Raw genomic sequence first — 72,089 nt, forward strand, 5'->3', positions numbered from 1 at the left:
GATGCAGTGAGATGTGATCAAGGAGTGATGACACTTCAAAGATACTGAACAGGACAACAGAGAGATGAAGTATAGCTACTAAATCTAAGATAATGAGGAGTTTACTTTCCCAAACTCAAGAAAGTTTAGTCTCTTCTTCTGGAAGAAGAATATTTAATAGATAACCACTCAAAGGGGGAATTAGCTATGATCTATGGAGCATGTTCCTTGAAGAGAATGAGAATAAAAGGTCAATGACCACAAGGAGAAAGACAGACATGAAATAAGTGCACCAAGACTTCATTTTGAGAGACATCAAGCAATGAGGGATGATAAACAGCAGCTATAACAGAAGCCCAATGGCTCCAGAGTTCCATTTCAATAGAAATGGGAGAATCATTCACCAGGAATGCAAAGCATTCAAAGTTCTCTTATTTTGAGGGCTGTTTGAATGAATTTTTTAAATAGTTTGAATCAGTAGGATTTTACCATAGCTTTGAAAAATTCCCCATATAATGGAAATGAGTAGATTTTGCAGCTGTCTTGATATATTAGCATCTACAACTCCAGTTCAGATTCTTCCCATATGCACCCCATTTCTAATCAATAGGAGATGGGACCATTTGCCTATTTATTTAGTGTTTCCTGTCACTAACAAAACCATAAAAAGGTATAGTACTGGAAGCATAGGTAAAGACAATTGATTGGTTGAAACAAAGGTACGGTATGTTCTGAATGCTCATATTGTTCAACAAGTTCAAGCAGTTTTTGATCTATATGTAGGAACCTTATTTCCAGAAAACCAGCTTCAGACTGGTTCAAATGAATCACTGGTTTTTTATACAATCAGTCTGCTACTAGATTTATTGCTTGATAAGAAAAAAATCAATTAATTTGAATTTACTGCTGACCTCTGGGATTATTGGAATATTGACATTTTTAACACTGATTGAGCTAAACTCTTGGTCACATTTTGTTGGTGGGATTCTTTATCATTTCACTAGACAAATCATTTACTATAAAATATTTCATGTAAGTAAAATTAGAAAATATACTATTAGTTATTGTTATAAAAGTAAAAAAGCATAGAAGCTATGTGTTTTTTAAAACAGTTACCATGCACAGTGTTCACAAAGTATGAGCTTTTTGCCTCTGTAAGGTCATTTTATGAAGTTTTCAGTAGATTTAGCATCTTAGTACATTCCAGTGTTGGTCTCTGTTCAGCAAGGTACATCCTGAGTTTTCTTTACTCTTAGGGTACTGGTGCTAATAGTTTATGTATTTTGATATTATCCATGCCAATAGCCTATTCTTTTATATGACCTAGAAAACAGCTATGTTTAGTACTTCCTATTTTTATTTTATCTTTAATTGTATCCCTTTTCAGCACATTTGAAATAACTTTGAAAGTTATAAATATAAAATTTATACTTTATTTTTGTTTTTTTTTTCATGCTAAAGAAAGAAACAGAGAAAGATTGCCCTTTTGTCTTATTCAAAAGAATCTGAAAAAATAACAGATAGTCTAAGAAGTTTCCCCATGATAAATATTAGTATTATAAAATTTCAGGCTCAATAAAGGTTTTCACATCTAATATAGAGATTATGACAAAAAATACAATGCCTGTATTAAGGCATATGATGAGGGAAAAGGTGATTGACTAATAAAAGTATGCTATTTGGGTAGGCTAGTGTCTCCTGACACAGGGCTACCAAATTTAGAAACAGGAATATAGGATGCTTTTGTCTGGTTAGACAGCTCAGTAGGTAAAAGCTCTTGCCACACAGGCCTAGAAACCTAAGTTTGATCCTCAGAACCCATTGTGGAATGACATAATGGACAACTGAATGTCATTTTCTGAAATCCACAAGCTTTCAATGGCATGTATGAATCTGTACATATACATCATATATACAGATACATAAACACAATTGCAGATACATCCTAATAATAAGTAAAATTAAAAAGACATATAGAATGCCTGAGAATAGTCGAATGACTGAAAATCATGCCCCAATATTAGGTGGGTCTCCTGTGTTGGATTGCCATTCCTACCAAGAATAGAATGTAGGGAGATTTTATCCATACTGAATGGTTGCAAGTCTGGAGACTGAGGGCTGATGTGAGCATGGAAGGCAACACTGGATTCTGTTAAAGCAATGGCTCAGGTGCAGAAGAGAGACCTCATCAATGGTATCCACTGTGTGATCATAGGTCTCAGTCTAGGCTTAAGGCAGTCTAGGCAGAAGATATTTTATGGTTATTCATTTGCATAACCAGGAAACAATGTTCATCACGGATTGCTGTAGCTAGGTTGAGATATTTGATGTGTACTCACAAATGTGCCATTCTATTTTATTTGGCACCTGGTTAATTGTGCTTTCGAGCTAAGGAAAAAGTCCCTTGCTTGGCTTGGCCCCTGTCTATTTCATGGAACTGAGATTTCTCTTCCATACAAGGTAGCAATCACCATTCATAAAAGTAAATTTTGCTGGCCAGTTAGACAACACACCAGGAAAAGGTATGCCCATGAGCATAATAACCTGAATTTGATCCCTCAAACCCATATGCTCAAAGGAGAAAACCAACTCCCACAAGTGGTCCAGTCATCTCCACACATGAATCAATACACACACACACACACACACACACACACACACACACACACACATACACACACACACACGTATAGCCATGTATACACATATACACACAAAAATAATAAATCAACAAACATTAGTAATTATTAGAATGTAAATCTTCTAAATAGATATTTCCATAAGCGATAATTATTTATATATCCGGCATGGTGAATTATTATATTATCATTAAAGGATTATTGAATTAGCTATGGAAGAGATGATTAGGTTCCAAATGCAACGGCCATTTGTTGAAATGTTTGATCTTATAAAGCTTCTTAAATGTTCTATGCTAGATTTTACTCATTTCATGAAATAGATCAGATCATAGAAGATTTTGTGGACTAAGTCTGTGTGCATATTTGAGTGCATTTAGTTTTGTGTGTGCAGTTGCACCCCATCATCTTCAGACAGTTAATTTTAGGTCTCAAATAGCTTCGAGACTAAAATCCAGGATATCTAAGTCCCTTATGTAAAATGGTATACTACTTCTACAGAATATATATATCCATCTTTTTATATATTGAAATCATCTCTTATAATTACCTATAATATTTATAATTATATTACTTTATAATACCCACAACAATGTAAATGCTATCTAAATAGTTACTGGAATAAAGTTTTGATTCAGGAACAGAACCTGTACATACTCAAAAGCAAAACTTATACATAATCAGTGCAGAAAGTTATATTCTCCCAAAATATTTTCAAATTTATGAGTTCGAAAAATTTCTGGACCCAGAGCCTGTGGGCTTAGAAGGTAACCATTATGTGTATGTCCATCTAATTAATTTATACATAACTGAAGATGGTGCCTGTATATAGTCTTAGGACTATAAAGCCAGAAATGATGAATGCATACCCAGTGTATGTTATTTTATTTTGATCTCACATTATTAACCACCCCCAAGATCTAATCTCCTCTGTAGAACTCTAAAACACATTTTCAACCCTTTTATAGTCTTATAAATCTTCAACGTTTTGGTGTTTTGAGTGTTAATATTAAGATGATGTATGAAGTTACCATTTTCATCATTTAGAGAAGAAGATAAATGCAAAACTCGTCAGCAGTACTTGTAAGCCCAACAGAGAAGAAATTGAAAAATCAAATTAAGGATTTTTTGTTGTTGTTGTTGTTGGAAAGAATGAGGGAAGTGTAACATTTAGCATTGAAAAGCAAAGGGGGACTTGGTGTTGGGAGGCAACACAGGAAATGAGTTCTGTGAAGTTTGAGTCTGAAGATATATGTGGTTCTACCGGAGGTCATGAAGGGTCTTGGAAACAGGAACAAGGACCGGAGCCTTTCCATTCTCATCAACTGCTGACAAACTGGGTAAGATCACTGAAACCCTATCGGGTTTATGCAATTGACTAATAGCCAATGGTTGTTTGCAGACTCTGCACATCTCTACGCATCGTTTTGACCATGGGTAGCTTATCTTTAGAACTGTAGACATTCAGATGTAGAAGCATTTTAAAAACTGTTTTAGGAATTAGCTCATTCCAAACTCCTGAAAACACTGGATTCCTAGCGTAGCCCTGGAAAACATCTATTCACAAGCACGGATGAGAGTAGACCATTTCTGGTCAAAATTATTCACAAGAAAAAGGAAGGACGTGCATAAAAACGTGCAAGCAGCAATGCAAGGCAATGAGGAAAACATGCATGGCACTGCACAACAGGCAATTCCCAAGTCCCCAAAATCTCTTCATTTTCAAACAGGTGGATGGGGACAAATGTGAGCAATGACGTTGGCAGGTCTCTTCAAAACAATTCAGGAGAAGCTCGTGAGATTGTGTTTTGATATAGGATATCACTTTTGACTGCCAAGAAGGCACCAGCTATGTCTCAATTTCCAGACATCATCTGTTAGTGCCTCAAGCAGTTTTACAAATTGATTCAAACAGGCTTTCAAGGGAACCCACTTCCCGTAATGGAGACTATCAGTGAAGTCTTGACAAGCAGAATTGTACAGAGTTCCAGTGTTTCCTGCAGGAGGTGTAAGTGGGTATTTTTTCCTATTTGCTTTATTACTAAATCCTTACAGAGAGGTAACATGTGATATAGAGAAAAAATTTGCTGAACACTCAAGAAAACTTTAGACTATAAGCCAAGTATTAAGAAAAGAAATCAAACTGCTTTGGAAATGTGAAATCCTGGTCTGAGAGATGAAGCTCACCAAGAAAAGTGGGCACACATCTCTATGTGGAAGAAGAGAAACCCACAGCAAAGGGGGCAGTAGGGTGGTGGTGAGAACAATAAAGGAAGAATGATGAATATCCTCAAAACCTTATTGCCAATGTTATATTGCCCGTTGATAAAGGATCTACCAAATCTGGCCAGGTGTCATATAAATGCCTTTAAATATACAGTGCTGGAGAAAGAGGCACATGGATCTCTGTGAGTTTGAAGATAGCCTATACATAACATAGGATGAACTTCTTAATAAATCATTGTTTTCCACCCCACTGAATATAAAGAAACAGTATACTACAGGATGGATTCTTAAATGATACCATTCACAAGAATGATTGTCCCTAAATAATAATCGTGAATTGGTCTGTTCTTCAGACTTCATATGTGCCTGCTTCATCTGTGGGATGATCCTATAAGGTCAATTATTTTATTATTTACACATTAAGGAAACATTGGCATGGAAGAGTTATGTATCTTGTCTGAGTTCAAGTCAGGTGTGCAAGCTAGAATTTGAGCTTTTGACGCAGTATTCTCAGTCCTCACACTTGCATGTTTGGACGGGATGTACCTTAGACACTACCACAGCACCAAATAGTCTGTGAATAGATTGTGGGTATTGTATATTTGATTTGTACAATAGGCCTTATCAAGTGACAAGCCTACATTATGCTTTGAGGTCTCCCCTTGATGAAGGGACAGTACAAATATCGCTCTCTTCATTTACATGTATGTTTAGATTGTTTGATTTTTATTCCTGCACATGACTAGAGACTTACAAGATAAATTAGAAACCATAAGCTCCTTTTTTCCCAAGAGCAGACTCCAAGTGTGGTTCTGCTGTCTAGTGCCCTGTGTTTTGGTTCACAAGTGAAAGCTAATATTAAACTGTTGATGACAGGTGTTGCTGCACACGCTGATGACTGGAATGGTTGCACATGCTGGTATTCTGGCCTTCAGTGAGCCAAAGTGGGGTGATAGCTACCAGTCTGGGGCCAGCCTGGGAAAAAGAAGAAAACCCAGTCTAAAAACAAGATAAAAACAAAGGTTTTGATGATTGTGCAGCACATATTTAGGGAATGAATTAATTTAGAAAACTCATTTGTATATGTTGGTATTTGGAACCATATATACTGACAGTACAATGCATGTGAATTATATAGACTTTAAAAATGGTATAATAATATGAACAGTAAAAGATTATTTCCTTGTATATCAGCATAATTTACACTTAAGGCTATAAAAATGAAATAAGCCTTTTTGCTTGTAAAACAGAGAAAAATCCCTAACCTTATGTAGACAGAAGTTTACTTTCCGATATATAGTAATCTAATAAAAAATAAACAAAGACCTGTATCCTAAGACCCATAAAATCTATTTCTAAACTTCATTTTAATTTGTGTGTATGAGCATTTTGCTCAAATGTAAGTATGTGCATGCCTGGTAACCATGGAGATCAGAAGGTGTGAGATTCCTTAGTACTCTGAAAAAGTAACAAGTTTTCCAACTGCCCAGCCATCTCTCCATGCTTATAATTGTACTTTGTCAGCACTGCTCTGTATAACCTCATGATATATGCCCATTGGGGTGACTATATTTTCTCATTCATTTGCCTTCAGTCTTTTTTTTTTCCATTAATTAGAAAAAAATCATAAATAGTAGATGAGCAAAATACTACACATAGTCTCTATAATCTGGACTGAAATAATCCTTAACCAAATAGTAAAGGAAACATCAATATGTAAATCAAACAAACAAACAAACAAAACAAAAAAACCACAGCAGGTATCATGGTTAACTTTAGCAATCAAGTTGACACAAACTAGAGGTTTTCAGGAAGAGGGAACGTCAGCTGAAGCCTTGATCAGAAGGCCCTGGGGCCATGACTTTGATGCATTTTCTTAAGTACTTATTGAAAGGGTTAACGCTGTGCTCCGGGCTGGCCGCTGGTGTTGGAAGAATCACGAGCCATGGTTACCTTTTTAGAGCTTTATTATTAGGAGGGAGAAGAAGAAGAAGAAGAAGAAGAAGAAGAAGAAGAAGAAGAAGAAGAAGAAAGAGAGAGAGAGAGAGAAAGAGAGAGAGAGAGAGAGAGAGAGAGAGAGAGAAAGAGGACAGAGAAAATACGGAAAGAGGGCCCGCATTTTTAGGCTGAGACGCTGTAGCAGGGTAATGATGTAATAAGGACAGAATCCTTACACGAATTGATGGTAGTGTGGGTCTAAAGCACTGTGTGTGGGGGGTGTCAACCCTTGACAAGTGTGCCTGGGCTACATAAGAAAGCCAGCTCTGCAAGCCAGAGAAAGAGCAACCCAGACAGCAGCATTCATCCAGTCTCTGCTGCAAGCTCTTCTCTTGCCTATCCTCAAAGGTCAACTGTAACTGGTAAGCTGAAATAAAGCCCTTGGTTCCCTAGTGCTTTTGCTCATGGCATTTGTCTGAGCAACAGAACCTAAACTAGAACGAGGAGGAAGAAAAAGTAGAAGAGGGATGGCAGCGTGGAAGAGCATGCAGCAGGAGTCCTACTTCTTCCGTTCTTGTCGCTGTGACAAAATCCCCATGATTTAAAAAAAAGCAGTTTTGAGCAGAAAGGTTTGTTTGACCCACAGCTCCAGGTGACCAAGGAACCAACAGGAACTTGAAGCAAGTAGTTACATTGCAACTCATGCAAGAGCACAGAGAAATGAGCTCAGTGACACTTCCTCCTCAGCTGCCTTTCTTCCCTCTTATCCAGTCCAGGCCCTAAACCTGAGGAATGATGCCGCCCACAGTGGGTTAGAGCTTCTCACATCAGTTAATGAAGGTAATCCTCTACAGACATATTCACCTTCTCTACATAACCCTTCATTGAGATTCTTCTCACAGGTGATTCCAGATTGTTTCAAGCTGACAATTAAAACTGTCACATGTTCCGTTATAATAAATGAAAAAAAAAAAGGCAATAAAAACATATCCTCAGTGTGGTATTATAGATAAAGTTTTCCTTAGCTGGGAGCAAGCTTCATTTGAACAGGAATAATGGGCACAAGGAACTAGGACCTGGATGGGGAGAACATTTTCAACAGATGAAATGGTATGGACATGCAAAAAGCCGTGGCAGAGGACGGCTCTTCCATTTAAAGAAACAGGAAGAGTGAGGGAAATTGAGATATAAGACGATTCCAGAGAGGGAGAACTGGGGATATAGGGAAGGTTGGCTTTTGTGTTGTTTATTTCTTGTTAGTTTTAGAAGGTCATTTGGGAAGGGAGTAATGAATGATAGAAGCAGATTTAGGTGTTATCTGCACATGAACAGAAGCTCAAATTTGGTCCTCAGCTGCTGCATTGGTTTCGGCTCAGTCTCTCAGCAGCTCATCCCTTCTCCAGCACCTGAGGTCCATTTACAGAATCATCTCCCTGCTCCTGTGATGGGCCTGCTCAGACTCAGTGGGTGGGTGAGAGTTGCTATAAAATTGTTTCTGTAGAGGGTTAGAGAGTTCTGCTGTTCATTCTTCAAAATAGTTGCTGCTGGGCTTCTCAGCATAGATCAGTAAAAATTATTCCTCTCTTTTCTTCCAAGAAAATCATTCAAGTGATATGTGTGTTAGGCTTCTAGAGATCTAAAGATAGCATCACCATTGACCACCTGAGTTGGAAAACAGCTAATATCAAGAATACCATTGATTGTTCATATATGATTATGTGAATGAACAGGTTTATTTACCAGTATTATAGACCTCCCACCTCCCCACACCCATTTCCAACAGCAGTATATCAGGTCTGCATCGTTGGTACTTAGCTTGTCCTTCAGAAGAGCAGGTCTACTGTGCATTATACAAAGGAAAACTGGCAGAAGATAAAAGGTGAGACAACATACCATCTAGAACCTTTTACCAGCCAGATGTCATTCTCCCTTCCTTGGAGAGAGTGACAAAGAATATGTACTGACAAGTTTTATATTAACTTGGCACAAGCCATAGTCATCTGAGAGAAAGGAGCCTCAGCTGAGAAAATGCTAAGATAGGCTGTAGGTAGGCCAGTCTGGCATTTACTTAATTAGTGGTTGATAGAGGAGGGCCCTGTCCATTGTGGGTGGGGCCACTCCTAGGCTGGTGGTCCTGGTTCTGTAAGAAAGTAGGCTACACAAGTCATGAGGAGCAAACTGGTAAGCAGCACCTTCCCATGACTTTTGCCTCCAGGTTCCTGCCCTGCTCGAGTTCCTATTCTGACTTCCTTCAGTGATGGCCTATGATGTGGAAGTATAAGTCAGACAAACCCTTTCCTCCTCTACTTGCTTTTGGTGATGGTTTTTCATCATAGCAATTGAAATGCTAATTAAGATAATATGACAAAAGAGAGGTGTGAATGGTCAATCCTCTACCCCGGGCAGGCTCTTAAAAGGTACAAGAGAAATTCTTTCCATAGTCTAGAAACAAGGGTGTGAAGTGGAAGATGACCCCATTGATTTTGTATTCATTTTCATTTTTCTTTATGTTGCTTTGTTTCCTCAATATCTTCTGGAAGGTTTAGGCTCACTGTTTTCATAGACACTTAACCTAATAACATGTATCAAGGTGTATATTTCAAACAACACAAACTTAGAATGCCAAGTGGAGCAATTAAGGCTTCTTTCCTTTCTATTTAAGTAGTTCCAGAATCACATGTCAGCATAGCAAGAATTCCTGAAAGATATAAACTGTAGAGCAGGTAATACATATTACAAAACTGGAATGTTCATTAGAATAAGTTTGCCCAGCCATTTTTGGTAGTGCAGGCTTGTAGCTGCAGCACTTGGAGATAGGAGGCAGGAGGGTGTAGAGATTGAGACTGGGACACCTACTGATGCCTTCTCACAAGCAAAACCAAACAAATATACTTATCCCTCATCTGCCTCAGATTGCTTTGTTGAGTGTGTCATAGCCTTGATCCACTGGTTAGCTAGCAGCCTTGAAACCATCTAAAACTATCCAAATCTCCAACCTCTGAACCCCAGGAGATAAGCTTTGGCCAGGTTTTAGGCAGTAGATATGTGAGTACTAGAGAGTGGGGGGGGGGGTTCACAATATGCAATCCCCATCCCCCCTCTCCTGGATGCAGGTAAGCCTGGGACTGAGTTTATGACTTCAGTGTGGCCACTTTCTCTAGATCAGAGTAATTGCTGCCTCCCTGTGTCCTGCATCTTCTATATCCTTCCTCGTGGCTCTTGAATCCCTTTTATCCTTACCCATTATCCTTTCCTTAACTACCACCCGTCACCATCTGTCAGGTGAAAGCTGTATCCAGAGTAAAAACCTGGAAGGCTTAGTATATGTTTTGAGAAGGATTGATTCCATTGCTCTCTGTATACAAGTGGGCATGTGGAGTGTATGCGATTTAAAGTAACTTCTGCACCAATAAGATATTTCACTAAGTGATACTGTTACAGCAAACATGGAAAAAGCCAAACCATGCTGTAGCCAGAAAATGAACACTAAAAACACACAAGTGGTGTGTTGTTACAGACAAAATTCTCTTAACATGTACAATGTTTGTATATGAGAAAACAATCTTTCTCAGAATGAGAGGCAGAGGGATGGAGTGAAGGAGGGATGGATGGATGGAGGGAGGGGGAGAGGGAAGGAGAGAAAGAGGGAGAGAGAGAGAAAAGGTTTATTGGCATCCAAAACACATAACAAATAAAGGTCTAAGTCTCAGTTTCTCAGTTTTCTCTAAGACTCTGGACTGGTTACTTTCCTCAAGTGTCTGTGTAGGAGCTTTTGAATGTTGAGTGACATGTAGTCTCTCTTTTATTAATTGAAAATAGATTCTTCTCTCACGTGATACTTCTGGACCACAATTTCCCCTCCCCCAACTCCCCCAGCACTCCTCATCTCCCCTCTCTCCCAGTTCCACTGGTCCTCTTCCAAAAAGAGCAGCCCTCCAAGAGAGCACAACCAACTCATCTTTCAATACCTTATCACACTTCTTTTCACCTTTTTAATGCTTATTTTTTTTTTATTATCTGCAATACAGCTTTCCACAGTTTTAATTTCAGGCAGACAATCCCAATCCCAAATATTCAATGGGGATTTCCAGGTTTTATACTACACTCATCTGGAAGAACATAATGGTATCATTTGCCTCATAGGCCCTGTGTCTAGTGTGTCTGTGCTGTGTTAGCTGTGGGCCACTGGTCACTCAATAGCTGCTTCAGCTGTGAGATCCCTGTGTGAGTACTGCAGTGCCTAAGTTCACCTAACAATAATTTTATAAATTAGAGTTTATTATAGATATGTGGGCTTATGAGAAACATGATCTAAGTGCTCAGCAGCGTTGTATATGGTTTCAGGCATTGACTGGGAGTGTGGGGATGTGTCCCTCATGGATGAGGCAAGGCCTCACAATGCTGAATCACTGTTTTCCCTGAATAACCTTGACTTGCTATTAAGTTGGATGATGAAGTCCACCTGGTGCCAGGCCATTTCCCATACAGTCTATTTCCTAGAGTATGACTTCAAAGTAAGTGCACTTACCAATGCTACCATTAAAGGAACGTAAGATAAGATGGAACCTAAGTCTAAATGTTTGAGAATGTCTCTTTAATAACAAACAGAACATCGCCCATAGCCAAGTGGTAATTTCACTGAGGTCACTTAGATATTTCCAGGCCCAGAGAGCAGGAATGTTCTCTGTCACATTCATTGACGTTTCCCAGCAGGGCCTGCCACAGAGCACAGGCTTACATTCTTAGGACTGAAAGGAGCAGGGAGGGGTGTGGCACAGAATCACCTTCTGCTTTGGTCCCTGTGGCGTCAAAGTAGAGACACAATGTCACCTCGCTGTGCATGCTGTCTGCCCTTGGACAAGGCTGGACTTCTTTCCAATTATTTTCCTCTGTCCAGTGACACGCACTAATATGAACAGACAAAAAGCAGCGTCCATTCTCCCTAACTCATTCTAAAAGGTCTTTTCTTCAGCTCTCTTTTGATATCTTCCTGCAAAAGATCACTGGCAGAGATTATCCTTGCTGTCATCTTGAGCTGTCAACTTCAGAACACACAGCACTCAGTTATCCCTGATTCAATTGCCCTGAGGTTTACTCCTTCACCTTATAGAACAGACTACATTCTGCCCTTCCTCGGTGTCTATATATGAACGCTGGGTACTCTAGATTCTAATAGCTTGCCTTCTGTATTTGGCATGTAGAAATTTTGTCTGTCATAGACAACAATATCTCCATGGGCCAGCCAGCATCAGTGTCCTCATATACAAGATCCAGATGTTGTTAAGGCAAAGCTCTGCCATGAACTGCTTTAAGGATTAAACAAGTATTATGTCCAAGAGGCTTAAGTGGTGCCTGACACATGGTGAGCGATGCGCATAATGTTAGCTCTTATTAGAAACATTTCATTACAACAGCGATGCTGTTATACGTCTCACCCTACTGAAGGCAAATTAAAGAATAGGGAGGCTAAACAGATTTCTTAAAATCATGTAGCTAATTAGAAAAACTCAACAAATGGATTCCCAGGAGAGCATTTGAAACCACAATATATGGAGACCAATACTGTATTCAATGTTCTAAATTGTCCTTAAGTCAGTAACACTTGATTTTAAGAAAACTATATTTCTGAGAAAAAAATAAAAATTATTAGGGACAATACAATGCATGCCTTTCCATTTTCAGTGCATAACATGTTTGTGGTAAGACACAGTCTTAATAGAAATGATGGTAGCTTTTGATACCTCCCCACAGATACAGAATTTATATATATGTATATATAAAACACCTAGGACACAGAACAATTCTTTATCACAACAACCTGTTTTCTGTTTTTTAGTTCATTATCGATGTCTAGGGCCAACTGTATCTATTACATTAGAACAATCTAATGTTAATGAAATCAGAGATTGATGGCTACCAACACTCTAAAGGTTGCCACAGTGGGAAACATAGGTGGAGGAACTGGACCACCAAGTAGCCCCGAGGTAAACTGGAAGCTACTTGAAACAGAACAGACTATATTTGTGAGTACTAGGTTCGCAAAGCACTTTGACTGAAATGAGAGGTTAAAAAATGATGAGAGGAAAACCAATTCGAGCTCTGGGAGAGAAAATGCAAAAGATACTCAGACACATCACAGACTTCCTAAACGAAAAGCACAGTTCAGAACGGGGTGATCTTAAGCACGCTCATGAGATGTCAGGTAAGCCTTTCTTCAGCCTCTCTGGAAAGACAAAGCAGCTTTCTTCATATGGTAAACACGTGAAAACAACTGCTAACAAATATAAGGCATTTAATAAAGTTTACATTAATTGAATAGTGAAGCGTGGAGCTCAAAATTTTCCCTCAGATGGTAATTTTGTAACAAAAATGTTTTATGCATCTTCTACTTTTCCATTCTCAGTGTAAGCTCATGAGAGACAATGATTTTCTACTTATTTGCTTGTTACTTAACTATATTATTTTTGCATTTCTAGATAATAAGCATCTAAGATCATTTTATTTAAATATTTAATAAAAAAATAGATACAAAACCCCCAGCACTAACAGGTAGTAGCAGCACACACCTTTAATCAGCACTTGGGAAGCAGAGGCAGGTGAATCTCTAAATTTGAAGGCAGCCTTGTTTACAGAATGAGTTCCAGGATAGCCAGAGCTACAAAGAGAAACCTTGTCTCAAAAAAAAAAAAAAAAAACATAAAAATCACACCTCTGGGGATACTGAGGTAGGAGAATTTCAAGTGACAAAGTAGACTGGGTTACATAGCTTGGAATACCTAGTGAGACCTCCTCTTACCCTAGTCCAACACCCCAAACAAAAAATGTGCATAGAACAGTATGAGGGCTGTATTGTGGTGGTATTGTGTTCCCCCAAAATTTGTGCACTAATAAACTTATCTGGGGTCAGAGACAGAACAGCCACAATAGTAAACAGAGGATAGGCAGTAGTAGCACACGCCTTTAATCCTAGCATTCCAGAGGCAGAAATCCATCTGTTCAAGGATACAGCCAAGCATGCTGACTCACGCCTTTAATCCCAGGGAGTGATGGTAGAAAACAGAAAGGTATATAAGGCATGAGGACCAGAAACTAGAAGCATTTGGCTGGTTAAGCTTTCAGGCATTTGAGCAGCAGTTCAGCTGAGATTCATTCTGAATGAGGACTCAGACGCTTCCAGTCTGAGGAAACAGAATCAGCTGAGGAACTGGCAAGGTTAGGTAGCTGTGGCTTGTTCTGCTTCTCTGATCTTCCAGCATTCACCCCAATACCTGCTCTGGGTTTGATTTCATTAATAAGACTCTTTAAGATTCGTGCTACACTGTTTCTCAACTTGAGAAATAGAACATACCAGCTGAGAGTGGACCTCAGAGAAAGACTGATTATGTGGCTTGTGTAGTGGCCTCATGTTTGAACTCAAGCACTGAAAATAAGTAAAATAAAGAAATAAAGCTAAATAATATAGCTACAATAATTTTAGCTAGAATAATTGAGCTAAAGCTGTGTTGGCCCTTGCCAAATAAAAGCCACTATCCTTGGGTTATGTCCTATTAATTTTTATTGATCTAGAACTGCAATAGGAGAATCTGTCACCATATTTCAGAAGGCAAAGTTAAAGACAAGTTGATTCGTCAATGAGAAGACTAATAGCTCAATTCCTTTTCCTTTGTGAGTTGAGCTTCATTTAGAAGGTAGTGGTCACTTCTTTCCCTAGCTATACAACTGCCTATAACACTGAGGGATGAGGGATGCTAATGATGCCTACAGCCTCATTGATTATCAGATTTCCTACTTATTCAGGCAGGCCTACTGAGGTTTGTAAACAGGGAGGGGCTAGCACAAGACAGGTAGCAGAAAGAGTAGATGAGAGTTTTTTTAATATACTTTTCAGGGTTTCCTAGCTCCGTAAATGATTTTAATTATTAATAAACAATTCATATGTTCTCATATAGGAATATAGACAAAATACTAAAAATTATTGAAAGAGAAGTGGTATTATTTGAGCAACACAAAAAAGGCCTTTTAGTCTAAGCATTGCCATTTCTGAGACTGTTGTTCTGGATTACTGAAGCCTTACCGGAGAGTTAAAGAAGATAGGCATCGTGTCATCTCGTGACAGCTTACAAGTTTACATAGCAACAAACATCTGTCCACAGATGAGTATCTGGTGAACTGTAAGGTTTGAGAACTAGTGAGAGCAGCAGAAATAGCTTACCTCAAGGTGTCGTTCTACTATGAAAACAGAGGCACGAAAGACCCTTCCTTCTGGACTCTTGGTTTGAACAGCAATCATTCTCACTTCATTTCTGCAAGCATTGCCTAGAACCAGCCTAAAGTGGCAGCGACTTCTAGTCCTCAGAGACCAGGAGAAAGAAGAGCAGGGGAAGGGCAAGGGACTCTAGAAAAAATATCTCTGGAAGCTACTGAACTGGAAACAATAACGCAATTAATTTCTTTTGTGGTATTCCTGCCTGATAGATGAGAAATATTAATATTGTCTCACAAAGAAAATGTGAAATTGGATTTCTTACAACATAATGTTAAAAATGTTTAAACTACATGCCAGTGATATTTTTCTATTTTGGCAAGATGGAGTTTTAGAATATTATTTAACCATCATTATTTGTAGAAATAAGATGAAACCTTGGTACTATGTCACATAAACAAATTAACATCACTATTGAGTATCGACCAAGTCAGTATTGGTAAGTGTCTTAGGTAATTTCACACAAGTTTCATTATGGGTAAATTCCTGCCTGGAGTGACTGCTTTGCATTAATGTTTTGAGGCTTACAGTGCTTGCTAATTACAGTGTTCTGAATTGATTTTCCATAAATATCCACTTAGTGTATAATAGCATTGATTGGAACAATTATAGAAGGGCCTGAAAATCAGAGATAGGCCAATATAGGGAGGAATGAGGGTGAGATATATGATCATTCTTTAGCCTACATGTGAAATGGCCATATTGCAGCTGCAACATTCTCTTGGCACAGGTGTCTGGAATCCAAAACAATCACTTAAGTATGCATATCTGAATTTGTCATTACAATTTAGCATCCTTCCTGCCCAATGCAGAAACACTAAATAAAACAGAGAATTTAGGACCCAATATATAAATTTGCAATGAAAAATCAATATTTTCATGGTGTTTTCTTGGAGCTGTCTAGCACAAATGACCAGATGGTCTCAGAAACCACATTGCTTTCTACCCATTAGTTTTGAGAGTGCAGATATTTCCAACCATTAGCTAGTGAAATGGTGTGTTTTAAGATTTCTAAATCCTGCAGAAAAGCATAGAATATTAAGAAATTTAATGGTAAAGTTGAAGTTAGAGTTTAGTTCAAGAATTCTTCCATGAGAAAGACCACTTAGTACAAAGAATATTTTAAAAAAGAAAAACATATGTATTTTTATTTTATGTTCATGAGTGTTTTGCCTGAATGTATGTCTGCACATCAAATGCATGAAGTGACCATGTATGCCAGAAGAGGGAATCAGATCTCTGGATTGCAGTTATGAGCCACCCTGTGGATGCTCTGAAAGGAATCTGAGTCCTCTGAATGAGCAGCCAGTGCTCTTTACTGCTGAGTCTTCTTAATCGTCCCCAAATATTAAACTTTCAGGTGCCAGTTGAAAGGCTGAGCCATCTCTTATTCTATAGATTTCTGCTATAATTTTGTTTCTTTACTGTGTGAAGAGAAATTTTAAAGATATATTTCAGGATGAGTTAATTTGTTATCAACAGAAATTCTTTGCTAATCATAGATCTTGCAACACAGAATAAAGGAGATGGAAAAATCAATACTAAATATAATCCACAAAGGAGAATGCCTATATGATGCAAAACCACGTTAATAATCTTTGCCTTCTTCATAGAGATATTTCATACTTGTATCATTTAATTCCTCTAAATAATTAAGTTGAGCACTCTATGAATCACTTTATGTAGTCTCTTTAGTGATGAGTAAAATCCTTGAGAGCAAAGAGCCTTCATCTCATTTGATCAATGACAGCAACTACCACTGAACCGCATATTTCATCTAATAATATCAAAGATTTGTATAGCATTGATGATGTGATGAATGTGATTATAAATCTTTTACAAAATTCATTCCATTATGATCATTGCCCAATCCATGGGTGCAAGTATGAATTCCATTTTGCACCTGTGAAGAATGAATGAAAATATAGTTATTCAACCTGCCTTAATTGAGAACAATGATTTTGCATTGGAAAGATTTATGTGGAGGAAGGGGATTCAGAGTCTTGGTATTTTAATTGTAAAAACTAAGTTGTTATTTTTTGTCTTTTAAAAATATTTACTTATTTTAGAAAGAAAAATGAACAATGTGTACTGAGGGACTTCAGTATATCATAGTTTCTCTACTATGTACCCAGGAATACAGTAACAGATGAGTCCTAGGGGAGGTATGATTTTAAATACAGAAGTACACATTAAATAAGCCACATTAGAAAGTGACGAGGGAAGGGTGAGCAGTCACAGTGCTTTAGATTGGTTGAAGAGGAAATAACCCATTTAGGAAATGGCAATGAGAACAAAAAAGAATGCGGAAAATCCAGATGTACAAAAAGCAGAGAAGAACACAAGCATAGGAAAGGCAAATGAAAACTCCATAGTGAAAAAAAAAATAAAAAGAAGAAGAAAAATCTCAAGTGCTTGAATACCCAGGAAGTCATCCTGTTCACATGGGCTGAGAAAGGCCTGTTCTGAGATACTTACATCTCCCCAAATTCACAGTTCCTTAGATCATGGCTGTATTTGAATACAGAATATTTGAGACATTACTATGATAGCAGAGGCCATGCGGTTTTAAGCTAATGTGACTGGTTTGCTTATAAAAGGATGAGATTGACATGAGCAGAAGAGATAGAGAAGATTACTAGGAACCAAGAGGAGAGAGATGAAAGGCAAGCAACTCAAATTTGCCTGAATCATCTTTAATCACTGTGACAGCTAATATTTGTTGTCAGATGGATACCTTTAGGAAGAGGAAACTTCAGTTAAGGAGTTGCCTCTTTCTGGTTGGAGACCCACTTTGGAAGGAGTCATCCTTAGGTGGATGGTCCTGACTTTCATAAGAAATATAGCTGAGCAAGCATGGGGAAGCCACCCTTCTCTGTGGTCAGTGCTTCATTTCTTTTCTTTTCTTTCTTTTTTTTTTTTTTGGTTTTTCGAGACAGGGTTTCTCTGTGTAGCTTTGTGCCTGTTCTAGAACTCACTTGGTAGCCCAGGCTGGCCTCGAACTCACAGAGATCCACCTGCCTCTGCCTCCCGAGTGCTGGGATTAAAGGCGTGTGCCACCACCACCCTGCCAGTGCTTCAGTTCTTGTCTCCTAGTTTCTGCCTTGAGGTCCCACCTTGGAGGATTACACAATACTCAGATCATGTGAAGGTCTGCAATTTGAATAGATGTTGATATTTGAAATGCATTTTAAGAATAAAATTACCAAAAGTTGCAAAGGTAACAGAGAAAGATCTTCTTAGAAACTAGAAACATGGACTGAATAAAAACAATGAAGGGAAGGAAGATTAACTCTGGGACTTTCTGGTATAGTATGTTTATACCAGAATTATATTGCCTGTGGGATACTGGTAAATGTTATTCCTTAAACTATGTTTGTCCACAGAATAAAGAGAATCCTGAAACAACCAAAAGACGTGCTCACTGAGCTATAATTTTCACAAGTAGGTATAATTGAACAACTCTATAGACTCTACCACTTTGTGTTCTTAAATCAATTATTCAATGACGGAATCTATAGTTTATAGAAAAACAAATAGCAAAATATCTCTTTAGGACTACTCCACTGTGCCACGACCAAACAAAAAACATAAATGCTTTCCAATATTTTGATGATATCAATGGTGACTAAACTATTTATTTTTTTAGTTACATTTTTTTTTTATGTAAGTCTGTACATACACATACCACATAACAAGTATGAAGCTTAGAGGAAATTTTTCAGGCATCATTTCTCCCATTTACCCACATAGATTCTAGGTAATATAACTTATGTTTTCAGGCTTAGCAGCAAGTATCTGTTGAGTCATGTGTGGGACCTCATCTACTTTTATAAATAAAGTTTTCTTGGAACAAAGCCACATTCATTCACATTTACATTTTACCTGTACCTCTATTTGCTTAATATTGATGGAGATGGTCATGGTTGTCTAATAAAGACCTTTAAATGTCAGCATGAGTATTCATAATTAATCATAAACCAATAGGGAGTTTTTAATTATTATGGCCCTATAGAAAAAGTACTTATTAGATAGGTTTTTCATATTTTTAAAAGTGTTTTAATTATTTTATTTTATGTGTATTGCTGTTTTTATCTCCTGTGTGCACATCTATGGGAAAGTGTCAGACCTCCTGGAGCTTCAGTTACAGACAGTGTGAGCTGCCTGCCATGTGGGTGCTGGTTGAACCCAGGTGCTCTGGAAGAGCAGCCAGTGCCCTTAACCACTGAGCCATCTCTCCATTCCTTCTTTCTCATTTGTTTTTAATTATACCAGCTGTGTGGGTTTTTTCCTCATTTTTGAGGATATTGTAAAAATAGTTCTGAATTGTTGCCACTCTAGTGGTGATCTATAGGAAGGGTTGGCTTGAAAAGAGAGGAAAGCAAGAACTCACATAGAAGAATATATGAATAAAATCAAACCAGAGCTCTGCAGGGTCCTTTGTAGAAACAGATCATGAATATCTTGAAGCTCTAATCCATGTTGTAATTGTTCAAATCTGATATTCTAGCATGAAATAATTATAGATCATACCTATGTGAATAATATTTCTATATTCCAGTATAACCTTATTTATAAAAGCAGTTATCTGGGCCAGGAACGGTGTTTCTGTGTACTCTATTGTAGATGGCAGACTATGGACTGTTTATCAATAGATGGATGAGAGGGAAAATAAACGTTATGTATATTTTCAGTAAAATAGGATGTGTTGCACCAGTGTAGCATGTTATATGTTGAGTTTAATCATCAGCATTGCGGGCAACATTCAAAGTCTTCAGTTAAACACTGATCGAAGTAATTGGATAAATTTTACTGGAGTGAATATAGAACATGATAAAAAAAAAAAAAAGGCTGTAAGTTGTGCCAGAGTATCCACTGAGCTTGGGTTAATGAGAAATAGTCATAACATTTCTAGATATCAGTATTTTCTTCCCAACATCAATTTTCTTTGGATTATGGCAATACATACATGATAATGAACTTTAAAAATACTTGGTTGAAATTAAGCCAAATAAAAGGGCTTCCACGAATCCCCAACAAGCTTACTGTCCTCGTGAGTCTTTCTAGATCACCAACAACACTCCCCAAAGGGAAGTTCCTGCTGTCAGTTTGGATTTTTTCCTTTTATCATCTTGTCATGGATACTACTCACTTAATTTATGGAAAAATCAATCTCTTAACACATTTCCTGAGGATGGTCAGTTGTTTAGATCCATCCTATTGATGGCTCTGTCCCTTTCTCTACCAGCCTTTCCTATGTACGTATTGCTCTAACCAAATATAATACTGACTGTTGGCTTTGCTTTATTTACAATATTTTAGAGAGAATATTCAGTTTCAGAAGAAAACTTTTGTTCTGCTTGAAGAGTCAAGTTCAGTAGACAAGGAATATTGTTTAACTTACTTTATGCATTCTTTCAAATGGCTGCATATCATATACCATATGATATACTATTCAGAGGTTGTCCTTTAGCTCAGGTGAATACTGGACAACATGTAAAAATAATTGCCAATCTAAAAGTAAGACTCAAGACTCAATAAAATAAAAATGGGTGGTAAAGTCAGTAAAATCATTCATGAGAAAGTTTTCTGCACTAAATACTTGCCACATTTATGTTTTTTTAAAACGGTGTGTTTACCTTGAATGTGAGAGCAAAAACAAGTTATATTTTTATTATTCTTATATCATTTTGTACTGAAAAAATGTATACATAATTAGGCCTTCTATCATTTTCTAGTAACTGCAAATTTAACAGGTCGAATGTTTGTATTCTTAAATTATACGTTATTGAATGTGACAAATGATTTGCTTGAGAATAAGAAACCTTTATTTTCATGACTCAATTCTCACTTATTGAGATCACTCTTTGGAAGAATTGTGACTGTAAAATTAATTTTTATAAAAATATAGTCATGAAAAAAATGGTCTCTGTAATGGCCTTTACCAAGACAAATATTCAATGTTGGAATTAGTGTTTTCCTTGGGCTATCACAACAAATTATCACAACTAGGTAGATGAAAACAACATATGAATATTGACTTTTATGTTTAAAAGCTAAAAGTTTGGAATAAAGCCATCTGATTCCATGCAAAACTCCAAGTGAACCCTTCCTTGCCTCTTCCTGGGTTCAAGTGATGACTCTCATCTTTGCCTCTCTTCCCTTGGATTTGTGGAACGCCTGCTCCTGCCACCATCTACACCCAGCAGCTTTTCTTGTGTCTGTTGAATCAGTTAGTGCTCTTGTTAGTACTAGAAAACAACTAGTAAAGACAACCTAAGAAGGAAAGAAAGGTTTACTTGAGTTTACAACTCCAGGAAATACTGTCCTTCATGGCAGAACTAAGGCAGCAGGGGCAGGATGTCACTGATCACACGCAGTCCACATAAGCCACAGTAATGAATACTTCTCAGCTTGCTCTCTCTGGACTCAGTCCTTATATTCCACACTTCTCTAATGCATTAGTCATTGGTCTCACCTAGATCCAGTATGATCACATCTTAACTTAATCAACACTGGCAAAGACCTTGATGCGAATAAAGACCACAAGCCTAGATGCAGGAAAACAGAACTTGAACATTGTTGAGGTAGGAAGTATATACTCCATACATAACACCCAATATTTTTTTTCTTACTCTTGCAACTTCCATATGTGATGCCAATGTGTCTTTGTTTCTTCCACATATTTTCTTTTTGGCAGAGAAATATCCTACAGGACAATTTAAATTCCCTATCTCCCTCAGTTGCACCCTTAATTTTTGGCTATGACTCATTTAGTATTTATACTAAATTTAGTATTTATGTCATATTTCTTACATGGTCTGGAAAAATAAACAGAGTGAATCTGTTTTCTCAGTTTATGAACAGTTCAAAGGATTTTCTTCTAATTTTTTTCCATAGCCCTAATCAGCTTTCTCATAGCATACTTTGAATAAATGAAAATTTTGGTAAGAACTGTTGGTTCACTCTCTAGGTATGGATCACCTGTTGCTTTTAGTGAATCATCTCAGATTGATGCAATTATAAAGGCTAATATGTCTAAACATATGTAGTTTTTAATTTACACGTAGTAATTACAGATATTTATGGGGTATTATGTGATAGTTCAATACTCATATGTACTAAAACGATCAAACCAGATAATTGGCATATTTGTGTTATCAGACATTAATGTTTCTTTAAGTTAAAAACATCCACAAGCCTCTCTGTAGCTTTGCATAACTACCCAACTCATTGTTGGCCACCACAACTGTCCACTGACTGTGCTGTACAACACTGGAAGTTATTCATTTCATTCAATTATTTCTAATACTTCCTAAATACCCTTTCTTCTCCCCACATTCTTCCCAGGTTCTGTTATTGGCTACTTTGCAGTCTCCTTCTGAGATCAAACTTTAATCTTCAACATCTGATTGATATTGTATGATATTTGTATTCCACGCTTGATTTATTTTACTTAATAACAAGGTTTTCCTTGTATTAGTGTTGTATTAGTTAACTTTTGTCTCATTTAATATCAAAGATTTTTTTAAGTTTATTTGCTACTTGATGCAATGGTAAAATGTTGTATCATTTAATTTTTGTTGCTATATTAACCAATGTTCTTTAAAAAGATCATAACTAATAAAATGAATATATATATATTCATATACTTGGAGGGAATTTATTAGATTAACTTACAGGATATGTTCTTGGTAGTCCAACAATGGCTATCACATATCAAAAAGGCTGAGAATCCAGCATTTGGTCAGTTCACAAGGTTGAATGTCTCTACAGTCCCATTCTGGAGCTAAAGGAATGGGGGATTCTTGGAGGGCATGCTGGTTTTCAGTCCATTCTGAAATCTTGAACAGCTTGGTTCTAATATGAGTGATGGAATGCCACATCAAGAGAATAGATGACCTAGCCAAGAGCAGCAGTCACTGTTGCTGTGATAACATTATCATATACCATGGCCAAAAGCAACTTATATACAAAAACATTTATTTTGGCTTCTAGTTCCAAAGGGAAAAGAGTCCATCAGTGTGTGTGTGTGTGTGTGTGTGTGTGTGTGTGTGTGAGAGAGAGAGAGAGAGAGAGAGAGAGAGAGAGAGAGAGAGAGAGAGAGAGAGAGAGAGAGTGTGTGATGGGGAGGGGTATGGCAGCAAGTAGCAGGCTTGATGGGAGAAGGAGGAAGTTGAGAGCTCACTTTTCAACTACACATACATGAAGCAAAGAGTGAAAAGCAAGTGTGGTAATGTGGTAACCTCTTAAAGTCAACCCATAGGAACGTACTTCCTCCATCAAGGCTGCACCTTATAAAGGTTCCATGAACAGCACCATCAATACAGGGCTGTGCTCATACATAAGCATATAGGGAACATGTCTCACTTCAACTACTAAGGCTTCATTTTACCTTCTTTAATATACTAAGAAACAAGAAGACAATTATTTCTACAACAGTACTTTAGGGGATCTTCAGGTCAGGAAAACAAACTTCATAGTCAGGAAAATATTAATAACTAAAAAAAATGTCAAACTTCGTGTACTGTTAGTTATCATGCTGCATTTTTTATGCACACAAATAAAACAGAACAGTGGAATGAAATTATTTCTATGTCATAAAGCAACAATGACTTTAGTGTGTATTAACAGCTTTGTCCTATCCAGGCATCTTTCATACTTTTTTTTTTTCAGATATCCTCAGTCCTAATTTTGAGAACCATAATTTTTTTCATTAAGTTCACAGAAAACATAAAATTGGCAGTGTGTTTGGTTTCTACCCTCCCATTGTCCTTACAGTCTACAATGTTACCTTCTACTTGTTTATGAATATTGCTCTCTCTGTGCTAATTATAGCATCCACAGTCTCCATCATAGGATGCTAGAGTCATAGTGTCTTCTACTCCACTGGGTCATAAAATATATCTGTTGTTATTGTTTATCAAATAATTCTAGCAACATCTAGCAATACCACAATGAAATTTAATAATGTTATAATTAATTACTCTTTGCAATAGTAAGAGATGGAAACCAGCACTGAAAACATATCCATCCATACCTGTGAATTGAAGTGTTGCTTTAACAAACAGACGTCAGAAAACTAAATGGTGAAATTAAGATGTATACACTGATGATGTCTGTAATGGAATCACTGTTGTCCTGACTGCTTGGGTAGGGTTGCCTCTCAGAAAAACATAATATCGTAGATACTTTTCACAAACACTTCCCGTTCTTCTATGTTTCCTGTCACCTGTAGTCTCATAATAATAATAATAATAATAATAATAATAATAATAATAATAATAAACCTGAAAGTGTGTTGGTGTCAAAGAACATAAGCGAATCTTAGCTGTGGATTCTTTATGTGGGTGACCATACTGTTAGCCTTTAGTACGTTTTCGACGTTTTTCAGAAGACAAACCTAGGAGACTGGTACTCATCCTATGAATCTAGGACACATCAGAGGGAGGAGACATTCTGTGCTTTTCTCATCAGGAGGCACTTTCATTTAAGAGAATGAGAGAAGTTAACATTGGTCCACCAATTCCCACAATCTCCCTTTTATTACATAATTCTAGGTTCATTAAATCTCTGTGTAAGCTCAATGAGGTATTTATACCCAATTAAGAATACAGCCACATCTCAAAGCAGGCTATGGATAAGATTCAAGAACAATTTTGCTACTATTTTTCTGCAAATTCCATGAAGAATTCTGATGCAGGATTATGTATAAGAATTTTAAAGCACATAATGTATAATAACATTAATATTTTAATTTATTAATTAAAATAACTATTATGTCAAAATTAGATATCAATAATAAAATATAAAATTATGAGAGATAAATTCACTGGCAGTGACAAATAGCTTCCTATCAATACCATAAAGGACCTAAAATGTAATTAAATGTAAAATTAAAATATATATATATAATTTTAATTGAATTATTAATTATCTGCATTTCTAATTAAAAATTCTCTTTGGCTTACAACATTGTTATACTAAAATACTAGAGATGATGTTTCTACTACAAAAGATTTACTGAAACATGACAGGTGCTAGCCAAAAATAGGGTCAGACCTTGGGATAAGTTCCCACAATGACCAGAAGCAGGGCAAGGTAGCAGTTGGACCAGACTGAAGAGCATTTGTTTTGTACCTGAGAAAGGAAAATCCATGACCTACATTAGACATAAATGGGTAATGTGAAGCAGAGAAACCTGGAGCAGGTGAGTCCTTGCAGTGAGTGTGAAGTCCAAGAGAAGTAGTTCTTATTTCTGGATAGTTTTGGATTAATGGTCCTGAATGTTTATTTTTAGACAAGGGAAAATGGCTTAGGAGTCATGATATTTAAAGTTGCAAGTCAATATTTGTAATCATTCCCTTGGTTTTACCTGTAGCTGTTAACTGATTAATACCCCATAGTCCCCCCCCTCTCTCTAGCTTTTGTCATGAAATAAGATATTCATTTTTTAAATTTTATCATTGTTAGTTATTTAATGATAAAATGACTTTTTTAGTATATTTGATTTTGTACTAAGAAATACTGCATATCATTGATGTTATTAATATATATGTAGGTCATTATTTTTACATGCAAGTAAGAAAGCAGAAACCAAAGTAGTTTATGTGTGTAGGTGGTAGGAAAATGAACTTCCCATATTTTCTTAGATTGTTTTGGTTATGAATAGAGCTTACATGAAAAAGATTTACTAGAAAATAAATGTAATTATGTGTACACAGAAGTCCCCCCAAAATCAATCCCAAAGAGATACCAGATGATTGATGTTTATGTTACAGAAGATCAAATTTTTGGATCTACTTTTGAATACAAAACTCTTCAAAGTAGCAGACTTAAGATAATCAATAACAAAACAATGGATTTTAAAAGAAGGGAAGATTGATTTAAATTTACAAATAATAGCTATCTTTATGGGGTATGTTGAGTCACGACAGCAAAGAAGCAACAGGCAACATCAAGGGTACTGGCAAAAAATATACTTCTTAAATTCAATGCTTCGTGTCTTATTTCTTGCTGTGTATAAACTTATGGTTGTTTTTCTCTCTATGAATAATATAATGAATTTAAATAACTGATGTGTGTTTCATAATAGTCTCAATTCTCATGTATTGGAAGATTGTTTTAATGATAAAACCAGTTAGTGAAAGGGTAAGTCCACTCTCAAATGGAGTATTGAGAACCAATATTCAAGTCAGGATGCACAGTGCCTGATCCTAGAGTGCTGATAGACCTCAAGGCTGCCTTATTTTGCTGTGTACTTGAACCTCCTGCCACATTCATGAATGATGATATCCACTCTCTGCTTGTCTTCAGAGAGTAAGATTTCATATACCCATCTGAAAACTTTGACCAGAATCTCTGCAGAAATCTCTCTGTTCAGTGCTTCATATCAGGACCATGTTAGCTTTCTGTCACCATGTACAAATTGCTGAGATAAACGCCACGGAAGAAAAATTTATTTCAGTTTGATGTTTCCTCTTACTTCATTGCTTCTGGGTCTGTCATGAGACAAGATATCGTAGTGTAAGGGAATGTCAAAGGAAAGCTGGTCACTTTATATCAGAGGGGGAGAGAGAGAGAGAGAGAGAGAGAGAGAGAGAGAGAGAGAGAGAGAGAGAGAGAAGTGGAGAGTGCTAGGGACTAGAGACAAAATATACCCTAAAAATCATGTCACCAATGACAGTAAAAATAAATAGATAAATACACAGACTCTAGGCACTTTAGAATCAGAGAACATGTCCCTCTCCCACCTCATATTTTTCAGGACAAGCAATTCCACCTGATCTCTGCATTCCAATTAGATATGGATTTTATCCCACTCTTACTGTTCCATTCAGCAAATTTTCCTAGCATTAATTCATCTGATTTAACCTAAATGTCGTGGCTGTTATTTTTAGGTACTGATTCTACCAATAACTAAATATCATTAAAATACACAGTGTTGTGATATTGTGACCCCCAATATATTGTGCACCCTAATAAACTTGTCTGGGATCAGACAATAGAACAGCCACTAGACAGACATAGAGGTCAGAAAATGGTGGCACACACACCTTTAATCCTAGCTTTCTGGAGGCAGAGATCCACTTGGATCTCTGTGAGTTCAAAGCCACACTGGAAACAGCCAGGCATAGTGACACATGCCTTTAATCCCAGGAAGTTATGGAAGGAAGCAGAAAGGTATATAAAGAAAGAGGACCAGGAACTAAGGTTTGTTAAGCTTTTAGGCTTTTAGCAGCAGTTCAGCTGAGATCCATTTGGATGAGGACACAGAGGCTTCCAGTTTGAGGAAACAAAAATCAGCTAAGGAATTGGCGAGGTGAGGTTAGCTGTGGCTTGTTCCGTTTTTCAGCGTTCACCCCAATACCTGGCTCCCAGGTTTGTATTTACTAATAATACCTTCTAACAATTCATGCTACAACACAGAGAATAGACGCTTTATGAGTGAGAAAAAAAATAGTGAAATATCAGCACAGTAACCACTTTTTAAAACTGCTTTATAATTTCCTAATCACTTGTTTTTACAAGCTTATTTGGTAAGAGTTCCTCTTTGATTAATTTAGACTTTTCCAGATCATTTCTTCTTGCTTTCAGAAAGAACAACAAAACAAACAAACAAAACCCCCAAACTCCATTATAACTGATAGAAGTATCTAACACAAATGGAAATGCCTCAGTATCTTTTCCCTGCTACTTTTACATCCAAATAATTAGTCTGGCATGCCAGATCTTGTCATTAACCCCAGTATTTGGGAGGCAGAGGCAAGCAGATCTCTCTGAGTTGGATTTCAGCCTGGTTTTAGTGAGTTCTAACCTAGTCATGACTGCATAGTTAGACCCCACCTCAAATCAACAACAAAAAGAAGTCAGTGATGGCAAGTTCAGTTCAGAGAGGTTATTTTATCTTCTGTCTTTGTTACAGCTTTGCTTTCTATAAACTATATTTCCACTCTAGAATCTGGCTGCATCTTTCAGTGCATAGAGTTTTTTAAAAAAGCCTGTGGTATACTATCTTTCTAATATAGCTCTTCTGTACACATCAAACATTCAATTTTAGTTTTAACTCACTAATCATAGTCAAAGAAAGAAACTCAAAGCAATGCTTAGAAAACAGGAGTGGTCCAGTGAACTGTGATCTGTCTCTATTAGTATAGCTATCTCTTATGACTATATCTCTGTCTATGTTTCTCAAGATGGACATCTATTTGTCTTCTTCAATATCTCTGAAAAGAGGAACTGAGAAAAAGAACAGCTTAGGCATGTGGCAAAAGATGAAGAAAGGAGTCCTTCTTTCCCAAATCTCTAGAATAACTTGTTTACTTAGATTGAACAGTAAGCTCAAAAAGATGGAAATCATATGTGAATTTCATATTCTCTGGTGTGTATTTTGCCTTTGAACAGAAATTCTGAATCTCATGGTCTTTTATTAAGTGCTCTGGCCCATCACATCTCTTTCTCTCTTTTCCCCCTTGCAAGAGAAGGTGTTCTGAAGCAAGTCCTGCTGTGTATGCATAATAAAAGCCATCCAGAAAACACCATTTTAACAGATCATTAAATGTTATTACTGTGAGGAGTTAGAAATCCAAGACTGTGTATCAAGCATTTTTCTTCTTTTTGTTTTTTCTATTAGGATACTTAGGAGGCATCACCTACCATTACTAAATAACAAACTCTCAAATAACTTCTCCATGAAATGAAATTAAATGTTTCTTAAACAGGAAACAAACAATCACAATCCCTTCCATATTGCCCTAGATATTTTTCTGGTGAACAAAAGCTAGACTTTAAGTGTTTATATAATTTTCTGTCTGGACCTTCCTCCAATCAAATTGGAGCTGACCAGTATCATCATAATAAACATATCCTAGTCTTCTATTTTACACTTCATACTGAGATGCCTTTTAAGTATTTACCTTACTCAGCTGTTGCAGTACTTATAGGTAAGGGGAAATTCTGTTTGACTTTTATGAGGACAAATGAGCTAAAGGACAGGGCGATGTATCAATGAGACATGTGGGGCACAGGTGCCAATAATCACAGCATAATTATTTTTCCTCTCAATGTGATCATTTTCCTTTAGGATGACAAAAATGTGTACATTTTACTTTTGGAGCATACAAAACTACTTCTTTTGGTGTAGTTTGCATTCTGTCTTGTGGGCTGATATTATACTCCTAATTAAAGAAACCTTTATTTTGTGGATGCAATGAGAAGAGGTGGAGGTGAAGATTCAAAGGCCACTCATTAAGATGCATTCTGTTAGTTCTGCATTTCTCTGAGGTCCCTGTGGCCATGCTCTCAGGTAATTACTTCTCCAAGTGGGTCTTTCACAGTGCCAGAAGACACAGGCCAAATGTGAGAGATGACACCAATTGGTATTGACTGAGTAAAACTGTTGTAAAAGTAATTACTAATGGTGCCTTTGGTTAAACACCAAATGCAATTACTATGTCACAATTATGATAATGATCAGAAATGATGTTCCAATGGAGGAAAGGAAAATAAAGTGATAATTGATGAGGAAATTGAGAACAATTCTAAGAAAGCTACATGAACCCCCCCCCCCTTTAAGGTTGTGTTCAAATTTTATATCCAAAATTAAACTTCTTTGACAAACACAGAATTCTTTAACCCATTATCATCTGAGATTTCTTTAAAAGTTGAGGCCAGTTCAATATTTTGTTTATTGTTCTGTTAATTCAATAAACACAAATATTAACTTTATCCCAGACATGTGATATGTGATCCATGTAGTGTATAATGGATGCTAAGTGTTATATACTAATGGAGTAAGATGGAGATAAAAAGACATATAAAATGTAAATTCTATCAGGTATTGGAAAGATTGAAGGAGAGTCAGGAAGAGATGGGGCTGACTTAACATTTAAGATAAAGGAGGAACGCCCATACATGATACGTGCCAAATTCATGGAACAACACATCACAGAATCTCGATGATGCCTTCATGTCTGCAGTATATTTGAAGATTTGCTATCTTACTTTAAAGTATTTATTTAATATTTGCGTTGGTACTTTTGTCAACTTATCACAATATAGAATCATCTATTTCTTTGGGAGATTGTCTGGATTAGGTTGTCTTGTGGCTACTTCTGTTGGTGATTGTGTTGTTTACATTAATTAATTAATGTGGAAAGAGCCATCCCATTGTGGATGACACTATTCCCTAGGTTTGAGTCTGGATACAATAAGTGTAGAGAGTAGATTAACCTCAAGTAGGCATAAACATGTTCGTTTTCTCTCTGCTCTTGATTTCTGGTTCAAGTTTCTGCCTTGATTTCAATGGTAGGCCAGAATTATATGGGAAATAAGCCACTTCCTTTCTTCCTTAACATTGATTTTGTCAAGGTATTTTATCTCACCAACAGGCATAAAAGTGAAGCACAAATTTTAAGGTACAATTCTTTGGAAAACACACATTTAAATCACTATTTTACATATAATAAGAATCCAACATATGAAGAGTTCAATGAACTTGTATAAGCTCAAACAGCTCAAAAGCCATAGAACATGTCCAAACTAAGACCTCTGACATCTCCAAGGACCACGTTTATATTTTGAAAGCCAAGTATTTTTCTCTGTGCTTGGGTATAATTATATAATCCTGTAAACATGTAAAGTGCAATGCTTAGAAGAAGATGACAAAAGATAAAAATTCATTTTGAGTGGGTATTACTGTTACTTTTATAGTCTTAATCATTTTGAGAAGGTAGTACATAATTAATGATGATAGAGTTCCATATTTGAAGTAAATATTACTTATCTATATATCACACATGTCTTTCAACACACTGTAGTTTCAATATGTTTATGTTTTTTCGTTCAGGTATAAAATGTAGTTGAACTCAGAGGATTCTTGTTTGTATGTATTTAGTTTTGATAACTTCAGAGTTATTCTTGCTTACAGAATTAGTTGTGACATCTTTTGTTTCCTATTGTTTGGCTGGATGTGTGCACAATATCTTATCACTTCTTCACAGGCTCCCTTCTCAAAGCCTTTCCACAGCTTCCTTGAAAGGACAGCACCCTGGAATTATTTCTTATTATTCATTTTGATTGAACTCAGTAGGTTGAATGCATTTCTTAATATTTTATATTTCTTAATGAGTCAAATTTGATATTTTTTATGTTAAGGTTATTAATTTCAAGTATATTGATGTTACATTATTAATGATTCATTTCCATCATTTTAAATCCTCTACATCTTTAATTATTCTAGTCCTTTTTCTTTCTGAGGCAAGTCCCAGTTTCTCAACATTAAGGGTATCTTTTTTTTTATCAGATATGACAAAATTGTCGATTTTTAATATATATTTTAATATGTTTAATTTAAATATACTTATATCACTCTCCCCTGCCTTTCCCCCCTCCAGCCCCTCCCAGCCAGCTCCTCTTTTCTGAGCCCCTCTCATATCCCGTCAAGTTAATATCCCTTTTTTCATATTTATTACATGCATTATTACATACATATAAAACATGTGCATATATGACATATTTTATGTTAGTTTCTGCTACTTTTAAAATCTGTGACCATTTCCTTTGTTTTGTTTTATTTTACTCTATTCCAGTATGTTGAGTTGAAGACTTAGTCCCTATATTTCTAGCCTTTTTCACTTTCAGTTAACTCTACTTAAAACTATAACTCTCTTTTTTATAATTTCCTTCAATTTGAAGGTCTCTTACACATTTGGTATTTAGCATCCTCACAGGTCTCTTCCTTAAAATGAATGTGAAATTTTCATAGCCCAACCCAAGTAAGAATGTGAGATCTTTTGTTCAGAAAGCTGAAGGAAAATTTTTAGCAAAAAGCAGATGTTACAGTGATTCCTTTTCTGTGTTTCCTGTCTGTGGTGGTTTGATTAAGAATGGTTGCCATCAGCTCATACATTTTAATGCTTGGTCATCCTGGAGTGGCACTGCTGGAGAGGGATTGGGAAAGTGGCTTTGTGGGAGTAGGTGTGCTCTTATTGGAGGAAGTGTGTCACTGAGGATGGGCTTTGAGGTTTCAAAAGCCCAAGCCAAACCCAGTGTCTCTTTCTGCCTACTGCCTTTGAGTTCAGATATAGCGTTCTCAGCTACTCCAGTACCACATCTGCCTGTGCGCTTCTATGCACCCCACCATGATGATAATGGACTGAACCTCTGGAACTGTAAGCATGCACAAATTAAATTTTATTTCTATATTCATAAAAATGTTGGTGGTCATAGTATCTCTTCACAGAAATAGAACATTGACTAAAATACACGCTCAATATGTTATAGTGAGTTCTGTGTCTGTTTGTGTCTGTCTGTAGCACATTCTACTATTTTCTCCCTGGTATTGCTCTAAGTGATGAAAATCTTAAATTATCAACATGAATTTTGCTGTTCATCTTGGTGATATATGACAGTCACTTATCTCTAACTATGACAAATAACATTGAGAAATAGTCAAGAAGAAAGTTATGTAGTACCCATGGACTCAGTGGTTATCTTCTCTGGTTCCATGGCTGCATTGCTTGTGGGCTACAGTAAAGCAAATCAACATTGGTTGGGAGAATGTACTGGAGTGAATTGGTTCAGTTCATTGCAGAGAAGGCAGAGTAAAGGAGCTAGGCCAAAACACAGCCTCTAAGAGCACCCCAGTCACTTCTGCTAGAGGATTTTTATCACATACTAATAATGTTATAAAATTCTGATTCAATAAATTAATCCACTGATAAACATAGATCTCTCATGACCAAATCACCTCTCAGGTAGAAGCAAGCTTTTAATATTAGAGTCTATGCATGACATTTTGCATATAAATATTCAAACCAAAATATTGCATTGCCAGATATTGTGTGTATTGTGTGCATGCTCACGTGTGCATACAAGTGCATATGTAGGCCAGATTCTCATGCTGGTTGCCCTCTTTATCAATCTCTACCTTATCTTTCAACACAGGGTTTTTTACTGAACATGATGGTTAGTGGTTGGCTACACTGGCTGGCCAGCAAGCTCTGAGTAGCCTTTGGCTTCCCACTTCTCAGTATTGGGTTTCCAGTGTTCATGACCATGCCTACCTTTTTAACATGTGGTTCTGTGGATGTGAACACTTGCTGTCATAGCAATGGGGTACTCAATTTACTGACTGAATAATATCCCAGCCCAACAACATCCATTTTGTTTTTTTGTTTTTTTGCTTGTTTGTTTTTTTTCTGTATTTTTGTGTGTGTGTGTGTGTGTGTGTGTGTGTGTGTGTGTGTGTGTGTGTGTGTGTGTAGTATTAGAAAAAGTTGTTCTCTATAGCACTCTTAGTATGTACTGGTAATTAGAACCACCCAAATCATACTGTTGCTATTCTGCTTTGTTTTGTATTTCTTGCCAGAACAGTGACACACTGCACAAAATACACTCAATATGTATCTTCTGTTTTTAATTTACTAATGAACAGAGAGGGACAAGGAGAAAAGAGAACTATGAATCTATCTTTTTATGTCATCACATAATGTGTAAGTAAATACATGATGCCGGCTATTGAGTATCTGGAATGCAATTGTTGGAATGTTGTTTTTTAATTATCAGCATTCTAGTAAGCTCTAGTTGTGACAGAGACTGTGGCCTTTGAGGCCTGTCAGTGAGCTTCTCTTCCTACCTGTTTACTCATAGTTCATATCATATGTTCACTTCTCAACATGTTGAAAATTATATATGCTATACTATTCGCATATTTAATTCAGTTTACTATTTCGGCTCTAACAAGCATGAAACATTGGGTCAATAAGACAGTGTCCATTGTTTGGTCTTTCTTCTTGGCCCTCTTACTTTTCCTGTTGTGATCGTCTAGATCACAGCTTCAGGTTGCTAGTAATCATTAATGGCATTCCTTAAAAACTGATTTTCTTCTACATTTACCCTTATATTCTTTTTCTATTTTTCATTCTTTCTTTATTTTCTTTTTTCTTTTTTTTTTATAATTCAGAGCCAAGTTACTTTCTAAAACACAGATAAGTATATGCCCCAAGTCATACCTCTATTCCTATCTGGACATGTTAGCTCCCCAGAACCAAGAGATTTGAAATAATAGGACCATATTTTGTTTTATTTTTCTATAAACATAATTTTCATTCAAAATCAACTTTCTAAATATGCCATTTTAATCCAGTCTATTGTTCTTGAAGGGGGTCTAAACCTGTTGACTGCTATGGGCATTTCCTTCTCAACTCTGAAAGTGTCTCATATTTTTCATTTCTTTCTACTACCATGACCTACATCTTGCTGTTTCTAGGTGAATGTGGGTAATGAACATTAAAGACCAAAGAAGTGTTTTCCCTCTCACTTTCCTCCACTCTATTTCCCTCCCAGCAGATTTCATCCCTTGAAAAACATTTTAAAGAGTCCCGAAAAATATGGGACTCCAAAGGAAATTATTCATGACCCCATCCACCTCCATCCCTTCTCCTGTCCCTTCTAGACCAGATCATGACAGGACAAGGAAGACTCATTAATTTTATAAAATTATGGGCATACTGCCCCATTTCCTGGTTATGTTCCAAACGTATATAGCACCAATAAAGATTGTGTGCATTTATCACTTTTTGCTATAATTATTTTGAATTCTTAAAGACATACTATGATAAAATTTATATATTTTAAATGAATTTGTATTACTAAAAACTAAATTATAAAATAATAATTATATTATTGAGTTTTGAATAATTTGGGCATATCATACTATGGATTTTAATTATATTTTTTCTAGTATCACTATGTCACTTTAATGGACAGAGTAAAATCAATAACAACCTCATATGAACAATTTTACTTCTTTTCTTTGAGCTATATGATCCTAATCTTCTTGTTCTTCTAGATGGTCTTTGACTCAGCCTGGCAGATTTGTTTGCACATGATAAACAAATTCAGTAGTTGGCTATTCGAACAAAGGAGTATGAGCCGTTCATTAATACTTTAAAAAAGTTTCTTGATAATTATATAATGTCAATATAGAATTACAATTGCACTATGATAATTTTATTGTAAGGTGTAGTTACAATTAATTAGTAATCTGTGTCATTTTAAATAGCTAATTATGGCTCTAATTTAGTTCTTAATTATAGATATGTTTCTTCTATAAGAATTGTATATATTTTAACTTTTGATTAAAATAGCACATTATTAAGATTTGTAAAATGGACAAAGAGTGGATATCACTGATTCCTTTCCTTTTACTGAATTACATCAAGACAAGACAGGTAACAGTTTTTTATGAATTCTCTTTCTGTGTCATTTCATGGAAATATTTAAAATATGCATTACACTAAGAAAGGATTCTGTTACCGATGATTCTTATTTTTAAGACATTATAAGTTATTAATGAGTGACCCCCATTCATCTGGTAATTAATTAGGGTTTTGCATAAATGTTTCTAGTGCAAATGCTTTAATGTAGCCATTTGGGTGTGTCCACAAAGACGGTTTACAAAGATCTTTTCATCTGGAGAGTTTCAGGAGCAGCATTTCACTATCTTCTTACTAATTCTTTTTAGCTTTGGTATCAAGAGAGGAGCAACAGTGCTGCTGTTGTTAAAATATTAACTTTGTACTAAAGTGCACTGGGAAGTGACGGGAAAGGCTGAAGGCAGCTTGACAGGGGCGGAACTCACGCATTATTAAATTAAGCTGTGGGAGCTCTTCCAGAAATTGCTGCCCTAATGTCAGAACCTCTCTGATCCAGATGTGCATATCAATGAAAGGTGCCTCTTAAATGTGCCTGCTGTACAAATGTAACCCGAGTCGCAGGGAGCGCAATGTTGACAGGTCCCAGGTGGAAGATTTGTGACTTCTTCTGTGTTCTGATTGCTCTGGTCTATTCTTTTGAATACATATCTATTTCCTACATCTCTCTCTCAAAAAATTTATAAGATTCATCTTAAAAACAGTATCTTTTTTCTCTTATATCATAGTGGTGTAATAGTCTGGGCCCCTCTTACTAATAGAAAATAGTCTTTATATTATTGGGGAATTCATCAAAATATGTACTTTAGAAGATGATGTAACCCCAGTCTTTGTTTTGAAATGGAAGAAAAAAAAACAATTCAAGATTAATTGGTAGATGGGTGGACCACAATAATCACACAATTAATAAGTTAGAAAACAGAGGAACATTTCTGAATACAAAGCATTTTACCTTCATGCATGATTTTTAAAATGCTGCATTGTGAACAACCCTAATAAGCACAAATGCTTCAGTATAGTTAGACATTTTACTCTCAACTTTTCACAGATATGCATCTGTCTTATTCCTTTCAGAACATGGAGTTTATGAGTGATCACATTTTAGTTTTGGTTTCAAAATCATGTTCACAGCACCATTTGGAAGATTATTGGAAGCAGTTCAGTAAAGAGTCCTAAGTTTTTTTTTTTCTTGTTTTTTTTTTTTTTTCTGCAGTTTATCCCATTCTGTAATACTATAACTCATGATAAGCTCTGTGGCATGACAAATCTATAACATGATGCCAGGTTACATTAGAGTATTAGTGGAAAGCTGTGGACAATGCATGAGGCATGTCACTGTGGTTACAGCTTTTAACTTATGAGGTGAAATATGAACAAAATAAAATAGTCCTAAAACAAATAAGGATGAAACATATCTTTGCCCCTAGAAGACAAGAATCTATGAAACACATCGTTTCCCCTAAAATACAAGAATTGATGACATGTTGAGACTATGCCAAAAAAAGAAACAGTAATCGGGTTATTAAAATCCACTCTGGCACAAGAAATAGGGGTACATGTCCCTATTACTCAATGTGTAGAATAATTGTGGTGATATTGTGTCCCCCAATATATTGTGCATCCTAATAAACTTATCTGGCCTCAGAGAATAGAACAGCCACTAGATAGACATATAGGACAGAAAATGGTGGCACACATGCCTTTAATTCTAGCCTTCCTGAGGCAGAGATCTGTCCAGATCTCAGTGAGTTCAAAGCCACACTAGAAACAACCAGGCATGGTGACACACACCTTTAATCCCAGCATTTGAGATCTCATGTCTTGCTTGGGAAAAACACATGCCTTTAATCCCAGGAAGTTATGGCAGGAAGCAGAAGGGTATATTAAGACATGAGGACCAGGAACTAGAAGCTGTTAAACTTTTAGGATTTTAGCAGCAGTTCAGCTGAGATCCATTTGGATGAGGACACAGAGGCTTCCAGTTTAAGGAAACAAAATTGGCTAAGGAGTTGGCAAGGTGAGGTTAGCTGTGGCGTGTTCTGTCTCTCTGATCTTTCAGCGTTCACCCCAATACCTGGATCTGTTTTTTTTTTTGTTTTTTTTTAAGTAATAAAACCTTTGAAGATTCGTGCTATAAATAATGTTAAATTACTCATTCATATTTCCAAAATATTTACTTAGAGATGCATACTGATTACATTTTTATGCCTGACATACTCCACATTTTCCTAAAGTTTATAAGTACTAACTTAGAATATTTACTTTTAAAGACTTAATTTATGCATTAAATATTACAGGTTAGTGTTTTCTGCTGATACATATGACAAACACATCACTTATCTTTTTTCCAGTTATCTTTCATCATTATTTACAGCTAAAATAGTTAGACATGTTTACAAAATATATTTTCTCATATGCTTTGCACACAGGGAAGGAGGGAGGGAGGGAGAGAGAGAGAAAGGGCCCACATACATTTAAACTTTCAGCACCACACAGACACTCCATGACTGACATATATTGTCAGCTATATTTATATTTATATGGTCTTTAGTTACTCATTAAACAGGTGGAACTTCCCTAAGCAATTAGTGATCTACTCACCCCACCATTCTAACATTATAGGTTCTCCTGTTTAGATTTTCTTCTCCCTGGCTATATATGAGCTGAGTCAGATGCAATAATATCTGAGAGCTTTTTGTACAGAGCTATAAAGATCTTCTCTTTCCTTCCCCTCATGAGCAGTTTAATACATCCCATAAACTTCCTGGTGTTGAGCAACCATAATTACTTGCTTTCTAACCTGTGCCCATGTAGTAGATCATAGGGCTAGCTAAGTAAGGTATTATGAATGGCTCAGTGTAGATAATAAATCTACTACTGTAGCCTGGTGTTTGACTCTCTTAATAAAGATAAACATGGAGCACCAAATATTCACACACACACACACACACACACACACACACACACACACACACACACATTGCCAGTGAAGAGGTCACTTACTTCATGCAGACAAGATTGGTTAAAGACAAAAATCAACTTTTTATTATATAGGTGTCTAATTGGAGATAGATTTATATGACATGAAGTTCTTCTAATTTGAAATGAACAATGGATGAAAGTAATAAGAAGTGTTCTTTGATTTTAAGAGTAGACTGGGGTTACTGAGTGTCCTGTCTGTGGAGGGAAGAAATGGGGAATTTTTTCAAAAGATACTGAAGGTGTCTAAGAATCAGTACATTCTTAATAACTGTTTCACTATTGTGAAGTTGGAATCTTAGTATTTGCATAATAGAAGATAGAGATAGAGGTGAAATGATCTGGAGGAATGGAGTCTTTATAATAAATTCAGTATGATGATGATGATTATAGTTGTGAGAAAGACCAAGAGGAGAATGGGAAAAGTAATCTTAAAAACATATAGGATGTAGTACTCAGCAGAGAAAAAATAATGACATCATGAGATTTTCAGGCAAATTGATGGATCTAGAAAAAATCATCCTGAGTGAGGTAACCCAGACTCAAAAAGACAAACATGATATGTACTCACTCATAGGAGGATACTAGATGTACAACAAAGATGACTAGACTACTACACACAACTCCGGGGAGGCTATCTAGAAAACAGGACCCTAAGAAAGACACAGGGATCGCCCAATGACAGAGAAATGGATGAGATCTACAGGAACAACCTGGAGGACAGTGGGAGTAATTAAGTGCAAGGTTTGAGAAAAAGAGAGCTTAGGGGAGCAGGAGATCCCAGCTGGATCAAGAACAGAAAGGGAGAACAAGGAATAACAGAAGGAATAAATGAAGACCACATGAGAATAGGAAGAAGCAAAGTGCTAGAGAGGTTGCCAGAAATCCACAATGATACCTCCACTGTAGACTACTGGCAATGGCCGAGAGAAAGCCCAAACTGACGTAGTCTGGTGATCAGATGGCCAAACACCCTAACTGTCATGTTAGAACTCTCAACCAATAACTGATGGAAGTGGATGCAGAGATCCTTGGCCAGGCCCCAGATGGAGCTCCAGGAGTTCAATTGTCGAGAAAGAGGAGGGATTGTAAGAGTGTGAATTATTGAGACCAAGATTGGAAAAAGCACAGGGACAAATAGCCAAACTAATGGAAACACATGAATTATGAACCAAAAGCTATGGAGCCCCCAACTAGATCAGGCCCTCTGGATAAGTGAGCCAACTGAATAGCTTGAACTGTTTGGGAGGCACTCAGGCAGGGGACCAGGACCTGTCCTTAGTGCATGAGCTGGCTGTTTGGAACCTGGGGATTAAGTGGGGACACTTTGCTCAGCCTGGAAGGAGGGGTCTGGACTTGCCTGTACTGAATCTACCAGGTTGAGCTGAATTCCCCAGGGGAGTCTTTGGCCTGGAGGAGATGGGAATGGGGGAGGGGGTGAGGGGAAGGGAGGTGTGGGGGTGGGAGGGAGGAGGACAGGGGAACCCATGGCTGATATGTAAAATTAAATTAAATTTTAAAAAAAGGAGAAAGAGCTATCTCAAAAAAAAAAACCCAAAATAAACAAACAATCAAAAAGCATATAGGATATAGTTAGAAAGCTCCATATTTGGAGGGAAACCTTATACAGAAGGAATTAAAATAATCCATTTCCTAAGTACATGATTATATACTTGAGATTATGATGTTTTTTTATAAAAAAGGAAAATAATAGACAGAAGAACTGGTTGGAAACGGAAAGAGTCTAAGGACAGAGAGATGGATGGGAGGTTTCAAGCCATATGCTCTTGTTGCAGAGGACCTGAGTTTGAGCTCCAGCATGCAGGTCAGGCAGTTTATAACCACATGTAATTCTAGCTCCAGGGCATTTGATCCCCCTTCTATCCTCCATGAACAATTAGTTGCCTCACACCTGCTCCAATGCACATATTCTCATAATTTTTTAAATAAATAAGAAGAGAGGGAAAGAATGGCAATTCTCTCATTTAGCATATAGTTTTAGTAGTATAGGAAAAGGCAGAAAAATGGGTCCGGATGTCAAGGAATGGAAAGATGGTAGGGATGTGTGGTGTCAGCTATAGAAGAAGGATTATTAAGTGATTTCTTATATGTTTTCATATGTGTTAAAATAGGTAGGTAGGTAGCTGTGTTTGTTTTGAGAAAGAGAAAGAAAATATATTTTGTGATTATAGATGATATAAGGAAACTATTCAACGTCATCCATACGATCATTAAATTATATGAATTGGAGTACCCAGGATAGGTGTGGCAATCATTTAAAAATCATCAAAGGCCATTAGTGTAAGGAAGAGGGCCATCAATGGATAGTTCCCTGAAAGATGGAGATAATATTGATGGGAAGTTAATGTTGACTACCTCTAGGTCTTTTCTACCAATGAGGATATCCCCAAAAGGCAATGGTATGCTGTATGATATTCTAAGCTCATCATTATGGGATGTGCTTAGACAGAAAACACAGATTCTTCAAAGTAATTTTATTATAACATAGACACTGAGGTCCTATAATCAGACCCAATGTATCCTGCCATTAAGGGTTGACTCACACTCATACAAATATGATGATATCAGAGCCTGGCACTCGACTGGACTGCAAAAGTTTGGGAACTTCCAAGAAATATGAATTTATTGTCCAGAAGAATTGGAGGTCTAGGTCTGAGGACTGCAATCACTTTTACACTTTAACCAGAGATTTACATGAGGCATCAAAAAGTCCCTTCTCCCTTCAGGAGCTTTAGGGAGTTCTGTGCTGGCTTCTCTAAGCCTATGCTTCATGCTCTTCTTCTTTGTGTGCTCATGTCCCTCTTGCTTCCTACAGGAAAGAAATCTCTCATTAAATTAAGAGTTCACACCAAAAAATTCAATATATTTCCACCACTCCAAAATTCTTAACCATGCCTGCAAAGACTTTTGCCACATAAAGTTACATTTATAGGTTCCTCTCTTTTCTGAGGAAACTGGTTTGCTTTTGTTTTTTAGTTTGTTTGTTTTTCTATATTATATATATATATATATATATATATATATATATATGTATATAATCACTCATCCCATATCTTCTAGTCATCTTTTTTCCTTCCCCCTTCTTCCATCAGCCCCACCCATTTCACTAGAATTTGCTTCCCCTTTCATGACCTATATACATATATGATTTTCTGTACCTACATAGAGGACCTCCAAATGAGAAATAGCATGCTGTATTTAGCTTTCTGCTTCTGACTTACTTTTTCTAATCTAATAATCTCAAGTTATATCCATTTTTCTGAAAATGACACCATTTTATTCTTCTTCATGACTGAATAAATATCCATTATGTTGATCAGGTGTTTCTTATATTTTGTGCATTTTTATTTAATTACAAATGACATAAAAAGATAGAAACATATACATTTTTCTGTACACATTCATAAATTTGAGGACTAATATACACTAATCTATTAACCAGTCACTATATAATACTATAAGAGTTATGAGTGTGACTTAGTGGTAGACAACTTATCTGTTGTAAAGTCGTATGCTTTATCCTCAGTCCTGAAAAAAAAAAACAATGCTATTATTATCACCACTAAATAAAAGTATTTCTTACACACACTCTCACTCTCTATGTCTTGCTCTCCATTTCTCTCCCTATTGTGGCTACATTTAAGGCCAATGCAAATGTCTTCTTCACAGATGTTCTGACAGAAAGTCACCCTCACAAACTGATGTCACATTTTTCATCCTTCTGAAACAGGGTAGCAAATTGGCTTTTTAAAGACCTAACAAGCAGGTATCAGAACTTTTACCATGAGCACAGTTTTGCTATTTTCAAAGATAAGTCACGTTTTTATTGTACCACAAAGTGAAATTAAACTCTGCTATGCACATACATGCTTCTGTTTCCCATTCAGCCTCATGGCTATGTGCCAAATTACTTCCATAAGAGACAAGCATTTATAAATCTCAAAGGAAAAAAAGGAAGCACTCACATTAAATATAAGGCAGCTACAAGAAGTTATATCTTATTGCCAATTACTGGAAGGACTTGAAAATATTTATTGCCAAATAAGCACTTGAGATCTACAATGATTCAGCAGATAAAAATTCCATGACCTCTGACTTTCTCCTGGCTATTATTTCTGCTCATGGAATCTAAGTCTTGAATTGCTGCTGGCTTCTTTCCTTCTTCTTCACAAATTTGATTATGTTGTTATTATCTTTCCAAAAGAGTCTGCCTATGTATTTCTGATGGGCTTTGCACTTACTGTGTATTATTGCTGGACTTGACCTTGTAGCAATTCCCCTGCACTTGCTTCCTGGGTGTTGGAATTTCAGGTAGTCCCCACAAGCTAGCTTCCTCTTAATCCGTCCCCACTGTTTTCATATAGGCCTTATTTCCAGGCTGGGGAGAGAGCTCAGTCTCTAAAGTTCTTGCCATGAAAGTATGAAGACCTGAGCTAGATGCCAGCACACACATGCAAAGCCAGGTGTGGTGGTGCTCATGTGTAATCTCACAGGAATAAAGAAGAGGCAGAGGGGTGCCCTGACCATTCACCCTAGCCTACTGAAAACAAGGTGTTCAACTTCAGAGGAACAATGCTTAAAGTTAACCTCCTGCCTCCACATGCATGGATGGGTATACCAATGCACATACAAAAAGCCTTATCATGGACAGTTGGGGAATAGTTTGTGGTGAGTAGCAGAAAAAGTGGATACAAGCTAAAAGCAATAATGTTTATAAAAATATCTTAATGAAAAATAAAGGGTTTTTTTTTTTTTTGGTTTTGGTTTTGGTTTTGGTTTTGGTTTTGGTTTTGGTTTTGGTGCCTGTCCTGGATCTCGCTCTGTAGACCAGGCTGGCCATGAACTCACAGAGATCCACTTGGCACTGCCTCCTGAGTGCTGGGACTAAAGGTGTGTGCCACTGCTGCCTAGTGAAAAATAAAGTTTTGATTAGGCCTGAAACAGTTGTTTGGTATTGTATAAAAGACAAATATAATTTATACTAGCATGGTTTTATGTTCATATAAATTTGTTATATATAACACACCATATGAACAACTTCCATTCTTATTTATAGAGGATCTTCTCCCCCACCCCTCCCCAACCATCTGAGATGCTGTTGATACAATATCTCATTAATCTTTGCCAAGAATCTTGTAGGTGTTATGATCCCAGTTTTATAGATGTGGAACAAACAAGTGTAGGCTTTTGTTCACGAATTTCAAAAACAGATAAATCACTCTACCATTGTATCATGTGTCAGTTAAAAGGGAAGTCATTAGAAGGAGGTGACTAATGTGACACATGAAAAATATACCAACATTTTTAATAAGGAATGGCAGATTCAAATAAAGGAAACAAAAATATCCACAGAGTGGTTCCACAGTCTTGATTCAAATATCCCAAAGGAAACTGGCAACTCTATGTCTGTCATCTGTTAGTTTGTTTTAGGCATCAGAATGGTAATAAAGCATAGAATCTTAGCTTCCATGTGTGCAGCCTTAAGATAATTCTTAAATATATAGAGCCTTGGTGAAGTTTCTCTAACAATTTTGCAGATGACAAGGCCTCTGGGTAGATAAATAGACTCAACACATTTTCTCCAGACACACACAGCTGCAAGTGTCACTAGCAACTATGAAAGCAAAACAGAATTCACATGCTGTGCAGAGCAGAGAAAATAATTTCCTCACTGTGTATGGCCTTCAAATACTTATTTCTCTTAAATAAACTAAAGGGTAAAGTAGGACTTTCCCCCAAAAGTGATGTATTCACCAACTACATACTGTGATGATCTCCTCATGGACCACTGTCAGAGGTTGATTTTACTCAGTACCCTGGGGTTTTCTTCATTTCTGTCATCACTGGCGCCTGATTATACTTTTGTCTATATATTTAAGTTTGTATAATACAAAACAAAATAGTAAAAAATCTTTAAAATGAACATCATATGTGATTTTATAATATTTTGTGGCTATTACTTGGTTGTGCATTAGAAATTACAATAAAAATAATCTCTGACCCTAAGTAAATATAGTAATAAGGTGTGTGTGTGTGTGAGTGTGTGTGTGTGTGTGTGTGTGTGTGTGTGTGTGTGTATGTGTGTGTGTAGCTTGTGTTCAGTGTATGTATATGGTTTGGATGTGGTGTATGTATGTTGAGACAAATCTGAAACAGGAAAACTATTATTTAAAGCAAAATAACTTTTAGTACTTTGATATGGACTTAAGCAAACGACTTGTAGGTCACTAAGAGGGAAAAAAATGTACCCAATTATGAGAAGGTTTTAGTATCAAAGCAGTATTTGGAAATGGCTTTGAATATTTATTTTTTCTTACTGATTTATCTACTTATTTTTAAAAACCTCTCTACATAGCCCTGGCAATCTTAAACTCCTTATGTAGACCAGCCTGGTGTATGCCCCCATACCTGGGATGTTTTGTATTTTTTAAGAAGAAAACAATAAGTTGGAGGTGTTGAGGGAGAGGAAACCATAATTTTAATATATTTTATGAAAAAAATCTATTTTCAATAAAAAAGTAGAAGAAAAGACTACTGTTAGAGACCTCCCTTAATCTACACTCCACTGAGCAAATATATTTTCTAATCCTAATGCTACATTGCATTTTCTTATGCATTTTCTTAGTAGTTTTACAGATAATACAAATCAATTTTCTAAACTACCTGAGTGAAAAAAGAAACATAATCAACAGCCCATGTGCTTCTAAAAAACGATAATTCTTTGAGGGAGACGGGTCACCAATATGTGACTGTGAGACCCACAGTTTGTTGCATTCTGATAACATGTTATGATTCAGATTGCAAAAGGTTCCCAAAAGCCCATATGAGAAAAAAGTAGGTCCCCATACTGGCAATATTGGGTGGTTTTTTAATCTTTAAGGGATTCATCAACCTCATGGAGAAATATTAAACCATTAGAATGTTAACTTCCTTGGAATTTGATGGTGTTGGGGAGCCTATCTTTTGTTTGTCTTATAAGGCTGGGATGCCATAACGTGAATATCTTTGGTGCCATGAAGTCAGATGCTCTACCACCTAACCTTTGCCATGAATATATGCCTTTTCCTAAAGCCTTTTAATCACAGATGGAAGCTGTTGAAATTGGGAACAAAAACAAAACTCATCCTCATAGTTATCTCAGGTAGTTTGTTACAAACATGGAAAAATGATTAACTTACTACTTTACAGTTAGTAGAAAGATTTTTAATAAAATACCAAGTGCTGAATACAATCTGCCAGATGAACATTGGAGTCAATTTAAGTACTGCACAAATTCAGAGGCAAGAACATTTCATGACTTTCATTAAAATCAATCACTGGATAATTATGAGACTAAGCTAGTAAGGCACATGTTCATAGGAAAATACAAGAAGTAGCAATGTCCCTTTTAATCACGTGTTTCTTTTGCCTTCTCTCTCTCTCTTTCCTTCCTTTCCTACTTCCTTCCTTCCTTCCTTTATAGCTTTCTTTCTTCCTTCCTTTCTTTCACTCTCTCTTTCTTTATTATTCAATATATTTTAATTGAAATACAATTACATCCTTTCCTCCTTTTCCTTCCCTCTCTGCAGTCCCTCCTATATGCCCTCCCTCCAGTCCCTCTAATACCTCCCAACCTTTGTCTTCCTCTGAAATTGGTGGTCATATTTCCTTTCACATACACACAGACACACACACACACATCCTACTAATTATATTTCTGTTGCATGTATATATATATATATATATATATATATATATATATATATATATGATTTTAGGGATGACTGTCTGATATTGAATAAGTAGTTAGGGGACTTACATTTGTAATAGGCTAATTCTCTCTCTAGTAGAAGTCACTAGTTGCTTGCATTTCTTTGTATAGGGGTGGAACTCTGAGAATTTCACACTTTCGTGTTAGTATGTCTATTGGTTTTGTCCAAGTTCAGGTCTCTTTAGGCAGCCATTTTTAGGATACACAGTCTCAGTGCAGACTTCTTGGTTCTGTATTTCTTAAAATCTTTCAGACCCTCTTTTGAAACATTCCTTGAGTTAGGTTCAGGAGTTATGTTGAACGTGTGTCCACAGAGGCTGAGTTCCCTATGATCCATTTATCTCTGAATTATGTCCAGTTGTGGCACTCTTTAATGAACTCAACTTGATGTAAAAAGAAGCTACTTTGATGAGGGGAAAGAGCAACACGTATCTGTGAATATAAGTTTCAGAATGTAGTTAAGAATTACAGTGGTCTAGTAACGTGGTCATAATAGGTTCTCTTCTAAGATCTATGACTCTACTACATGTGTAGTTGGATGTTTCTAATACAAGGTATGATTTTATTCCTGTTGAGCACATCTTAATTCCAATAAGACAGTGTTGCTGGGTCCTAATGGCTCCCTTGGGGGAGGGTGAGAAGGTGCTACGTGAATAGCACAGACACCAGGAGTCAAATAAACAGCAAACAGCAGACTTGTTTATTCAGCAATGGGGAGAGCCTTATATACTCTCCTCCCAGCACCCAGGCTGTGTCCCAATCCACTGACATTGTGTGATTGCCACTCATTAGCTAAGCATGATCAGGACCTCTGACAGCACCTGTCAGAACCAGTGACATTGCTTGGTCACTTATTATTGGATAGGTATGGTAAGGACCTCTGACAATGCCTCCTCAGGCATACTCCAGATTGGCTCTTCTCTCAGCATTGTAGGCCTTATCTTCCTACAAGATAGCTGTTAGTTACCGATGAGTTATCTATGAGTACCATTATTGTTCTTTTAAGAATATCTTGCCATGCTGGTCAGTGTTGTGGCTCATTAGCATCACGGCTGTGTAGACCTATTGACTGCTTCCTATGGTTGACATCTTGCATAATATTTTCTAATACTATAAAAGCTAGATCACAGGAAGGAGGTTTCCAGGTCAGATCTAACTCAGATTATCCGAGTTCTATACCCTAATTGTACAATGTCTTCAAGAGTAGGGACTTACTTACCTTAACCTCTGAGAGGAAACCAAGAACAACAACAATAGCCCATATTGTTTTGCCAGTCACTTATGTTACCTTGACTTGAAAAAGGGTTGCTCATGAGTAGGGATTTTTGGGTAGTCAATGGCACTTGTGGGAGCATTGTCAGCTTGAATGTCAAGACTTTATTTAAAATTGTATATAACATATTAAATATTCTAATAATTATATATAATTTAGGTAAATATAAAATAATATGAGTCCTTGAGATTTTATCAAGCAATCTTGATTTTTCTTCTTTTGATTCCTCTTCATCCATAAATGTGGTAATTCCCATAGATAGTAGAAATATACAAAAATGACTTCATTTTCTCTAATATCCATTACATTTTCTTCATTTAAATAGTCTTTTACTTGAAGATGAATTCCTCTCCTCTGTGAAGTTTCAATTCAGAGTAGGAATTGCAATAATTAATTAAAAATGCTTCCTGTTTCTTAGTTCAATTCAATCACATCATAGTCTTTCACATTGGTACTTGTGCTATTTAAGCTTCAGTTACATATATACTTATCTTCCTGACAAGTTAGGAATAACTGCTACCAGGATGATTGCCAGGGATCAGGGGAACTTTTCAGTCTCCTCTAAGTAATTATTTCCCACACATATAGATATTCAACAAAGTTTTTTGGAATCACAAACCTTTGTTTCTCTCCTCTTTGACTCAATTGTTTAACACTTAGAATACTTAAGATGGGTTGCTCATTCTTTTTAAGAACCACATTACCATTCACACAGAGTTGAGTTTAGCACCTTTAAAAGGTAATTTCCCTTCTGGGAACTACATCTGCTGCCAAAATATTTTACATACCCAGTCTTTTTGATCATTGTTATGCATGTAAAGAGATTAAAGTACAATTTGTAAGGCATGCAGTTGTACACAGACTTCATTTAGAAGCATTTCTGAATTACACTAACTCTACTATGGTCTTATGACTGAGTATATCTGTAGCTGAAGTTTTCCTGTGTCCCAGCCAGCTGGCAGTTAAGACAAATCTCTCCTACTCATGTCCCCTAAGTAATCATACAGAAGCTTATATTAATTAAAACTGTTTGGCCATTAGCTCAGGCATGCCACTGACTAGCTCTTAAATTTAAATTCAGCCCATTTCTGTTAATCTATATGTTGCCACATTTTCCATGACTTTACCTGTGTGTCATTACATGCTGCTCCCTGGATGGCAGGCTGGTGTCTCCTCACTCAGCCTTCCTCTTCCCAGAATTCTCCTCATGTGCTTGCTCTGCCTATACTTCCTGCCTGGTTACTGGACAATCAGCATTTTATTAAACCAGTGTACAAAATCATTATCTCACAGCATGTATCCACATCACTTCAAAGAGTTTGCATTGCCTGTTGACTGATACAAGAATTGACATTGAATATCTGTACCACTTCCCAAATGGCTGAGAAAATTATCACTTTCTTCCGTTTTATTTCAATATAAGAAAGCCCAATAAAATCCATCAAAAGCTTTATTTAGTTGAATTCAACAAATTTGGAGCTATTGTGATATCCTCTATTCTACTTTACTTGATGTAATAATTTGTATTGTTGTTTTTTGTTACTATTATTTTTGTGGTGCCAGTTCTCCAACACAGATTTGCTCTTCCTAAGCAAGCACATTACCATTAAGTACATACCTAGTTCTACAGTTGCTTTGAATTAGCACTTTTGGAACACATGATGGAGACTTTATTTTCTTAAACAAATTTCTTCTCTGTTGTAAAAGTTTAATACTTATGGTAGATGAATTTAGACTCTGAACTAACAATAGTTTTAAAGGTTACAAATTTCTTACACATATATTACCCCCTCATTTATATTTTACCACAGCCCATATGAGCATGTATGGCCATCTTAATTTCATTTCAACAGATAAAATAAAAACTTGGGATCAGAGATACTAAAATTAAACACTTATTAATCTGTGCATATTTAATATGTGCAGAGCCAGAATTAGAATAAAAGTGCCTCATTTCCATGGTCAACAGCCCAGAGTTACATATTCTAAGCAAAAACAATTAACATTTGAGCATACCAGAATCAATCAAAATACTCTGTATGTACTGATTACTCAAAAAAAGTTTTAGAAGTTTAAACATAAGAAAATTCAATCTCCCAGATTTAAAAATGTATCTAGAGAAGTCAAATTTTGTATGCTGTTGAACTAGACTGTAAACCCACAGTGAACATTCTATGTAACCTTAACATTCTCTTGCCTGGGTTTCAAGACTAAGAGTATGTATAACAGAGCTGATATAAGTTGATTGTTTTCTTCTGGGACTCAGTTTCATTGAGCTTATGAAAAGCTGTACTTGTACTTTGTTATTCTAGAAGTAGAAATTGAAATTGTTTTTCTCTTCTGGGGACTAATTTATATCCATAGTAAAAATGTTCCTTCTTAGTCATTTTATCACTTTAACTTAGAGAATTTCATAATAGAAAAAAAAAAAAATTAAGGGGTTTGTATTGCTGATGTTTCGTTTGGCGCTGGGCACCTACAGTCACTTGCTCTCTGCATTTTGGCCAGTTGTGTCTTTGTGTTGTCACCTCCATCTGTTGCTAAAAGAAACTTCTTTAATGCAGGGTGAAAGCTGCATTTATCTATGGGTGGAAACATTAAGAATGCAGTTAAAACTATAATTTCCATGATCATTATTTTAAACATTTCAACAGCTTATTTCCAAGACTGAGCATATTTTAGTTTTGTTGTTGTTGTTCTTTTCTTTTGTTTTTTGATTCTTCTGTGGGATTAGGACCTCCTTTAACATTTATTGAATGATGTTACATACCCTATGGAAAGCTAACAGTTTTTGAAAATTGTTCTCCTATGTATTGTACCTCAAATAGCAAGGCCTTATATTTTGGAGGAGCACTCTGTTTTAACTATTTATGTCCTTCATAATATTAAGATTACAGCATTTTCATAATTCTCCAAGGAAACAGGATGAAAAATTTTACAATTATGTGTAAAGCAGCCTCCCACTTGGGAGTACTAACAATGGGATTATACCTCTGGGCTGAGCCCACTGCATTGCAAAACTGAGCAGTGGCACTTTCCTGGTTTCAGAGGAAAATAAGCATGCAAAGGACAATATCCACAGTTGTGATCATGCCAAAAGTGATCAGGGCTTCTAGAGTTGCAGAAATAAGACTTGGGGAATGTTTGTGTGTGGCATCTTTTTTTTTTTTTTTCACTTTTAATGATTCTTTGTGGATTTCACATCATTCCAACCCTACTCATCTCCCCATCTCCTCAAATCTACCCTATGCCCTTGCAAACTCCCCGCCCCCCTCAAAACCAAATTTAAAAGAAAAACAAGAAACAAACTAATAAATCAAAGAAACAAAAGCAAAAACAAAAAATGAAAAAGAATCTTGTTGTGGAGGCTGTAGTGTGGACTGTTGAGTCACACAGTTTACCCTTTAGTCCATTCATTTTTACTTGCAAGTGTTCATTGCCAGGAGTCATTGGTCTGGCTTTAGGCCTCTGGTTTCTGCTATACCACCAAAAATGGGGTCTCACTAGAGCTCCTCATGGATATCCTGTTGACGTCCTGTGTCATGGAGATCCTGCTGTAGGTTTGTCCTCTTCATATGCTCTAATACGAGTCAGAAACCAAATGAGCAAAGAACTTCCTTCCCGCATGATGAGAGTCATGGTGTTTTATTGAAAGGTCATTAGGTATAGCTCTGAAAGATTTCTGGTGTCAGTAGTGAATTGGCTTGTAGCATGTCTGTATGTGAAAAACTAAGTGTTGCTGTTGAACCTCTCAAAAGCAGGCTAGACCAACACTTTTTCTTCAGGTAGATGTTCTTGTCATAAATAGAAAACACGCATGTACTAATTCAGTTTTTCTATCTTTCCCCTTACTTGTCTTCCTTAGGACCACCTCAGAAAACAGTCTCACCCAAACAAGAACATGAAGACAGGAAACGCGACAAAGTCACAGACAAAGGCAGTGAGAGTGGGACTTCCTGCAACGAGCTGTCCACATCCAGCTGTGACAGCCACTCAGAGGCCAGCACTCCACAGGACAACCCGCCCAACACCCAGCAGGCTGCAGCTCACCAGCCTAACACCTTAACCTTGGATCGACCCTCCAAAAAAGCACCAGTGCAGTGGATGCCACCACCAGACAAGCGCAGAAACAGTGAACTCTTTCAGTCACTCATCAGCAAGTCCCGAGAAACAAATCTCTCCAAAAAGAAGGTCTGCGAGAAGCTCAGTGTGGAAGAGGAAATGAAAAAGTGTATTCAGGATTTTAAAAAAATCCACATTCCAGATTGCTTTCCAGAGCGCAAACGCCAGTGGCAATCTGAACTGCTTCAAAAGTATGGGTTGTAGTAATGATGATGCTCCTGGCTTGTTTTCATGGCATTCAACGTTTACTACGAAGTCACCACCCGACTGTTGGTGGGTGTGATTCCTGCTGCTCTTCCTTTCTGTGAACCGTGGATGTGGGACAGTATTTTTTTTTTTCATTACTTTTGTTGTTGTTTTTAGAAACATAATTTAAAACATGAAACCAACAAATGTGTGTCAAAATGGTGTATCTATCTGATTCAAGCCATTTTGTGATAATGAACGTATAATGTGCATGATCAAGAAACTTAAGAATCTTGATTTTTGAACTGTGGTCGACTGGACATGTTTGTCATTCTGTAACTCACTAAACAAAAGAATATTCATATCACACCAACTCACACAACAATGTGGATGAAGCAACATGAAGTAAAATTTTAGGTGAAGGTTTTAGAACCCAAATCTACAACTGTTTAAATGATAATGCAATAAATAAGTATTATTTTTGCATGAACACGATGTTACAAATAAATCACAAGACGTAAGGAAGATCTGTTCGTTGCTATGAAAGAAAAAAATATTAAAAAATAAAGCAAAAATTATATATAAATATATATAGTTTCAGGCAAAGCCTATCAATGTAAACTGTTTAGGAGATTGAACTTCCTTTGTTCCAGATCTGTGGTTCTTTTGTGTAGGTGTATGGTGTTTCTGTATGTTAAGATGGTGTAAATATGCCTTATACTGTTGTGTTATGGCATCAACATTCATCTATCAATGCTAATCATGATTATTTCTGTGAAATGAGTCTTTTTACATCAGGCTGTGAAAATTGATACAATGATGATTTAAAAGATCCTATTATCATGTTAATCAAAATAATTGAGGGAAATGGCAAAGAGCTTTATGTATTTATTAAAAAATGGAAAATGTGTTAGAATTCCTTAATTTCTACTGACTTTTCTTTAAAGATTTTATTTTATTGTCCTTGATTCTCACTTAAAACATTATATTGCAGAATGGTTGTTAAAACTGAATGCTGGGAAGGTTAAATCTAACTCAAATTGAAGTAGACAGAGATCCAGATACTCGGGTGGTATGTTGGTTAATAAACGCCCAGTCAAGAAGAGAAGAAAGACCTCATTTGATAGTACACTAAAAGTTTATTTTCACTGACAGCCAGATTGAAAAACCTCTCCACAATAAATTGGGAAGTTATCTTTTATAAAGCAAGAGACAAAAATGTCAACAGCGTGCTGAAAGGTCACTCTTGATGAAAAGTGTTTTCTTCCTGGGTATGTGAGGACAGGCATTTCCTGATCAAAAGAGACCCAATTATGCTTCCAACTCTTCAGAAAGATAAATACAAAATACCATGGAGTCTAGCTAAAGAAAATGGGTCAAGAGAGGTAAAAATATCCTCAAGAATGAATTCAAGTTCCTTCAGTGACTTAGAAAGGGGGTGGGTGGCACTTGCAGTGTCCTCTCTTCCAGTATATGAAGGATATGAGCATCATTCCTTGAAAGTTTAAAAAAAAAAAAAAAGCTACGTTCATTTCAAGATTTTTTTTTTTATATTTCATAGCATCATTATATAAAGTGCCATCTACCTCAAACAATAAAAGTCACCTAAGACATACAATTAACCTTCAATTAGCTGTCTAACATTGGGAAAACATCTTCTTTCAGTTTCTGCATATAATTTCAAGAAGTTGGCAGTCCCAGTGTGATTTGATATAAATGGAAAACACCAGTCAGCTGATTGAAACTAACAGGTTTCCCAGCTTCCAATTCCACATCTACCACTCATGTTTTACGTATCTGATGAATAATGAAAGGGCTATTATAACATAAGGAAGATTTCAGAGGTTTGAGGAGATGGCTCAGCAGACAAAAGACTGTTCTGTAAATGTGAGGACCAGAATTCAGATCTCTAGCACCAAGGATGGATCAAGCTAGCTGGTTAGACAAGCTGAATTCAAAAAGTCTGGTCTCAAGTAAGAGGCCCCATCACCAAATAAAGTAGAAAGTGATGAGGGAGATATCTGATATCAACCTTTGACTTCCATATGCACCTGCACCTGTACATACATGTGCCAATTCACGTATAAACACATACACAGACGCAGACGCTCCCCCCCCACATACACACACAATTGAGAAGATTTCTAAGATACAATTTAAATAAACGCATAGCTATTCATCACTGATCTGGAAAGACAACAATAAAAATGGTGAATATATAGAATTAAATAACCACAACTATCAGTGAGTTTAGAATACAGAGACAAGCAACCTAGTAAGAACTATAACCTCTAACAAGTCACCTTCACTTCCAAAGACAGAACCTAAGCAAAGAAGGAAAGGGAGATTACTCTAGCTCCCCATTTCCTTCCACATTCCAATTTCCTTCCAATATTTTCCATATTCCAATCTAAGTACAAGCCATCTGGCAAAGAAACCAAGACATATAATGTCCACAATGATCACCTATAAGACGAAGCCTAGAAACAAATGGTAAGGACTATGCCTGAAAACTGCCTTGCACCCTTCGTGTGTTTCCTAATGAATCAGTTCATGTAGAATTATAATTGAAAGAATCCAGTAAGAGTATGATTTCTAATACATTTACCTCTGCCTCCTTAAAAAGTGGAGCACACAAGTCTATATTTCTTCTTATCAAACTAGTATAAAAGTTCTGAATCATGGGAGGAAAATTACTACATCTTAATTGTTTTTGTTTTTGTGTACATAACCATATGGGATGAACTTGATTAACACGTCAGCAATACATTCACAGATATCAGTTGCCAGTTCTTTCCCGTAGGAAGAGGCTTAGAGTCTGATTCTTCTAAACTATTTTTTCTGTCAGTAGAGGCTAGAACTTGGCTGACCTAAAGTAGGCTTACAAGCAACCAATGGAAGTAGCTACATCAAGGACTCTTTTCTTTGAATGAAAAAATGACATAAAGTGTTAGAGCTATGATAGACTGAAACTGGTCTATACTGCTTCCTTTCCAAATGATCAGAATGTGAAATTGATAAACAAATACATACACACACACAAATTGCAGAACCTAGAAGCAGCTATTGAAGTTGATGTATTTCCCCCATAGTTTTCTTCTGTTGAATATGTGGTAGACTTGTGGCCTTCAGAGAAGCAGAGCTCCCAGAGAGGAAAGAAACAGTCGATAGTGAAGATTATTGTTCTAGACGAGAGCTTAGACCAGATTTTCAGTTTAGTTTAGATAAGATTCTCTTTCCTCTCTAAGTATAAAGCTCTACAAGAAGGCATTCTAGGAATAATAAGTACACAGGAAGTACCATGGAGGTCAAGTCACATTTTTCGTCTTATCTCATCTTCTGAGACTGGATGCCAAAGAAGCCAGCAACATGGAATCTACATAATTTACAGAGGAAAGAAACCCCTCTGACACCAAGAGAGGAATATAAAACATAAAACATAATAACTGCACTTCCACACCGGATTGGGCAGGTGCCATCTCTCTCTCTCTCTCTCTCTCTCTCTCTCTCTCTCTCTCTCTCTCTCTCTCTCTCTGTGTGTGTGTGTGCTGTGTGCTGTGTGTGTGTGTGTGTGTGTGTGTGTGTGTGTATACATGCCTATGCATATGTGCTACTCAAGTCAGCAACTCAAACAGCAATTTTTGAAATTAAACTTTTAATGTAATAGGTATACGGATATACTAATAAAAACATACAAATTTGATGTGTTCATGCTTAGGAACGCTAAAATGATTTTATGTTTAATGGAAACTAATCAGCTCATCAAATGAAAGAAACAAAATAGAGCTTCCATCAACATAATGTTTTTTTGGATAGCGTATTGCATGCTGTTTTAAATTGCAGAAGTATGGTGCTGAGAGCAGAATAATTAACAGCTGATTCTATTGTCATTTTAATCGTCTCTCTTTACTTTCTACAGTTGTGGCAGATTGGTTCCATTCCCTCTTTTTGTTGTGCCTGGTGTTATAATGCAGAAGACAGACTAGAAAGCTAGGAAGAGCTAATCCAAGAGACCATAAACATGTCAATCTCAAATGTAATGACGTGTTCAAATTCAGACCCTCATCATGTTCACCTAAGCAGCAATAACTGTATTTAATTTTGTCTCTGCCAGACCATCTTTTCTTCTACTATATGTGTGGTATTTCAGTTTTCTTCTCTCCTCTCCTGTCCTCTCCTCTCTTCTTCTCTTCTTTGCCTTTCCTTCCTTCCTTCCTTCCTTCCTTCCTTCCTTCCTTCCTTCCTTCCTTCCTTCCTTTTCTTCTGTCATTTCTTTCTTTTTCTACATTTAAAAAAAATTGAAAGTATGTGTTTTTTCATGCAATATATTCTGAGCATCCTTTCCCTCTCCTTCTCTTTCCAGATCTTCCTCATCTCCCTACCCATCCAACTCCATGACTTTCTTTTCTCAGTCCTTAGACAGTAAACAGGCAGGCTGGGAGGTGGTGGTGCAGGCCTTTAATTCTAGCACTTGGGAGACAGAGGCAGGTATATCTCTGAGTTCTAGGACAACCTGATTTACAGAGTGAGTTCAAGGACAGCCAGGGTTACATAGACAAACCATGTCCACCCCCCACAAAAAAAAAATAAAAAGTAAATCAATATATAAAGAAAGAAGTAAGGGAAGAAAGAAAAGGCTCAAGAAACACAGTCTCTCTCTCTCTCTCTCTCTCTCTCTCTCTCTCTCTCTCTCTCTCTCTCTCTCACACACACACACACACACACACACACACACACACACACACCACACCACACCACACATCACCATAAAAACACAAAATAGGAAATAACAACATTAAAGCAAACAACTATCAGATAAATATATGCCAAAACAAAAAAATTTGAGACAAAAAAAATCTCAAAAAATAAAAAATACCATTGTGGTGGCCATCTGCTGGGATATGGGGCCTGCCCTTAACTGTGGTTTATATTATATATCAAGTAAGACTCCATCGGAGAAAGCTAATTTTCCTTGAGCAGTTGTCAATTAGAGACAACTTCGTTGTTGGGGATGGGAGCTTGTGTCCACTTCCCCTCTCAGTGCTGGGACCCCATCTGGCTTAGACCTGTGAAGTCCCTATACATGCTACCACTATCTATGAATTCATGTATTCATCAGTCCTGTTGTGTCTGGAAGACATTGTTTCTTTGGCATTATCTATCTCCTGTGGCTCTTACAATCTTTCTGCATCCTCTTTCACATATGCCCTGAGGGGAGGGGTTTCATAAAGGCATTCTGGTTAGGAACGATTAGGTGTTCCAAAGTCTTTCACTCTCTGTGTAGTTTCCAGTTGTGAATCTCTTCATTTGCTCCCATCTATTGCTGGAGAAAGCTTCTCTAAGGATGCCTGGGTATAATACTGACAATGTCTTTCTATTTCATAGCTTTTTAAATATTTTCTCTTGATGAAAATCTTCATTTTACTGTCTATTGGGGAAAACAATTACAGATTCCTTTACCCCCAAATTTCCTCCTTATTAATTTCTTCTTTGTCTGGTCTTAGTGCTATGGATCCATGTGTCCACCAGAAGGACTCAAACAAAAACATTCTTAACATAATTTTTAACATCTTTCCAGCTCTTTCTAAATACTTGAAGGTCCCAAGTGAAATTTAACACTTTCTTCTTTGTGTCACTAATGCAAAGTTTATTCTGAATAGGAAAATATTTATTATCAGGTTTTCGTACTCTTCCTCTACTTTCCCCTAAAAAGCAAGGAGAAAGATTCATAGGGAAACTTCCTAGCAATGCTAAGAAACAGGATAGGAAGAGAAAGAGAAATGAGAAATCAAACATATGCCTTTTCTAATAACTCTCAGTTTTTTTTTTAACTGATGTATCTTCAAGTTACAACATGTTATAAGAGCAGCACACTGCTGTTTTCTTTACTCTTAAAGGACTGAAGCACAAGCCTGTGTGAGAAATGGGAATTAGAAAAACCACCCAATCTCCAGATCATACCGGTTGCTTTTAGCCTGATGGAGACAGCTATGCTTTAATCTGCTCATATAAGAAGAAACAGGAGGCAACTGCATGTTAACTGACAAATTTTTAAAAATATTATCTTTCCATTCCATGCCTTAAACGAACAGTAATTTTAAAAAGCAAAAGCTACTATTCAGTATTGTTTCTGTTTTCTTAACAACTTTCCTTTCTATAAAGCACATTATCTTATGCTAGACTTCTTAAAACAGATGTTATGCTGTATGAAATAAAAGGCTGCCTGGTTCTAGAATTATTCTTTAACAGATAATCAGAACAATGTCTGGCACTGTTCAATTTTTTTCAAACTAATTATGGAAAGATTCCCTTTCCATAATAGTAGTTCTTTATTTTGACTTCCCCACACTATGTCTAAAATCACTGTTATATTTGTTCTACAATTAAATGAAAAGGCATACATGACCTTTGCTACTTTGGAACTCATTTTAAGAATAATTTTGGGGCCAGAAAGATGGTTCAGCAGGGGAAAGCACCTGCTGTCAAGCCTGACAAGCTGGGACTCACATAATGGAAGAAGACAGTTGTCCTCTGAGTCCCACACACATGCTATGGCACATACACACACCCTCCACACAAACATGAACAAATGTAATAGTTAAAAATATTATTTACCATTAATGATCTGATAATACTTGGGATTCATCAAATAGTCAATACTTAAATTACCTGAAAAAAGAGTAATAGTTCAAGGGATGAAAGACAAGAAATAATGAAGGAAGATTAAACAAAGTAGCATGAGCTTATAAAGTGAAATTTCAGGGGAAATGGATTATCACAAACTTCCAACTTGTTTTGCACTGGGATGTGACTTTTTCATATGAGCTTCATCTTGGACTTCTGAGTTACAACCAGCCATTAACTATTCATCACCTTTCTGCTTCAGAAAACTAAAGCACATGTGTTTCTCTTAATTATGCCTGCCTTCTGTATTCTAGTAAATTTTATTTGCTATATAAACTTTTATGAAAATATGCAATCTTAGAGAGAATTCAGAAACTTAGCCAAAGTTCACAAAATTCTTCTCTGTGCCAAATAAAATTTTAAAACCAAACACACAAGTCAATGTCGACATTTAAATACTGATTTATGTAAATAATCAGCCTCTAAGATTCTAACCTATCAGTACCAATGTAGAAAAAATTGTACTAAAGATTTTTAGGGAGTGCTACTATATCCAAAGTAACATATTTCTGAATGTTTGTTTGATAGCATCAATTGTTATTTGGGGTGTGCAAGAACTAGTATTCAAAGTAGATTATATTTTTTGTAGCTCAAATATTTTATTAGCTTTGTTGCTATTGAGATGTAATTCACTGTTCTGAAGTACAGAATTATATGAATCAGTGTTCATTAGCAGATTTTTCATCATACCAATATCTAGAACCTTTTTATTATCCTCTGAAGAAAGTCCTATTTAGCAGTCATTCATTAGTCTGTCCCCCTCATCATGCACATAATATCCAACAATCAATATTGACCATTGATGTTCATTGATTAGTTTATTTTGGTCATTTCATATATGTGTGTGTGTGTGTGTGTGTGTGTGTGTGTGTGTGTGTGTGTGTGAATATATACAGCATGTAGCCCTTTTCATGGAATTTCTTGATTCATCATGTTTTCAGGTTTATCTAGGTTGTGTCATAATTCTATAGGAAAGGAACAGTATTCACAGAGTCTGGACTGTTCTCACTTTTCTACATACACTGGATATCAGGAAACATTTGTGCTGTAGATAAAAGAGTTAGACTGTGCTTTAGAGTTCAGAATGGAGGCCAGTAGCCACATACATAGTCGAATAAGGTGTAGTATAACATTTCCAGGTGAGAAGGATTACATGTCACATTCTTATCACAGCAAAACATATGTCACCCATACAACCAACCATGTCCATGTTTGGAATCATTTCACCAAGTGGAGAGGACTTATGGAAGTGATCTATTTATCTTCTGCAAGTGTTTGAAACTGATGCCATCTTAACACTTTACTGTTCTTAAGAACTCTTTGTTAAAAAAGAAAACGTTTACTTTACAAAACCTGTGAGCCTATACTTAATCAGTACTGTAAACTCTTGCAGGATACTGTACTTCCCACTGTGGCTTTCAAAACCCACCCTGACTGACTTTGATGGAACAAAGGCACAGGACAGTCTTTTTGCTCTTTAGTATAGTTTCACTTCTTGATTTCCTCACTCCTTGAACTCTAATGTTTTGACTGTATCAGAATGCAATGAATTAGGTATCTCATAAAATCGAGCTGCAGCAGGAAAGCTTAAATCAGGGACCATGTTGTATGCTGAGAGTCACATTTCTCATAGTTGAAAATAAGTGCAGTTTGCATCTAATAATTATAAGAACCCTGTTGTATGTAACTTCTTTTTTCCTGGAAAGAACAACAGATACCAGCAGAAATGACTGGATTTGTTTGTTTGTTTGTTTGTTTGTTCATTTTGTTTTTGTTTCTTCCTAACTGCCTTCATTATTCTTCATTTCCCTGCATTTCCTCACTTCCTAAAAGGGAGAAGTCTGTGTGAAAGAAGATGACTCATGATCCTCCTGCCTCCACTTCCTTCAGCAAATCCTACCAGTGTGCTTCACCTGGTGGGAGCAAGAGAGAGTGGAAGAGCAAGGAAAGAGAAGTCTTGATTGGGGGGATGCTATGGATATCGCTCTGTGTAAATAAAGTTCTGATTGGCCAGTGGCCAGGCAGGAAGTATAGGCGGGACATGAGAAGAGAATTCGGGGAAGTAAAAGGCTGGGGGGAGACACCGCCAGCCGCCGCCATGAAAAGCAACATGTAAAGACACGGGTAAGCCACAAGCCATGTGGCAAAGTATAGATTAACAGAAATGGGTTAATTTAAGAGAGAAGAAGTAGATAACAAGCAGCCTGCCACAGCCATACAGTTTCTAAACAATGTAAGTCTCTGTGTGCTTTCTTGGTTGGGTCTGAGCGACTGTGGGACTGGCAGGTAAGAGAGATTTGTCCTGACTGGGCCAGGCAGAAAAACTCTAACTACAGGGGGAGGGACTTTTGGGGTTAGGGAGAAACCTAGCTCCAAGGAAACTCCCAGGAATCCTTAAGGATGATCCCAGCTAAGACTCCTATCAACAGCAGAGAGGGTGCCTGAACTGGCCATCTCCTGTAATCAGATTGTCATTAGAGATATTCTATCCAGCAACTGACAGAAGCAGATGCAGAGATCCATAGCCAAGAACTGGGCTGAGCTGCAGAAGTTTGACTGAAGAAATGGAGGAGAGCTTGTACCAGCCAGGGAGGTCAAAGTCATAACTGGCAATCCGCACAGATAGCTGACCTGAGCTCCTAGAAGCTCATGAATTCTGGACCAACAGTTAGAGAGCCTGCATGGGACCGACCTAGGTCCTCTGCATGTGTGTGACAGTTGTGCAGCTTGGTCTTTTTGTAAGGCTCCTAGCAGTGAGATCAGAACCTGTCCCTGGTACTTAGCTGGCTTTTTGGAAACCTGTTTCGGATACTGGATTAACTTGCCCAACCCTGACACAAGGGAGGAGCTCCATTATGCCTCAACTTCATATGCTATGCTTTGCTCGAGCCCATGGAAGAGACGGGATGGGAGGTGAGGGTATGGGTGGGATGGGATCAACGAGGGACAGCAGGAGAGGAGGGAGGGAAAACTGTGTTTGGCACATAAAATACATTTTAAAATGTTATTAAAAGGAAAAAGAAAAAGTTGACTCCAAGGCTTTTGCACTAAGAATGTCCAATCACTTAAACAAACAAACAAACAAACAAAAAACAAAAAACAAAAACAAAAACAAAAAAATACACACCTTGCCTTGATCAAGTCAGCCTACAGTAAAATGTTTTCTGCTTAAGATAGTCATCTTTGTCAATACTAGTTCCTAGAGAAAATATTTACCTTTCAAAATCCCATTAAAAGAAAGAAAATCACTAGTGACCAGAGAAACTTGTCAGTGCTTGTGTGTGGGTTCTGGCATAGTTCACCTTGACAGGATGCGCACAACTCCATATAAATTGCCTCTTGCTGTAGAGTGCATAGTCCTGTAGAAATTAAGAAAGTCTCTAATAGTGTAAAACACAAGTTTTATATTCATTAGCCCAGTGTTTAAACCCTCCAGATTCAGTGAATTTCACTTATTTGGTAGATAATTTCAGCAATACTGGCTTTTTTTTCCCTTCTTAAACCAGAAAAATACAAAGGTGTGAGAAAGCAGTGTTTTTGCAGTCACATGAACTTCTCAGTGTTAACATTTTCGCATGAAAAGCAGAATCTACTACTGTACAATATACTCACAATTAAATTGATCAATTCTCAAGCGAGATTTGTTCAAATAATATTTTCACTGAAAATTCCATTTCTTGTTGCCTGGGGATGGGAAGAATATGAGGTGTACTATAAACATACTATTTTATATTCAGCAAACTTGCTCTTAACAAATGTCACTGTGCTCCTAAGTTGCAAAAGAACAAGTAGATGTCTAATTAAATAATTCACTGCTCTAAATATTTGCAGAGAAGCACTGGAATTGTTGGCTTATTTTTTGTTTCAATATAAGGCTTCTATAGTTTCACTCATTTAGGGAAAGTAGACAGCCTCTGTCATAAACGTGGAATGAGACTGTCTTCCACATGTGTTAATGTGGATCTTTGCACCCTGAGAAAGAATGCATGCATAGGGCAGCAAGAACAAAAGGAAAAGTTTCTTATGCCTTTGTGGCTTCCCTTTCCATTACATCATTTCTAGTTGAAGTTTTCCTGGTCCAGCCTGGCTCCCATGGCCCCAGGGTCCCACAGCCACGCTCAGACCCAGGTAAACACACATAGGTTTATATTAATAAAAACTGCTTGGCCATTAACTCAGGCTTACTACTGACTAGCTATTACACTTAAACTCAGCCCATTTCTGTTAATCTACATGTCACCATATTTTCTGTGGCTTTATCTGTGCACTATTACATGCTGTTCCATGGCCTCTCCTTTTAGCCTTCCTCTTCCCAGAATTATTCTCTCTCTCTCTCCCTCTCTCTCTCTCTCTCTCTCTCTCTCTCTCTCTCTCTCTCTCACATGCACACACACACACACACACACACACACACACACACACATATATATATATATATGGATGAATAAATATACAATATATGTCTCATATATTATTACATATAACATATATATGACAAGATCTTGCTATGTAACCTGGACTAGCCTATTCTTTTTTATGTAGCTCAGGTTGGCCTTGAAATCAAGGCCAATACTCCTGATTTAGCCTTTCCATGGCTGAGATTACGGATATACACAACTATACCAGAAAGAATATAGTCTTTCCATTGGATACTTTTGTATGTCTGTCATAAATGCTCTTGTGAGCTTAGCCTTGCATAACCATTTCATAACCATTATAAGTATACTTGGGATTAGCAAAGAAAGAAGTGGATGCAACTGGAATCCAGCTTGGTTATGCAATCCCTCTGAAAACCAGTTTTCTTAGAATTAGTTCTTATTAGGTACAGTTGAGATCCAAAATCCCTAATAGATAACACATTATACAAAGTATTTTATATTACATATGGAAAATTACCCTTATAAGCATAAAACAAAGTCCAATTATGCAAGAAGACTATGTGTATAGAGAATAGGATCAACTATTCTCTAAAGGGATGTCTGTTAAGATGTTTTGGTGCTCCATTATACATTCTTAACAACAATCTGTTGACTATCTCATGTACTTGTCAAATGACACACCTGCAGAAACACCATATCTGTGGAAAACCAGGATGAAACCTGGTTTGCAACTATCATGCTGATCTACTTTTCTGTAAAATGGATCATGACAGGTTACAGCACTTTCTTCCACTCCTGTGAGTCACGAGGACACTGACCAGCAAAGCTCCACTACTGTGTCTGATATGGCATGTGCAACACATATCTTTGGGACAAAAAAAAAAAAATCCATGTCCTGTGATTCAGTTGTCTCAGTTTAGTTCAAGCAGCCTAAAGTAAATACACCTTGGGTCATCAGAATATGCCAGCCATTCATAACTGTGGGTAATTACAAGAGAGATGCTCAGGATTTGGTGTTCCTTCCCTGTTTGATTTGTTTGTTGCATTAGTCACCATTTCTGTGTTCAATGGGAAATATTGTGTTTCTTCCATCTTCTCTGCAGTGTATGATCAAACCCCCATCCCTGGAAATGTGTGTTATATACACTCTAGAACAAAGAGTTACTAGAGGAATCACTGTGGTATAATCACACTGCCTGTAGCAGGACTGTCATTGTATGGACTAGTGGTCCAAGGCTCAGAGGCCTGGACTCTACTCTATTCATGCTGATTTGAATCTTTTTTCACTATAACTTTTGTTTTGATTCCAAGATAACTCTATCTATTAAATCCCCACAGAACCTCAGATAATTGGAACCACTTACTTACTTTAAATAAATGCTGTCTTTTTATTTCTAAATTGTAGTGTGTAGACAAGTGAAAATAATTATGGGATATATTTTATGGCAATGTTTGAATATGCTGTGTCCTTGAGGAATATAAAGTACCTATTCACTGATATAAGCACCCCTTCAACTGACTTTGGTTTTCTTTTTAGCTTCTTATGAAGTTAACAAATATTCTTCTGTTGTTTTCATATGTGTGACAGATGATTAATACACTTTCTTGTGAAAGATGACTTCACTCCATCATTGACCACTTTATAATTTCATATATTCTTACAATCAATTGACTCTGTGTGAGTCTCCCCATAAGTGAGTATTGTAATTGATATGTTATAATTTTGTGCTTGTGGCTCTAGTGAAATGTTTCCTATAAAAGGCTTTTCAGAGTGTTCTGTTTTCATTTCTATTGCTATGATAAAATACCATAACAAAAAAAAAAAACCAAAAACACAAAACAAAACAAAACTTGGGGACAAGGGGATCTACTTAAGTTTATAGCTCCACATTAGAGCCCATTATTATGGGTAAGTCAAGGCAGGAACCACAAACAACTCATTATCTCAAATTAAGAGTGAAGAACAGAAAGAATGGATGCATGCATGCTCACTGGTTTGTTTTATATAGCTCAGGTTCCCTGCCTAGAAATGTTTCACCCACAGTATAATTGATATTTCTACATCAATTAGCTTAGCAAAATAACCCCAAAGACATGACCAGCATCCAACAAATATGGACAATCCCAGTCCTTCACTGAGATTTCTTTCCAGTTGATATTACACAGGTTCAAGTTGACAATTAAAGCTAAAATCACATTGCTATTACTTTTTGTAATAACCATGGCTTAAAGCTTGAATCATTAGCTAACAAAAGTATTTTTAGATTTTTGCATACCACAATTTGAAGAACATGGAACTCCAGTACTGCAAGACGCCAACAGCCACACATTGTGAAACTGATGTATGAACTTTTGCAACTAAAAATTTATTCCCATCCCCTCTAAAATATAAGGTTTTCTATTTTTCTTTGGAAACACAAGTGCTTCTGGAGTTGATAAAGGAGATTGGAGCATTTCAGGACAAGGGTGATACACTTGGTTCAATTTTCTTTTCAGAAGAAAGGAGAGGTTGAGTATGGGAACCTGTGCTCTGGTGATTGCAGACTTAAAGAAGTAGAAGAGATGCCCGAGAGCATACCTGAAACACTCTACAGTCTTCCTGGTACCAACCAAATCTAATCACTCATTATCTTTAAATAGGGGTTATCCCTGGGATCCAACGGCAGTCATAGATCAGGACTTGAAGTTTTTGTTTTTGTTTAACACATAGGAAAACTTGCTTTCAGCCATTTTTTTTTTTGTTGTTGTTCTTGCCATTGTCTTTGTCTTTTCAGACTTCCTTATATTAGCTCTGCACTAATAAGTGAACATTTATTATCTTCCATTAACTTATCAGAGTGAACGGAATAGTCATGTTCTCTATTGCTCTTCTCCATTTTAGGGTATATTCAGAAGTTGCATCATTGTGATAGGTGTCCCTTATATAACCCAAATTGGCAAGCTGAGAAAGTTTCTGGGACATTTGTCACAATACAGAGTTTACTTGAGCTGTGAACACATGAACTCAGCAAAATGTTGCTAGGAATCCAAATGACACTAAAGCCAAGGCTACTCCAATTCAAGGAAATAAATTATATCATTCACAGAGCAGGACAAAAGGAAGTAAAACTTCATGACACCTGAGTCTCTCAAAAATTTCTGTGAACTAGATTTATTTACCTGATAAATTGAGACAATGATCCCTTGGAGTATCACTTTTCATGTGTTAACAATTCTACTTTAGTTTACTCGGTAAGGATTATAGGAAAAAAAAAAAAACAGTAAAAGTATCATTTACAAAATGTAATTGCACACAGAGTCACAAATACACATGAGTACCCTTATATATGGTATTTATGTATAATTTAATCCATTACATATAATTGATAATTTATAAAACTATATGATCATTTTACAGTTGTACTAAGTTGATTATATATTTATCATGCATCTAGATATACTTGGATATATATATACATATATATATTCAGTATTATATTACAATAACTGATGTTATTACTTATTTGAGATAGTAATTCATTTTACCATTAATGTTTATATAAAATACATTAAATATGGGCAACCACATATAACTAACACTATTAAATTCTATTTTAAATCTTTCTTCTATAATTTGCATCTCCAAGTCAATAACTCTTTTCTTCTCCATAGTATACAATGTAAGTTTTATTGCATCTAAGTGATTTAAAATAAAATCCTCACTCTTGTTATGTTTTGTTTCATATATCCTAACTGACATCAGTTATACAGTATTACTTTGAAATGTACATCTTAAAAAATTCTTTGAATGACTACCCATGAGATCATTATGCTTCTTTACATTATTCTTCATTGTTCAAAACATGTTTAAATAGCCTGAGTGTTGGTAGTATTTCTTCTTTGCTACAATAGCTAATCAATCTTCATCTCTAAGGAGTTTTTTATACAAAGTGAAGGTAGAAAGGATGAACTTTATGAGAACTAAAATTATGTCCATGGATGACAGACAGAAAATAGCCCTCAGGATTCCTAAGACTTAGAAAGATCCTGGTGTTAAGTCACAGCTGGCAGCAAAAAGCTCCTTGTTACATCTGTGCAGCTGTAAAATCACAGACATAGCAAAAAAAAGTGTAAAATAAAGCAAAATAAACGAGCTTCCTTTAAGCACAATGCTAAATACTCCGTTTAATAACTTCTTATCCCTTCATTGTTTCCATTCTATTTCCTTTTGCTGGATTTCTAAATTTCCAATAGTCATCAAGCACAGCTCAGTTATCCTTTCCACTTAAAAGGCTTATCCATTAGTCACTGGTGCCTAAAATGCCTAATTAGCAAGAAAGAAAGCTGGGATGGAGGAAGACTGAATAGAATCAGTTACACTGAAAACCCCACTGGCTGAAAAGAGCTGGATTATGTCATTGTAGTCTAGGGGAAATTTCAAATGCTTCTGGCTGGCATATATGAATTTTAAAAGTCAAAAATATATAATAACACATCTTTGAGAAGAAAATCACCAATTATCTAAAGCTGATAAACAAGAATTCTATGCTCTTTGCCTTAAGTTTGGTATTTAGAATTTTCTCTTTCAACTGACCTTTCTTTAAAAATCTCTCTTAAAAAAAAGGTTTATCTTCCATTCAAATATGCCAAAATATTTTACTTCATGCACATGATATAAACAATAAGAAGTTTGTTTTTCACCAAATGTAGCTAAATCTTTTTATCAAAACTGAGATTTTTTTCATATTTGCTCTATATTTATTTTAATTAAGTAAGGATAACATTGCAACTTGGTTATTTTGCCACAACATCTTTATCATTACATTGAGAGGTTAAAGGTTCTTTTCATGTTAATGACTGTTAACATTGGTCCTTCTCCCAATGATAGTCTGTTTCACCAGGGAAATGTGGAATCCATATGCCCTAAATATATTGTAACTTATTAGGTAACCCACTGATGCAGCCTGTGTCCTGCCACAAAGAGCATACATATATCTTGTGTCTGTCTTCTGCTACCCACTGTCTAAGGGGTAGGTTGTCCTGACACTGTTTTCATCATTCTGTAGTCTATCCTGATGCTTTTACAGTTTTCTTTCTCAGACATTTTTCAGCTTCTGTCCTTCTGCTAACCTCTTTCTGTGACTCTGTAAAAGCCACTAGTTCCCTATTAGTTCTGGACAGACTTCTTATGAACTTCTTATGAACATTCCAAGATGTCCCTATACAGCTTCCAGGTTTGTAGCAGAATTGTTAGAGGTTCTTACTAATAAAATAAACTCTAAGCCAAGTATTGGGGTGAATGCTGAATGATCAGAGACACAGAAGAAGCCACAGCTTCCTCACCTCACCAGTTCCTCAGCTGGTCTTCTTTCCTCAGACTGCAAGCTTCTGAGTCCTCATCCAAATGAATTTCAGCTGAACTGTGCTGTTCAAAGCCTAAAAGCTTAACCAGCCAAATTCTTGTAGTTTCTGGTCTTAATGCCTCATATATCTTTTTGTTTTGTGCCATCACTCCCTGGGATTAAAGGTATGTGTAGTTAGAGTTTTCCTGCCTGGCCCAGGCAGGACAAATCTCTCTTACCCACCAGTCCCACAGTCACTCAGACCCAACCAAGAAAGAACACAGAAACTTACATTGTTTAGAAACTGTATGGCTGTGGCAGGCTTCTTGTTATCTACTTCTATCTTAAATTAACCCATTTCTGTTAGTCTATACTTTGCCACATGGCTTGTGGCTTACCAGTGTCTTTACATGTTGCTTTTCGTGGCCACGGCTGATGGTGTCTCCCTCCAGCCTTCTACTTCCCAGAATTCTCTTCTCTCTTCTCCCACCTATACTTCCTGCCTGGCCACTGGCCAATCAGAACTTTATTTACACAGAGCGATATCCACAGCACTTCCTCTTTTCTTTTTTTTTTTTTTTTTTTAGGAAGGTTTTAACTTTTACATAGTACAATTACATATAACAAAACAATTATCAAGCAAGAATTACAGTTACAAAATTAAAGAAAATATCCTATCTATCTTATATTTGTGAGTCTAAGGTTTTATATAACTTATCTTTTATCATAACTGAGGAAATTATAACTATCTAGTCTTCAACCACATCAAAGACCTCAGAAGGATATAATATTACCTGAGAACTGGGAGAAGGATGTAACCATTTTTCAGGAGTCTTGCAAGAGTAGACAGAGACAGCTGGCAGCCTGGACAGTCACCTAATGTTCTTTTTAAAGTTGGGGCATTTGTCTTCACCCCACAGGGCTAGAGTCTCTCGGTCACTTCTCTCAGTGTCCTGTAGAATGTCTGGCAGTTTCCTCTGCAAAGTAGGAACCTGAAGGACCATTTTGTCAAGCAAAGTTTAGTGGTCACCTTTCTATGGGTCTTGCATGTCCAGTCGATCAAGCAGTCCAGGCAAGAACAGTTTCTTGTCCAAATGGCTATTTTTGCCAAGGTGAAGATAAACTCCATATGAAGTGTCTTTAATGCCCATCCTCTCTCTGAAAAAAAACGGTGTTGCCAGGAGCAGACATGTCTCACTGTCCAGAAAGTCTAAATTTTAAAAATATTTTAAATGCCATATTCTGTAGACCTTTGAAGTGTTTGAAGGTTACCTATCTATCTGAAATATCTCTATGTATACCTAGAAGACTCAACTAACACGGCCACGGCTACGAGTATGATTATCATAGATGACTAATTATTAATTTATTTTTAATTATCCATTACAATTTTAAATGAGATATATAAACACAATACCTTAAACATGAGTAGAAATATGCACACATTATAACAAAATTAACTTTAAGTTTGTATCAATAGACTAAAGTCTATACCAATGTAAAACGTTTTAAACAAGTTGTTGCTCTTTAGAAGTAAGTTCCTTAATCTACCCTTTTATCCTATTATATCTATATCATATCCCCTTTTCTTCTTTAGAAAGAGATTGTATTTATAATTAACCTGTAATAGGAGAAACCTCTTGATGAGGAGAAGTAAAAGATCATCCACCAATGTGACATCTCTTCAGGTTGTAAGAAAAATTTAACAATCAAAGTTTGGGGTAGGGTTCTGTTTTTGTCTTTCCAGGATAATGGAAATACCCATCTTCCAGAAATCATAAGGCCTTGGATATCCAGATGTTTACAGCAGAAAGAAAGAATCTATTGGTACCAATCTACACAGGGTAATATATCGCTGTCTAACATCTATATCTCTATCAATCTAGAATAGTTGTGGTTCCAATTTAATTATAAACCAAGCTGGCTTTGGAGATGGAATTGGCTCACTCCTCCTCTAAACCCAAGCATATTGATAAAAGAAAAGGTTGAGAGATTCTTCAGTCCCATATCAGAAGAGCCCTCTGGTGTGAGACAGAAGGAAACCAATTATAAGGGACCATTATCTTCAAGATTCTAATTCTCTCCATGCTTATTCTTGATTTCTTGGAATCCTTTCTTACATGTCATGACATCTTTAAATCCAAACCTTCCATTCTGATAAAAAATAAGTTTTTTCCAATAGCAATCTCTGAAGTCTCCAGAAGGAAGATGGGGCCCCAACAACAACAAATCTACCCAATCCAGAATGATGCCATGGTAAGCATCATCATACCACATTTCTTGCCAGAATTTCAGACAATCTTACCCATTACTCTGAGAGTTGCTGCAGAATCTACAGTTAGTCTAACTGAGATTTAACTATCTGATCACAATACCCAACAGAGATACCATTGCCCCCTAAACAGCAGGAAGCAATTCTAAGAAAATGATGCCCCTTATCCCTAAGGTTTCATATTTCTCAGGGTTATGGATAATGGTTCTAGGGTTGGGGGGGAAAGAAACTGTTAAACTCACTACTCTCCTTAAGGAAAGAAAATATGTCTCAAAAAAAAAGAGAAAAGAAGAAATGGAATGGATAGGTATAAGATATTATGGTAGACTATCATATACATTAGTAAACAAATTTAGTAATATAGCAGCCTTTGCACTGTTATGAATTCTTATATGTTGATACAAATATAAACTTTTTACATTCCTATTTAAGATAATTTGTATATTGATACAAATACAGAACTATGTTTGTTATATTGTACACATATTTCTACTTATTTGAAATATTTGTATATTGATACAAATGTGAATTTATATCTGTCATACTGTATGTATGTTCTACTTCTGTTTAAGATATTCTGTATACTGATATATATTTAGGATTATTATCATATTGCACTATACATTCCTACCTCTGTTAAAGATATTTTGTGTATTGTCACAATTTAAAGTCATTGTCCTTTTACTGTACATTTGCTTACAGACTGTTTGCCTTATTTATAGGAAACTTAGTCCTTAGGTTGTTTAGGTAGATAAGACTTACAGAGTTATTGTCATCTATGCTTGTCATCTCTATAATTATGTTAGTTAGGTTATCCAGATTTATAAATACATAGGTCAGATGGACAGGTAATCTTCAAACACTTCATGGACCTAGTAATGGTCACGCCCACAAGGCAGGGTGGAGGAGGAAGCGGAAGATGAAGGATTGAGGGGAGGTCTCTCTCTTGGTCCCAGGACCCAGGACGCTGGAGGTAGACCGAGCAGAGTTCTCCAGAGAACACCGCTGGACTGCACTATACCTTTGCCAGACCTACCCCTTCATTTGTAAGTCACCCCACAAAATAAGCCTCCCTTTTAACTACATGGAGTGGCCTTAATAATTTCACCAATAGGTGTGAGTCACCAAGCCTGGCTATTTCCACTATGACCTTGAACTCAGAGAGATCCACCTGGCTCTGCCTCCCCAGTGGGTTTTTTTTAATTAAAAAATCTTATAACTAATACAATAAAAACTAATACAATAAAAACTATCCAATAAGTATATACAATATATACAGTCAAAATTACATTAACAATGTCTAGTCCATTAACACTTGTCAGATTCAGACAAAAAATTCCAATGTCTAGTCCAGTAACATTTGATAAACTCTGACAAATATTTTCATTATTTCATTACAATATCACCACACAGGTTGAAGACATCACACTTTGGATTTTATCTTGGATTATAGAGAGTTTCAACAGGCACAGTCTTTGTCCTTAGGTATGCCTCTGGCCATCTTCACTAGGCCTTCATGTCACTTTTACTTTGTGATCTATTTTAATTAAGGCACAAAGGAAATGTGGCTTCCATAGTACAGTATGCAGGCAACAAGATAAGAACTAGTATGACTCACCAATATTTGAGAAAGTGACAATATGACACCAAGACTGTTCTCTTTGCCTCCTTAGGAGGAAGAAGGAAAGGAGGATGCTGTTTTTATGATGCTTTATTCCTCTGGTGAAGTTCCCCCACAGTCCTAGTTTATAAAATTTGAAAGATTCTAAGACTGGGTGGGTGTTAATCTCATTCCAGTGTATCTCAGAAAGCTCTGTTATGGTTGCAATGTGGCCATGTTTGGA

General features: G+C 36.6%; 1 protein-coding gene across 1 annotated transcript; it reads left to right on the forward strand.

Annotated features, from left to right (window-relative positions):
* The first annotated feature begins 12,851 nt into the window (after window positions 1-12,851).
* Window positions 12,852-52,505, forward strand: LOC118591875 (BTB/POZ domain-containing protein KCTD8-like). Its single transcript, XM_036200332.1, has 2 exons — window positions 12,852-12,981; window positions 51,090-52,505. Exons 1-2 carry the CDS (start codon window positions 12,852-12,854, stop codon window positions 51,605-51,607), a joined length of 648 nt encoding a protein of 215 aa, XP_036056225.1. The 3' UTR covers window positions 51,608-52,505.
* The last annotated feature ends 19,584 nt before the right edge of the window (window positions 52,506-72,089 follow it).

This window comes from Onychomys torridus, chromosome 10 (assembly GCF_903995425.1).
Source record: "Onychomys torridus chromosome 10, mOncTor1.1, whole genome shotgun sequence".
Lineage (NCBI taxonomy): Eukaryota > Metazoa > Chordata > Mammalia > Rodentia > Cricetidae > Onychomys > Onychomys torridus.

What these genes read in the sequence shown, in the direction of transcription:
- LOC118591875 (XM_036200332.1), top strand. Translation starts at nt 12,852, where the DNA reads ATGATGAGAGGAAAACCAATTCGAGCTCTGGGAGAGAAAATGCAAAAG. An exon ending in GCACGCTCATGAGATGTCAG is followed by an intron (nt 12,982 to 51,089) that starts GTAAGCCTTTCT and finishes TGTCATAAATAG; the next exon opens with AAAACACGCATGTACTAATT.